Source organism: Stegostoma tigrinum, chromosome 32 (assembly GCF_030684315.1).
Source record: "Stegostoma tigrinum isolate sSteTig4 chromosome 32, sSteTig4.hap1, whole genome shotgun sequence".
NCBI classification, from domain to species: Eukaryota; Metazoa; Chordata; class Chondrichthyes; order Orectolobiformes; family Stegostomatidae; genus Stegostoma; species Stegostoma tigrinum.
The window spans coordinates 10,636,762-10,708,850 of record NC_081385.1 but is presented as its reverse complement, the minus strand read 5'-3'; the positions used below and the strand labels follow the sequence as shown (position 1 = coordinate 10,708,850).

At 41.9% G+C, this 72,089-nt stretch overlaps 2 protein-coding genes across 3 annotated transcripts; both read left to right on the top strand.

Annotated features, from left to right (window-relative positions):
- The first annotated feature begins 13,271 nt into the window (after positions 1 to 13,271).
- LOC125466995 (apolipoprotein A-I-like) lies at positions 13,272 to 26,981 on the top strand. Its single transcript, XM_048562273.2, has 4 exons — positions 13,272 to 13,375; positions 16,185 to 16,247; positions 22,278 to 22,428; positions 23,757 to 26,981. The coding sequence occupies exons 2-4, from the start codon at positions 16,205 to 16,207 to the stop codon at positions 24,334 to 24,336; spliced, it is 774 nt and encodes a 257-aa protein (XP_048418230.1). The 5' UTR covers positions 13,272 to 13,375; positions 16,185 to 16,204; the 3' UTR covers positions 24,337 to 26,981.
- A 9,483-nt stretch (positions 26,982 to 36,464) lies between these two features.
- On the top strand, positions 36,465 to 49,590 carry LOC125466880 (uncharacterized). 2 transcript variants are annotated; one of them, XM_059639089.1, is made up of 5 exons: positions 36,465 to 36,764; positions 40,981 to 41,055; positions 42,406 to 42,567; positions 43,506 to 43,659; positions 47,791 to 49,590. In XM_059639089.1, exons 2-5 carry the CDS (start codon positions 41,013 to 41,015, stop codon positions 48,248 to 48,250), a joined length of 819 nt encoding a protein of 272 aa, XP_059495072.1. In that variant the 5' UTR covers positions 36,465 to 36,764; positions 40,981 to 41,012; the 3' UTR covers positions 48,251 to 49,590. The 2 variants fall into 2 exon arrangements, with proteins under 2 accessions (XP_059495072.1, XP_048417955.1); XM_048561998.2 differs by lacking the exon at positions 42,406 to 42,567 and having other exon boundaries at positions 36,640 to 36,764.
- Positions 49,591 to 72,089: the final 22,499 nt, after the last annotated feature.

Here is a 72,089-nt window from a genome sequence, read left to right as displayed (position 1 = left end):
CCTTAAGTTGATCTGTTGAAATATGCCATTGTGATGACATACATATTTTGTGCCTAAGCGCATTGGTTCAAATCATTAGCGCTGGATGATGACTGACTTTACTGATGCTGTAATGAAAAACTAATACTTCAACTCGGGACAAGTACATTCCTAATTATATTGATCTGTGCTGTGGGTAAAAGTGTTGCAGTGATGGATAGAATCTACCCAGACAGACAAGTATTTGTGAAAATTTAATGGATTTGTTGCTACTGCATTTTATACCCAGGGCCTATTCTAAAATGTTGGACATGAATTTACTCAGCAGCATATATTCCTGAAGTCCCAAAACACACATTTATGCAGTCTCTGATGTGTTCGCCTCCTGTCTTCTTGGATCTGACTTCTTATTGTATTGTGATGTGGAGTTCCAAAATTGTAATCTATCTTGACTCTTAAAAAAACGTGCTATTTTGGTAACAATTCTGCGATTGCAAGTTTAAAGGGATTTAAGGAAGAAGGTAACAATTATTAGAAGCAAATAGGCTCATACAAGGAGGAGTGAGTTTGGAATCCAATGAATACGTTCAGCAAAAGTAGCGATTGAGAATTGGCAAATATCAAAAGTGGGCATACGCTAGTAAATGTAGAAAATTGTGTATGTTTTCAATTAATAACTGTTGAGCCCCATGAAGGATTTTTGTTTGAAAGCATTGTGTTTTTTGAAAAAATATCTAATTATTTGGTACAGCTACTTCTTCAACAAATGGGAGGTTTTTCACAAAATGTCTCTGATGTTCCAAAATGTGAATTTTGTTCAAAACCTATTTTAAATGAAAATAAGCAGTTTGTTACAATGAAGGATATTAGTAGTGGGCCATCAGTGTTTTCTATATTTTAGGCAGCTTAGACTATTCAAACGTAACGTAGACTGTGAATTGAGTAACGTATTTGCAGTACGCTACTCCTGCAATGTGCCTTAAGCACAACCTTTAAACGAATAGACACATTAATTCTTTAACATCTTCCAGTGCAAGTAGTTTGTTTTGCTGATTGTGCAACTTCATTTCAGATGCACCTCCTTTGAAAGCACCTTCCAAACCTGTGTCCTCTGCTATCGAGAAGAATAAGGACGCATGCACATCACCACCTCCAACATGTTGATCCGATTCATATACCTTTCCTGACTTGCAAGTTCCCTCACTGTCACTGGGTTAAAGACTTAGAACATCCTCCTGAACAATGTTGTGAGTGTACTTGCATCACGTGGAGTGCAGCATGTTCAAAAGTGGATCACCATCTTGTCAAGAGCTATCAAAAATGGACAATAAATGTTGGCCCAGCCATTGAAGCTCAGACTCTATGAAAGAACTAAAATGCTAATTGTTACAAGTGGTTGAATCCCTGATACGTCTTCAAATCCTGTCCAGTCCCTCTCAACTGTGAACTGTGCAGAATTTGAATCATAGGTCTGGCAGTTTGGGAACCTTGATCAAATTAAATTGGCTGCGTTTCATCTGATTGAACGTGCATGTTTTAAAAATGTTACACAGACAACTACTACTTATCATTGAGTAACAACCACTGATTGGCTACTTACCAAATAATTCCCTTGAAATCTATAAAATGTTATTACTATGCTTATTTTCCATTACTGAGTTGGCATTCTTCACTAACTCTGTGGAAAAGTGACCTCACTGATTAGCAGTTCCCCTTAATGACGTGAAAGGAGTAATTGCTGAGGTGTGACTTGAATTCACACTGGTATTTCTCACATTAAAGTAAAAAATGCTGTACAGAAGAGTTATTTGTAATCTGTAATTGATTATGCACTTCATGAGCACTTGTTTAAATCATATCTCAGGATCCCTACAGTGTGGAAACAGGCCACTTGGCCCAACAAGTTCACACTGACCCTCTGAAGAACATCCCACCCAGATCCATCCCCCTACCCTTTCTCTGTAACCCTGCATTTCCCATGGTTAATCCACCTAATTTACACATCCCTAGACACTATGGGCAGTTTAGCATGGCCAATACACCTAACCTGCATATCTAAGCTACATGGGAATGTAACCACGGTTTCTGGTTTCAGATAGGCTTAGAATTTTGCACTACTTTACAAATAACAACAGTGTCCTAAGCTATTTTTCCCCTCCCAGATCTTTAGAATGGATGTCAATGAAATGTATACTTGTGGTTTTAATAAGAACTGTCAGAATTCACATGAATCTTCTGTGCAAAGGCATTTTTATAGAAATCCACATTGTACTTATGTACAGGTAGTGAATCATATCATGTTCCCTCCTTTTTTCTAGATAGGCAATGTTCAATGCCTTAAAAAAAGGGCAAATTAGCTATACAGAATGTGTTTTAACTATAAAAATAGTTAAATAGTTCAAAATGATAAAGGATTAGTACTCGTTACCCCTCCCAAGTGTACCAGATTCTGGTGTTAAATCCACCTGCTCCCAGTCTCTTGTTCCTCAGAGTCCTAAGATCTGGGTACATCTGTGCGTTGTTTTTATGTTATTGATTTCTCCAAATGTCAAATTTACAGTAGCTTGGACAATGAGAATATGGAGTCTTTTCAGGCCAATGTCATGGAATAATACATTCCGAAATCAACCTTTGAACAGGTTAATTTAGAATTAGTAACGTGCAATGAGGCAGGATATGTTAAAGGTGCAAAGATAAAGGATTTTCTTGGTAAGGATGAGCACAACATGATAGAAATTCAAATTCAATTTGTGGATGAGAAAGTTGTGTTTCAAACTCCTGTCTTAAATGGCAATATATGTAATTACAAGGGTATGACATGAGAAAGAAAGATGCATGTGAGGCATATACCATCCACAGCTGACTAAGGAAGTTTGGGATAATAGCAAATTGAAAGAAAATGTGTGAGAGATGCTGTAAGGATCAGTGGTTGCCCAGCAGATTAAGAAAGCTGCAAAGGATGACAAATTAAAAGGAGGAGAAATTGGAAGATGAGAGAAAAAACGAGCAATAAATGTAGAAAAGGCTACACTCTGCAAGTGTATAAAAAGAGAATATGTAAAGTAAGTGTTGGCCCTTTCAAGAGTGAGACCAGAGAATGGGAAATGGCAGAGGTTTTGAACAAGTATTTTGTATGTATCTTCACAGAAGAAGACACAAAAGGCATTCTAAGAATTCTAGAATGTCAAAAGGCAAAAATAAGAATGTAAAGCAATCATAATCACTGGAAGAAAAGTACTAGAAAAACAAACGGGCCAAAAATCTGAAATGAGGGCATCAAATGAGGTGACTACAGAAATAGTGGATTCATTGATTCTAATCTTCCAAAATTCCCTTGATTCTGGAAAGGATGCAGTAGATTACAAAATCAGGGTGGCTAATGTGCTATTGTTTAAGAAAGACTGCAAAAAGCCAGGGAACTATAGACTTGTAAGCCTGACATAAGTGGTAGCTAAGTTGTTGGAGGGGATTCTGAGAGATCTACATACATTTGAAAAAGCAAGGATTGGTTAGAGTTGATCAGCTTAGCTTTTTGTGTGGGAAATTGTTTCACAAATTTGGTAGAGTTTTTTGAAGATGTTCCTAAGAAGTTAGGTGAAGACAGAGTGGTAACTGTTGTCTGCATGGGCTTCAACAAGTCCTTTGATGAGGACAAGCATGGTAGACTGGTTAGTAAGGTTAGATCACATGGGATCTGGTGAGAGCTTTCCAATTGTATACAAATTTGGCTTGATGGTAGAAGACAAGAGGGCTGTTAATCAGACTAGAAACCTGTGACCAGTGGTGTGCAACAAGTTTTGGTCTGGATCCATTGTTGTTTGTCATGTATATCAATGATTTGGATAAGAATATAGGAGGTATAGTTAGTAGCTTTGCAGATGACACCAAGATTGGTGATATGGTGGACTGTTAAGAACGTTATCTAAGAGTACAATGAGATCTTGATCAGATGGGCCAATGGGCCAGGAAGTGGCGGATAGAGTTTAATTTAGATAAATGCAGATCATTGCATTTTGGTAAGGCAAGCCAGGACAGGACTTAGACAGTTAAGGGTAAGGCCCTGGGAGCGCTGTTGATCAGAGCGACCTAGGGGCGCAGGTTTGTAATTCCTTGGAAGTGGTGTTGTAGATAGGGTGGTGCAGAAGACATTTTCCTTCTTGCTTTCAATGGTCAAAGCTTTGAGTATAGGAGTTGGAATGGCATGCTGCAGCCATACAAGTCGTTGATGAGGCCACCTTTAGTATGTTGCATTCAGTTTTGGTCACACTGCTATAGCAAGGGTGACGTAAAAATGGAATGGATGCAGAAAAAAAAATATTTACAACGATGTTGCTGGGACTGAAAGGTTGACTTATAAGGAGAAGCTGAATAGGCTGGAACTTTCTTCCCTGGAGTGTCAGAACGCTAAGAGGTAACCTTTAAAGAGGTTTACAAAATCATAAAGGGCACAGATGGGGTCAAAAGCCAAGGCCTTTCTTCAAGGTGAGGTGAGTCCAAAATTAGAGCGCATAAGTTTAAGGGCGAGGATTTCAAAGGAACCTGAGGGGCTACTTCATCACCCAGGTTGGTGTGTGTATGGAATGAGCTGCCAGAAGAAGTGGTAGAGGCGGGTACAATGACAATATTTAAAAGACACTTAGACAGGTACATGATAGTAGAGGGGATTTGGGCCAAACATAGCCAAATGAGACTAATTCAGTCTAGGATTCCTGGATGGCATGGACATGTTAGTCTGAAGGGCCTCTTTCCACTGCTGTATGACTCTCACAAATGTAAAGCTCCCGGTCAAAAAGGAAGAAAATAGAAAATAAGAAATTTATAGACTAGGTAATCTCACATCTGCCATTGGGGAAAATGTTAGAATCTATTATTAAGGTAGTCATAGAGCATTTAAAAATTAAAATAATCGGGCAGAGTCACCATGATTTTGTGAACAAAGTTGTTAACAGTCGTGAAGAAAAAGGAACCAGTGGATGTAATGTCTTTGGATTTTCAAAACACATTTGATAAGGTTCTGCATAAAAGGTTATTATGTTTAAAATGTTGGTGATATGTTAGAATGGGCAGGGAATTGGCTAACTAACAGGGAACAGAGGATAAGGATAAATTGATTTTTTTTCAGGGGGTTGGCAAACTAATGTAATGCCACAGGGAACACTGCAGTGGCATCAGCTATTTAATCTATATTAACAACTGGGATGAAGGGACAGACTGTATTCTATCTAAATTTGGTGAAAGTTCAAGTCATGAAGCTACAAGGAGAAAGCAAAGAGATATAATTGGCAAAGCGAGTGGGCAAAACAAAATGGCAGATGGAGCATAATGTGGGGAAATGTAATGTAAGGTCCACTTCAGCAGAAATAATAGAAAAGGAAAATATTATTTAAATGCATAGAGTGCTGAAAGCTGCAGTACAGAAAATTCTTGATGTTCTTGTAAATGAATCATAGTAGGTTGCGTGCAAATACAGCAAGTAACTAAGTCAAATGGACTATTGGCTTCTTTTACAGGGTGAATAGATAATAAAAGAATGCTATAAACTCTACAAGACATTACTAAACCTGCACCTGGATTATTTTTCTAGTCTTAGTCTCATTGTTTAAGGAGGGATGTCATAGATCGTTGACCCGATAGAGGTCTACAAGATTATGAAGGCCAAGGACGGACTGTACAGTCAGAAGCTTTTTCCCAGGGTGGAAGAGTCCGTTACCAGGGGCCATGGGTTTAAGGTGCGAGGGGCAGGGTTTAAAGGTGATGTACGAGGCAAGGTTTTTTACACAGACGGTGGTAGGTGCCTGGGACCCACTGTTGGGGGAGGTAGTGGAAGCAGATACGATAGTGACTTTTAACGGGCGTCTTGACAAATAAATGAATAAGATGGGAATAGGCGGATATGGTCCCTGGAAGGGTAGGGTGTTTTAGTTGTGATTGGCAGCATGTCGGTGCAAAGTTGAAGGGCCTGATCCTGTACTATAATTTTAACATGGAACAATACAGCGCAGAACGGGCCCTTTGGCCGTCGATGTTGTGCCGGCCTGTGAACTAATCTAAACCCATCCCCCTACACTATCCCATCATCATCCATATGCTTATCCAAGGACTGTTTAAATGCCCCTAATGTGGCTGAGTTAACTACATTGGCAGGCAGGGCGTTCCATGCCCTTACCACTCTCTGAGTAAAGAACCTGCCTCTGACATCTGTCTTAAATCTATCACCCCTCAATTTGTAGCTACGCCCTCTTGTACAAGCTGACATCATCATCCTTGGAAAAAGACTCTCACTGTCCACCCTATTTAATCCTCCGATCATTTTGTATGTCTCTATTAAATCCCTTCTTAGCCTCCTTCTCTCCAATGAGAACAAACCCAAGCCCCTCAGCCTTTCTTCATAAGGCCTTCGCTCCAGACCAGGCAACATCCTGGTAAATCTCCTCTGCACCTTTTCCAATGCTTCCACATCCTTCCTGTAATGGGGCGACCAGAACTGCACGCAATATTCCAAGTGAGGCTGCACTAGCGTTTTGTATAGTTTCAGCATGACATCACGGTTCCGGAACGCAGTCCCTCTACCAATAAAACCTAACACACCGTAAGCCTTTTTAACAGCACTATCAAACTGGGTAGCAACTTTCAGGCATCTATGTACATGGACACCAAGATCCCTCTGCACGTCCACAATACCAAGAATCTTTCCATTGACCCAGTATTCTGCCTTCCTATTATTCCTCCCAAAGTGAATCACCTCACATTTATCGGTATTAAATTCCATTTGCCACCTTTCAGCCCAATTCTGCAGTTTATCCAAGTCTCTCTGCAACCCTGCAACATTCTTCCACACTATCCACCACTCCACTGACTTTAGTGTCATCTGCAAACTTACTAACCCATCCACCTATGCCTGCATCCGAGTCATTTATAAAAATGACAAACAGCAGTGGTCTTTGTTCTTTGTTGTACTTACAGAATCCCTCCAGTGTGAATACAGGCCCTTCAGCCCAGCAAGTCCACACTGGCCCTCAGAGCATCCCACCCAGACCCATTCCCCTATCACCCACCTAATTTACACATCCCTGTCCGCTATGGGAAATTTAGCATAGCCAATCCAACTAGCCTGCACATCTTTGGACTGTGGGCCGAAACCAGAGCATCTGGAGGGAACCCATGCAGATGCAGGAAGAATGTACAAGCTTTACACAGACAGAGGGTGGGATTGAACCCAGGTTCCTGGTGCTACAAGGCAGCAGTGCTAACCACTGAGCCATCGTGCCGCAGATGTGTTTACATTCAAAGCAACTCAGTGAAGGTAACAGCAAATTCTTGGGATGAAGGACTTGGCATTTTAAGAAAACTTAACCAGAATGGGGCCATATGGGTTGGAGTTTGGAAGAATAAGGTGATCGTTTTGTAACATAAGATGCTGATAGGACTGAACAGGTAGATGCTGGGATGATATTTTTGTGGGGGAGGCTAGAACTGATGGCACAGTTAAAGGGTCTCCCATTTAATACAGAGATGAATAAGAAATTCATCTCTCTGAGGTTGTTAGTCTTTGGAATTTCCCCAGGCATCCAGGCCAGGTCATTGAATCTATCCAAAGCTGAGTAACCAGATTTTGATCAAAGGGTGTTGAATGTTATGGGGATATCGGCAGGAAAGACAGCAATTGGATGAACCTTATCAAATGAAGGAGCAACCATGTGAGGCTGAATAGTCTGCCCTGCTCCTATTTCTTATCATCTTAGGTGGGAGCTGGCCTTTTTGGTAATTGCATTTCCCCATCTTTGACCATCCCACACCCAACCTCAACAGCCTCTCAAGGAAACCTTTATCCCTAGATTAAGGCATCTTTCCCTGCACCACCATGTTTGCTAACTATCCCTCACCACTAAAGCCTCTTCTGATTGTCAGGAACATCAGAGTCCCTATTTTTGGTTTTCCTTCCCAGCTGCTGGCTAGGCTGTCCAATTGGCTTGCATCAAGGCAGGGGAAAAATTGGGCAGAAGTATACAATTTGGCTTTATTGTGTTGGGCAGGGCCTGTGCAATCCACATGTTAATGGAATGATTAAAATTACTCGTCTACAATGAATTGATTTTGTTGTTAAAAATATGATAATGTTTGCAACATTGCACTGTGAATCATTTTCAGTCTGCTCTGATAACTCCCCAACTCATCATAAATATCATGGTCAATAGTGTCTGAAGAATGGGCGTAGGATTGTGCAAATTGTATTTGGAATGTATAGATGAGCATTGATTACAGCTCCTTTTAACAATGTATTAATTTATGGTTTTTCAAAGCGGATCATTTTCCCATGCTGTTTGTTTTTTGATGCTACTATTTACATATCGATTTAACGAGAAATCGATCAGGAAAATCAGATTGGTAACTGGTAGGAGCATGTTTCTTGTTTGTAAGTAATGTTATTTTCTTTAAGCTATTTTGTGATGTAGATTCAAATTCATTGAAAGTGAACTGAGGTCATCAAACCCACAAAAGGCTTTTAATGAAAAAGACTTTAACCTCAATTGTCCAGCCAAATCTGAGCTGATGTAATAAAGACATTTTCAATTGTCAGCCTTAAGCAGTTTGTCTGCAGCTATAGGTATTTGAGAACCAAGTTTTTAACAAAGGCATAGCACACATTTATAAATTTAAATACACTGAAATGAAAATACAAAGGTTTCTTTTTAACGCAATGTTATTCCAAATGTCCACAAAGATAAGCGTTTATTTTAGTCAAATTATTTCAATTAATAATTTACAATTATACAATTAACTGAATTATTCATAAAAGCTACATCATACTTTAACTTCTGTGCTTGGTTCTTGCAGTTTTGTTGGCTTGTTTGTTGATGACAGAGTGATGCCCTATTATTTGCCTTGGTGTAACACATGAACCACTAACATGGAGGTCTAGGATAAAACCTCAGTGAATGCAAAGAGCCCTGATCGTATATTTTTTTTCCATTTTTAGACACTGATTTCATTTCTCTCCAAGTTATCTGACAAATAAGATCTCTTGCTTATCAATACAGTATCAGATGCTCATAAAGATAAGTAATGAAACTGCTTTACATTTGGCAGAGATTCATACATTAAGCTCCACTGTCTGAGTTTTGGAATAATTGAAACTGGTAGTTAAATTGCCAAATTCTGTGTTGCTGTCAAAATGAACAGAGATCCACCTTGTGATAACCTGTTTACCTCCCTGTGAATTACAGCTCAGCAAGTTAAAATAAGTGTAACTATCCATAATAACCATCTTCTCCTTTATTTCTGTGCTTGATGGAAATGTTTTCACCCAGATGGATGTGGGTATTTGGAATTCCCTACCGTAGAAGATAGTAGAGGCAGGAGCCATCAAGACATTGAGATGTATTTAGATGAGCACTACAAACACCACAGCATACAAGACGATAAGCCAAGTGCTGGAAGATAGAATTAGAATAGGTAAATACTTGGTGATGGGCTGAAGTGCCCGTTTCCACACTGTAAAACCTCTGATGCTATGATTTTTGTTTACACATATGATTGTCTAAACCTTAACCAGTGGAAATTCTCAACTGAGGTGGCGCTGAATATGAACAATTTTTTGGGTTAGTGTTTTAGCTGTAAGATTCCTCTGCCCTAATTCCAGCAAGACATTACAGCAATCTCTATGATTGGCATTCAGAGTGGGAGTGTGTGACATGAGGAATCCAGCTCTGCAGCATCACAGCCTGGTATTAGTCGCGAACCATTTCAACTCCCCCTCCCATTCGTTAGATGACATGTCCTTCCTCGGCCTCTTGCAGTGCCACAATGATGCTACCCAAAAGGAATTGCAACAGCAACTCATATTCTGTTTGGAAACCCTGCAGCCCAATGGTATCCATGTGGACTTCACCAGCTTCAAAATCTCCCCTCCCCCCACAGCATCCCAAAACCAGCCCAGCTTGTCCCCGCCTCCATAACCTGTTCTTCCTCTCACCTATCCCCTCTTCGCACCTCAAGCGCACCCCCACTTCCTACCTATTAACCTCATCCCGCCCCCTTGACCTGCCCATCCTCCCTGGACTGACCTATCCCCTCCCTACCTCCCCACCTACACTCACATCTACAGGGTCCATCCCCGCCCCTTTAACTTGTCTGTCTATTCTCCACCTATCTTCTCCTCTATCCATCTTCGATCCCCCTCTCTCCCTATTTATTTCAGAACCTTCTCCCCCTCCCCCTTTTCTGATGAAGGGTCTAGGCCCAAAACGTCAGCTTTTGTGCTCCTATTTGGATCCCACCAAGAGGTCTGTAGGTACTGTTCTGAATTATTTCATGAGTAGCTTTCTTGCTTGGGGCTGAGGGGAGACATGACCAACTTCTCACATCATGGTGGGCAAGCAAGAGTTTCTGGTTACATAGGGTAGACTGAAACCAGAGATGATCCTTCCCTCTCAACCACTCTGTAAGTCTTTGTGTTACAGAACATGTGTGCTGCGATGAGAGGCTTGTGGAGCGGTGGACTTCTGGCCTGATTTTAATTCTGTTCTGTTATTGTCAATTTCAGTTTTCCAGATGTCAGTATAGCTTCTGACTCTGAAGACCTGACCCTGAGCAAAACCTTCCTGGTCCCCAGCTGCAGTCTTAAAGGTAGATCCAGGTAGAGTTTCACAGATTTTGATTCCCAGCCAGTGGACCACATTCTGGCTCTCAGTGATCTACCAAATGAATGGATCATCTACTCTGGGGGCTAACTTCCCAGTAACGGCAGGTAGCCAGTCTACGTAACTCATGGCACATGCATGGGCCACTGGGGCACTTTGCCAGGATCCTGTGGGCAGTTAATGGGTTCTTTACTGAGGGTGAAGTCCCCTTAATGAGGGAACCAGCCTGTCATGCCAAATTGTGGATCCTGAGGGTCCCTCTGAATCATAGCTGCCGTGGGTATGTTACCACCTTCTGGGTTTGTCGTTTGGTTCTGTGCGGAATTAGTCTTGACACAAGTTACAGGAGGCCGCCTTGTCAGTGAATTATTGAATCTGATCATCCTGATCTCTGGACAGCACAAGGCTTTACACAAGGCTTCAAAATAGAGCCATCTCTAAATGTTCTGGTAGTCATGTGATCGTTCATTTAGATTGGGTCCTGGAGTGTAACTTTAACAAGGTCAAATAAAACATTTGTATATTTACGTATAGTGGATGGGCTGCTAATTTTGACACCCATCCAACCCTAATAGGAATGCGCTGGGGAGGGCTCTTGTGATACAGTGGTAGTGTCATCACCTCAGGGCTAGGGATGTCTGGGTTGAAGTCCCACCTGCTCCTGAGGTGTGTAATTACATCTCTGATCATGATTATATGTAAATATCTGGACGTAAGCATTGGTATGGGGGAGGGGAATGTGGTTGGCTTGCCATGCGGCCTGCTTCACATACCCCACCAAGCATTGGCCAATTAATGTATTAACATATGTATAGATTAACAGAAATCATTTCTCCTGCATCTTGAAGCTCTGAGTTAGTTTAGGACCTAGTAATGTTCATGAGTCATTATTGTATTAAGAGCAAAACACACTGCCCTGAGTAAGTAAACTGATGTACAGTGTTGCATTGTGCCCACTATGGTGATTGCAATAAGGTCAACCAGCTGGACCTCATAGAATATGGGGCTGTTAATCTGGACCAATCAGAGAGATCTGGCTGACATAAAAGGATGAATGTGGGGATATTCAACCCTGAATGTCTGACGCAGTGAGAGGCATCGCTATTGTCAAGGCTGTGCATTTGTAAATAAAGGGTGATTGAAGATGAGATGCCAACCTCTGAAGAGTTATTTTACCCACCTGGCCAATATCGTTCTAATTTAAACCATCATGTGTGTGATGAGTTAAGTGTGATGAGTTAACAGATTTCAGCTAGGACAGCAAAGAAGACTTTAAAAATATTGCACAAACCCTATTTCTGATTAATATTCACAAACATTAAACACTTTTAGTTAGAGATGCCCAGGTTGTGATAAGTTAAATAACATGGCAAAACTTTTGTTTTGGAGCTTATAGAGAGAAAGTTGCTTGTTAATTATGATATGAGATAAAGAATGATGTGGAACTGGGAACCAGGACAGCTTTGAGATAGTGTGAGGCAGTGCTGATGGGGAGACAGGTTGAGATTGTGCACATGATGGTGCATGGCACTGAGTGTGGATCTCAGGGTGTGGCAGGGGTAGCTGTCCCAGGAGCGTTGTATTTCTCAGAGATACTTGTGATCTTGGATGTGTTCAAAACATGAAGGATGGAACTTTAGTTGGAATCTGTGTGGAGAAAGGCAGGGATGGAGACAGTCACTGAGGAAGAAGATGTGGCTATTGGGAAAAAAATAAGTTTTGGCAAATACTTCGTCAACACTAAGAGGAAAATACAGAGGAATGAAGGCCATCAAGATTAAAACTGTTGGAAAGAAGAGAACAACTCACCAGGTTGGTCATACCTGGAGGAGAAATGGCAGCAAACTAAGCATGCAAATAGAAGCAAATACTGCAGATGTTGGAAATCTGGAACAGGCACAGAGGATACTGCAAGAACTCAGCAGGTCTGGCAATGGAGAGAAAAAACTGTTAATATTTTGAGTTCAAAATGACTTTTCTTTAGTAATAGTTTCTCTCTCCGTCTTGTTTTAAGAAAAAAGAACTTCTGAAGAAGAGTTGTATTGGACTCAAAACATTAACTTTCTTTCTCTCTCCACAGAATGCTGCCAGCGCTGCTGAGTTTCTGCAGCACTTCCTGCTTTTATTTCAGATTTCCATCATCTGCAGTGTTTTGCTTCCATATCATCGGGATAATACACATTCGGGTTTGGTTATGTATCTCCTGGGTACCAGTACATTGCTACTAACTAATCTTATTGTGATTGTGCCCTTAACCTAAGGCGAAGGCTAGAAAGAAAATAATTAGGAAGAGAGAGGGGTGGATAAAACAAATGCAAGGTCTAAACAATTGGTAAGTTTAGCTCAACCTACTTGATATAGTACAATGAATTAGAAATAAAAGCTGAAAATGTTGGAAATACTCCGCCAGGCTGGCAGCATCTGTGGAAAGAGGACTCTTTGATAAAGAAAGAGCTGAAAGAGCGTCTAAAACATTTTAATTGGATGATGAATTTAAAGAAAAATGTTGTAAATGACAAATGTTTCAAGTGAGCCTTTGTGTGATCAGTTGATCTTTGCTCTGTTTGGTGTTGGTTGGAAGTTGGTTATCATTAACAAGTTGAGAACTCTGAATGTTGATATCTATGCTTCCACATAATTAAAACTTACCAAGCACAGTTCATAGTTCTCTTCCTTATCAGATGTGATAGCAGATGACTAATAAATACAAGGTAGTCTTGGGTCAGGCTGCAGAAGAAGAAGAAAGTTCAGAAACGGTGAGAGGCCAACTTTTTAACTTATTTTCAGGTGTCTTTCTGTGTAATGTTTCAGTTGTAAAACGTGTTATTAAGAGGAAAGTGAAATGCTTGAGAATAATCTTACTTGCACTGCAGCAATATATTGCAGGGTACAATTTTTGATTGACTTTATTGATGCATGTGGTTGGATACTGCCAAAAAAACACTCAAAATTAAATTTTGCTGCAAATGTTCATCTCAGAAATTAGCAGCATGAATTGTAAACATTTTGGTTTAAGTAACTAGTCATCATTGTTATACTTTATTTGCAGCATAATTATTTAGAAATCACGGTAGATCATGGTATTTGAGGTCAATCGTTTTTGCTGGTTTACAAAGAGTGCTGGTTTATAAGGTGCCAGTTAAAACAGAGTTAGCTATAATTACTTGTGATAGAATACATTGAGGTATTTTTGCAATGTTTGGATAATGCTTTGTCTAAATAACAAAAGTCGGCTTGGCTTTCTGAATGAATTTTTGTGGAAAACAGGAGCAGATGTAGAACTTTTGTGCCATTTCTGCCATTTAATCTGATCATGGCTGACTGTCCAACTCTGCACCCTGTTCCTGATTTCTCCCCATGCCTTTTGATCCCTTTAGCCCTAAGAACTATGTCTATCTCCTTGAAAATATTGAATGATTTGGCCTGTACCGCTTTCTGAGGCAGAGAATTTCACCCTTTAGCAGAACTGTGACTGCACTCTGGTCACTGGACTCAAAATGTTAATTCTGTTTTCTCTTGATGCTGTCAGACCAACTGAATTTCTCCAGCAATTTCTGTTTTTGTTGGAGAAAAGGTTGTTTCTGCACAATGATGACGTGATGGGGATTTAAAGTCTTCAAACTCTTGTGAGAGCACAGTTCCATCCAGAGGCCACCCCTCATCTCCTGTCTTCAGCAGCACCTCCCAACTCTGACAGTTGCTGCTGATGGTCCAGAGGGAGAAAAAAATGGGGAAAAAAATCCCAGTAATATTTGGGAATGATCATATTGTTCACCCTGGAGCACCATTCTAAGGTATGCAAATTGGATCAGTATGCGTTATTGTCAAGGTTTTCCTACTTTTTCTTTCTTAGTGGTCTAATCTTTGGAGAATGTTTATCCTTCCCAACTGGATGATGACCACATTTTGGCCACTTGATGCCAAAGTGACTCAGGGATAGGACCTGGAAATGCACCTGATTTTTGGGGCCTGACTCCAGAACAAATGTGCAGTCCAACTTTTTAAAAACTCTTTTACAGTTCAACCTGGTCTTGTGATGGCCTACTGATACTTTATAATTCTAATAAGAGCCTACAGCCAAACCAATAAGAGCTCATGCTGTTAGGGACAAGGCACTGGCATGGCTAGTGGATTGGTTGAGTGGCAGAAGGCAGACAGTAGGGATAAAGGGATCTTTTTCAGGATGGAAGCTGGTGACTAGTGGAGTTCCACAGTGTTGGGGCCATAAACATTCACGTTTTAAATTAACGATCCAGATGATGAAACTGAAGGCATTACTGCTAAGCGTACAGATGACACAATGATAAATGGAGGGACAGATAGTGTTCAGGAGACGAGGATGCTGCAGAAAGACAGACAGGTTAGCAGAGTCAACAAGGAAGTGGCAGACAGAAATATAATGCAGGAAAGTGTGAAGTGATGCATTTTGGTAGGGAGAACAGAGGGGTAGACTATTTTATAAATGGGGAAAAGCTTCGGAAGTCTGAGGCACAAAGGGACTTGGCAATCCCAGTTCAGCATTCTCTTAATGTTAACATGCAGGTTCAGTTGGCAGTTAGGAAGGCAAATGCAATGTTAGCTTTCATTGTGATGGGGCTAGAATACAAGAGCAGTGATGTACTACTCAGGCTGTATAGGACTCTCATCAGGCCCCATTTGGAATATTCTGTACAGTTTTGAGCCCGGTATCTAAGAAAGGATGTGTTGGTTTGGAAATGGTCCAGTGGAGGTTTCGAAGAATCATCTCAAGGATGAAGGGCTTGTCATGTGTGGAGTAGTTGAGGACTCTGAGTCTGTGCTTGATGGCATTTAGAAGGATGAGGGGGGATTTTTATTGAAAAATAGAGAATATTGAGAGATCTGGATAGAGTGGACATTGGGAAGATGTTTCAACTGGTAGGAAAGACTAGGAGCTGAGGGTCCATATTCAGATTGAAGGGATGACCCTTTAGAACCAAGATTGTGAGGAATTTCTTCAGCCAGAGGGTGGTGAATCTGTTGAACTCATTGCCACAGTGAGCTGTGAGGGCCAAATCATTAAGCATGTTTAAGACAGAGATAGGTTCTTGATTAGTAAGGGGGTCAAAGGTTACAGGGAGAAGGCTGGAGAATTGGACTAAGAAACATAAGCCATGATCGAATGGTTGAGCATACTTGATGGGCTGAATACCCTCATTCTGCCCCCATATCTTGTGGTTATCTTATGGTTATGGTTGCAGCTCAACTCAACCTGCTCTCGGATGCAAACTGGAACCATTTTAATTAATGTTAAATCAGGAAGTATACGTGCCAATGGGACTTTTGAGGTGCTACAAGATCCTTAGTTCTATTTTTTGCCATTAATAATGGGTCAAAATCCTGAGCCTCTCTTCCCATACAGACTGCAGTGGCTGTGGAAGGCAAGAACAAATACAATGAGCAGTTAGGGATGGACATTAAATACTGGTGCAGCCAGTTAAGCTTATGCTAGAACAAAATGTCAAAAGAATGAATGTAATCATCTGACTGTATAAATGAAATAAATATATTCTTATATGTTCTTAAAATGTATTATTTCATTCACAGTGTTGAAGCTTACAGCCATCATGAAGGTGATCGTCACAACCTTGGCCTTTGTTCTGATCACGGGTACGTGCATCCAACCCTTCGCCCTCAGCAGCCGAAGAAATAACACGCTAACTGCGTACGAACAATGATTTCAATTTGAAGCACTCAGTGTTGCTGAGATTCTTTATTTAGTTTAAAAACAATGTTGTATACTATCTGTTTAACAATGCCCTATTAAATGTAACCATGGCACCATTTCTTCTGACATTCAAGTCCCCACAGCCCGAAGCTGCTGTCTCTTAGAGCGCGATGACAGTAAGTTAAATGTAAGGAGTTACCACATCCTCTCCTACTTTTCTCTTTTGCAGTCCTGCTCTATCAGGATTGGGAAAGGTCCCATGGCACTAGCTGCCCAGTATTTTGCTGCTGCAGAACTCAGCCTTGTGCTTTTGCACTGTGGGCCCATCTGGCATGGATGCCACACACAGCTTGTTTACCCTCAATTGAAGGCAACTGTGTGTATTGTAACTGGAACCCTCAGTTCAGTACATTTCCCCAGGCTCCTTGTCCTTGCAACATGATTCTACATACCTGCCAAGTGATGAAAACCCGTCACGTTGTGCACAGACTTTGTGACTGACTAATCATCAGCAAATGATGAGGAGGTGATAACAAAGTGTGGAGCTGGATGAACACAGCAGGCCAAGCAGCATCTCAGGAGCACAAAAGCTGACGTTTCAGGCCTAGACCCTTCATCAGAGAGGGGGATGGGGAGAGGGGGAGGCGGACCGAAGACGGAGAGAAAAGAAGGTAGGTGGAGAGGAGAGTATAGGTGGGGAGGTAGGGAGGGGATAGGTCAGTCCAAGGAGGACAGACAGGTCAAGGAGGCGGGATGAGGTTAGTAGGTAGGAAATGGAGGGGCAGCTTGATGTGGGAGGAGGTGATAGGTGAGAGGAAGAACAGGTTAGGGAGGCATAGACGAGCTGGGCTGGTTTTGGGATGCAGTGGGGGGATGGGACGAGCTGAGCCCAGCTTGTCCCTACCTATACTCTCCTCTCCACCTATCTTCTTTTCTCTCCATCTTCGGTCCGCCTCCCCCTCTCTCCCTATTTATTCCAGGACCCTCTCCCCATCCCCCTCTCTGATGAAGGGTCTAGGCCCGAAAATAATAAAATGTGAGGCTGGATGAACACAGCAGGCCAAGCAGCATCTCAGGAGCACAAAAGCTGACGTTTCGGGCCTAGACCCTTCATCAGAGAGGGGGATGGGGAGAGGGAACTGGAATAAATAGGGAGAGAGGGGGAGGCGGACCGAAGATGGAGAGTGAAGAAGATAGGTGCAGAGAGTATAGGCGGGGAGGTAGGGAGGGGATAGGTCAGTCCAGGGAAGACGGACAGGTCAAGGAGGTGGGATGAGGTTAGTAGGTAGCTGGGGGTGCGGCTTGGGGTGGGAGGAAGGGATGGGTGAGAGGAAGAACCGGTTAGGGAGGCAGAGACAGGTTGGACTGGTTTTGGGATGCAGTGGGTGGGGGGAAGAGCTGGGCTGGTTGTGTGGTGCAGTGGGGGGAGGGGACGAACTGGGCTGGTTTAGGGATGCAGTAGGGGAAGGGGAGATTTTGAAACTGGTGAAGTCCACATTGATACCATATGGCTGCAGGTTTCCCAAGCGGAATATGAGTTGCTGTTCCTGCAACCTTCGGGTGGCATCATTGTGGCACTGCAGGAGGCCCATGATGGACATGTCATCTAAAGAATGGGAGGCGGAGTGGAAATGGTTTGCGACTAGGAGGTGCAGTAGTTTGTTGCGAACTGAGCGGAGGTGTTCTGCAAAGCGGTCCCCAAGCCTCCGCTTGGTTTCCCCAATGTAGAGGAAGCCACACCGGGTACAGTGGATGCAGTATACCACATTGGCAGATGTGCAGGTGAACCTCTGCTTAATGTGGAATGTCATCTTGGGGCCTGGGATGGGGGTGAGGGAGGAGGTGTGGGGGCAAGTATAGCATTTACTGCGGTTGCAGGGGAAGGTGCCGGGTGTGGTGGGGTTGGAGGGCAGTGTGGAGCGAACAAGGGAGTCACGGAGAGAGTGGTCTCTCCGGAAAGCAGACAGGGGTGGGGATGGAAAAATGTCTTGGGTGGTGGGGTCGGATTGTAAATGGCGGAAGTGTCGGAGGATGATGCGTTGTATCCGGAGGTTGGTGGGGTGCTGTGTGAGAACGAGGGGGATCCTCTTAGGGCGGTTGTGGCGGGGGCGGGGTGTGAGGGATGTGTTGTCGGAAATACGGGAGACGCGGTCAAGGGCGTTCCCGATCACTGTGGGGGGAAAGTTGCGGTCCTTAAAGAACTTGGACATCTGGGATGTGCGGGAGTGGAATGTCTTATCGTGGGAGCAGATGCGGCGGAGGCGGAGGAATTGGGAATAGGGGATGGAATTTTTGCAGGAGGGTGGGTGGGAGGAGGTGTATTCTAGGTAGCTGTGGGAGTCGCTGGGCTTGAAATGGACATCAGTTACAAGCTGGTTGCCTGAGATGGAGACTGAGAGGTCCAGGAAGGTGAGGGATGTGCTGGAGATGGCCCAGGTGTACTGAAGGTTGGGGTGGAAGGTGTTGGTGAAGTGGATAACTGTTCGAGCTCCTCTGGGGAGCAAGAGGCGGCGCCGATACAGTCATCAATGTAGCGGAGGAAGAGGTGGGGTTTGGGGCCTGTGTAGGTGCGGAAGAGGGACTGTTCCACGTAACCTGCAAAGAGGCCGGCATAGCTGGGGTCCATGCGGGTGCCCATGGCCACCCCCTTAGTCTGTAGGAAGTGGGAGGAGTCAAAAGAGAAGTGGTTGAGTTGTTGGTAGTGTTCCAACACCACCTCCTACCGCCCCCTCGATCATGACCCCACACCCGAGCACCAAACCATCATCTCCAACACCATTCATGACCTCATCACCTCAGAGGACCTCCCACCCACAGCCTCCAACCTCATTGTTCCCCAACCCCGCACGGCCCGTTTCTATTTCCTTCCCAAAATCCACAAACCTGACTGCCCTGGTCGACCCATCGTCTCAGCCTGCTCCTGCCCCACCGAACTCATCTCCACCTATCTGGACTCCATTTTCTCCCCTTTGGTCCAGGAACTCCCCACCTACGTCCGTGACACCACCCACGCCCTCCACCTCCTCCAGGACTTCCAATTCCCTGGCCCCCAACACCTCATATTCACCATGGACGTCCAGTCCCTGTACACCTGCATTCCGCATGGAGATGGCCTCAAGGCCCTCCGCTTCTTCCTGTCCCGCAGGCCCGACCAGGCCCCCTCCACCGACACTCTCATCCGCCTAGCGGAACTCGTCCTCACACTCAACAACTTCTCTTTTGACTCCTCCCACTTCCTACAGACTAAGGGGGTGGCCATGGGCACCCGCATGGGCCCCAGCTATGCCTGCCTCTTTGCAGGTTACGTGGAACAGTCCCTCTTCCGCACCTACACAGGCCCCAAACCCCACCTCTTCCTCCGGTACATTGATGACTGTATCGGCACCACCTCTTGCTCCCCAGAGGAGCTCGAACAGTTCATTCACTTCACCAACACCTTCCACCCCAACCTTCAGTTCACCTGGGCCATCTCCAGCACATCCCTCACCTTCCTGGACCTCTCAGTCTCCATCTCAGGCAACCAGCTTGTAACTGATGTCCATTTCAAGCCCACCGACTCCCACAGCTACCTAGAATACACCTCCTCCCACCCACCCTCCTGCAAAAATTCCCTCCCCTATTCCCAATTCCTCCGCCTCCGCCGCATCTGCTCCCACGATAAGACATTCCACTCCCGCACATCCCAGATGTCCAAGTTCTTTAAGGACCGCAACTTTCCCCCCACAGTGATCGAGAACGCCCTTGACCGCGTCTCCCGTATTTCCGGCAACACATCCCTCACACCCCGCCCCCGCCACAACCGCCCTAAGAGGATCCCCCTCGTTCTCACACACCACCCTACCAACCTCCGGATACAACGCATCATCCTCCGACACTTCCGCCATTTACAATCCGACCCCACCACCCAAGATATTTTTCCATCCCCACCCCTGTCTGCTTTCCGGAGAGACCACTCTCTCCGTGACTCCCTTGTTCGCTCCACACTGCCCTCCAACCCCACCACACCCGGCACCTTCCCCTGCAACCGCAGGAAATGCTATACTTGCCCCCACACCTCCTCCCTCACCCCTATCCCAGGCCCTAAGATGACATTCCACATTAAGCAGAGGTTCACCTGCACATCTGCCAATGTGGTATACTGCATCCACTGTACCCGGTGCGGCTTCCTCTACATTGGGGAAACCAAGCGGAGGCTTGGGGACCGCTTTGCAGAACACCTCCGCTCAGTTCGCAACAAACAACTGCACCTCCCAGTCGCAAACCATTTCCACTCCCCCTCCCATTCTCTAGATGACATGTCCATCATGGGCCTCCTGCAGTGCCACAATGATGCCACCTGAAGGTTGCAGGAACAGCAACTCATATTCCGCCTGGGAAACCTGCAGCCATATGGTATCAATGTGGACTTCACCAGTTTCAAAATCTCCCCTTCCCCTACTGCATCCCTAAACCAGCCCAGTTCGTCCCCTCCCCCCACTGCACCACACAACCAGCCCAGCTCTTCACCCCACCCACGCATCCCAAAACCAGTCCAACCTGTCTCTGCCTCCCTAACCGGTTCTTCCTCTGACCCATCCCTTCCTCCCACCCCAAGCTGCACCCCCAGCTACCTACTAACCTCATCCCACCTCCTTGACCTGTCCGTCTTCCCTGGACTGACCTATCCCCTCCCTACCTCCCCACCTATACTCTCTGCACCTATCTTCTTCACTCCCCATCTTCGGTCCGCCTCCCCCTCTCTCCCTATTTATTCCAGTTCCCTCTCCCCATCCCCCTCTCTGATGAAGGGTCTAGGCCCAAAACGTCAGCTTTTGTGCTCCTGAGATGCTGCTTGGCCTGCTGTGTTCATCCAGCTCCACACTTTGTTATCTTGGATTGTCCAGCATCTGCAGTTCCCATTATCAATGATGAGGAGGTGATTGTCTTGTTTTGGGGGGGGGGGTTGCATTTGTTTAATAGAAATCATTTAAAATTTGCACACCAAAGCATGTTGCCATGTTGCCTGTATGAATGCAGACAATGAGAATTGGTCAGGAGCATCACTACCAAACACATCAAGGCCAGCAGATACATGGGAACACCACCATGTCGCTCACCATCCTGACTTAGAAAATTATCGCCACTCCTTCACTGTCAATGGCTTGAATTCTTGGAATTCCCTCCTTAATGGCATTGTGGGTCTGCCTAAACTGCAGCGTTTCAAGAAGGCAACTCACCACCACCTTCTCAAGTGTAACTAACAACAGCCAGCAATGCCCATGTTCTACGAGAGAATGAAAGAACCACATAATGTCCTTTCCAGCCTTCGATTTCTAGGAGTAGGAGAGTCAATGGACAACAAACAGAAACTGTCTGATTTTCTTAACCTGCTTGGAGGTGCAGATGTTAAATGTGGCACAGTAACAGCAACCCACTAGTGGGCTCAGTGACCTAATGAAGGACAAAGAATCAAACCCCATACATCTCGAGCTCTCGCTACATCGAATGAATTAACCTGTAAAATGCTGCATTGTTTACTTGTGCCTAGACTCCACTACATTCTCAAATTTGCTGATGATCTTCGGTAGAGAAGCTATTTATTACACAGTAACTTTAGAAAACTTGTAACAATTAGTACCAAAGAAGCTGCATATTTTCTATGTCAGACAAAAATGTCAGTTTCAGAGATAGTAGGAACTGCAAATGCTGGAGAATCTGAGATAACAAGGGTTAGATTTGGATGAACACAGCAGGCCAAGCACCATCAGAGGAGCAGGAAAGCTGACGTTACCAGAAGGGTCAAGGCTCGAAATGTCAGTCTTCCTGCTTCTCTGCTGCTTGGCCTGCTGTATTTATCCAGCTCTACACCTTGCTATCTCAAAAATGTCAGTTTGTGGCTTTTGATGCAAGACATTGTGAAGTAGCTATGTAAAATCAAAATGTGACCAACCGTTCCAATTTAGGTCTATTTTCTCCTATTCATTTTTTTGTAGGAACTCAAGGTGCAGTCCTGTGGCGAAATGAGCCCCAAAAACGTCTAGATAACCTGAAAAATAGTCTTCAGAACTACTTCAGTCAAGTTAGTGACAAAGCTCGAGACACTATTGAGCACATTGATAACTCTGAGTTTGGCAAGCAGCTAAAGTAAGTAAATAATCATAGCTGGTGTTCTATCAAATATTTGGCTATTCGTACAATGTAATGATAATAGTCATTTCCAGTAAGAGAAATTATGTCTAGTTTTGATGAGCAATGTTCAAAAAAGTCCTGAAGACAAATTGTTTTTGAGTAATTTACAATCCAATAGTTTTATTGGGTGGATTTCAACCAAAAGTAAGGTTGAGTTTTAGTTCCAAGGAAGAGAGTATTGTTGGTGGTGGAAGTCTGAAATCAGCTTCAAAAACAAACATGTTTCCAATCCCTCAATTCCCATGTTTAATTGATGCTGGATATTAGCCAAGGGGTGAACTCAATCCGTTGTAACTTGAATTAAGATGTTGAAGCATCATGAGCATACAGCTTTTGAGTTTTCACTGAGCAGCAGCGGCTCGTTGTGAGAACTTAGTGGCTTCAGAAGGCAACTACCTTCACACCCACCACCTGGATCCAGGGGCTTACCTGGTGAAGCCTCCAGAATCAAGCACATTCTTGAATGGCCCAACCCTCCGAACTCACCTCCAAGTATCTCCTTCCTCCCCATCAATGTGCCCACCACCAGCCTTGTTACCTCCTTATTCTGCCCATCTACCATTCCTATATATCCCCTAGGTGCCATATTCAAACTCCCATTACCACTGGTCCTGATGTTCTCCCAGCCCCAACTCTCACCAACTTACCTGAGGCTTCAATCCATCTCCAGCCTGAAATGCTCCATCGTGGTTCCACAGAGAGGCCCCAAACTCCCAATATGGGATCAGGAGGCGCTTGATCAATTCCCACCCCAACCTTTGTCACTGAAAGATCCTCTGTTACTGCCCTGTTCCATCCTGCCCACTGTGGTCACAGCCTCCACTGTCTGGGTCCCTGCCTCTCTGGAGACTTAGTCCAACACTGCGGCCAAGGAGTGAAAACATAGCAGGGGCTGTGGGGCTGAACAGTGACTTCACTGGTGCACTGTGAGTTCTGAATTGTGGGCATGACATTTTGACCTAAGCACTTTCAACTCAGTTAAGTAGAAACTTCCCATAGAGTTTGCCTAAAATTATAAATTTTGCTTCAGTGATTCATGACATCAAAATGTTGACTAAGACTCACTTGGTAGCTAAGGCGAAGCCATCAGTTTCCCTGTCGAAATGCAACACATTGGCCCAAAAATTGTCTATCTGAATCTTGGATGGCTATCAACAGTTGTGATATTTACTTTCCAACACTACTAAGCTTAAATTTCAAAATGTATTTGTGTGGACAGGTGCAAAGTGGCTCAGTTTTTTAAATAACATAACCTTCATTGTTACTTTTTGTTTTGTTTATAGTCTAACAATTTCAGAGAGCTTGGAGAAACTCAACGGATATGTTACAGAACTGCAAAGGATTGTGTCTCCCCTGTCAGATGAAATTCGTGAGAGATTACAGAAAGACAGATTGCAGCTGGAGGAGAAGATTCAGATGGACTTGAAGGAGTTTAAAGTTAAAATCCTTCAGTACACCAGTGACCTCCGCAATAAGGTCAATCTTAGTGTTGAGACATCCCAGTTTATGCTGGAACCCCTGGCCAACAGCATTCAGGAGCAGGTTATTCAGAATGCTAAAATCCTCCATCAAAGCCTGACCCCTTTAGCTGAGGAAATCAAGGCAAAAATTCAGTCCAATATGAAGGACTTTAAAATGAATATTGCACCATTTACTGAAACCGTTCGCAAGAGATTAGATGCTCATCCTTTAACCAGCAAACTCAGTGAAAAATTCGATCAAAAGCTGGAAGAGATGAGACAGACTTTCACTCCTGTGGTCGAGAACTTCCAAAAGTATCTCACTCCATATACTAAAGACCTTAAAAACAAGTTGACCTCTCTGTGGGACAGACTCTACCAAAATATTAATGAAGGGTACTAAGAGAAACCAAATGACCCATTTTGAACTGAGTACTGACTGGTCCTTTATTTCAGTATTAGCTCCTCGAAGTTCCAATGTTTACTTTAATGTACATGGGTTTTATTTATTTTGTAGCCAGGATACAGCCAAAGTGCTGCGTTAATATACACACAACACTGCCTTTACGAGAAGAATTGTTCCCATATTTGGGGAAGTTTGTTATCACAAATCTTGTTGTCACAAATTATGTTTCCATCAGGCGAGCTGACATTAAGGGTATCCTTTCTAAATGCACACAATAGCTTCATGAAGAATGTCAGCATCAGTGGGTTGCCAGGCTATGTTGCTATCTGTGATCATTACAAATTAATCTCTGGCTACATTAATCTGATTTACTGCTGGTAATAAAATTGAGGGAATGTTTTAATAATAGCTTTGAAGGGTGTATTGTCTTGATTTAATGATGTTCTCACGTGCATTGCAGAGTAATTGAACTAGTTCTGAAATGGCAGTGTTTTCTCCGCTTGTGCGGATAATTAAACCGGATAGAAATCTGTTGAAGGAGTTGGATAAAACCATAAGAATTAGAATCAGGTATAAGCAATTCATCTCCTTCGAAACTGCTCCACGAATAAATATGATCATGGTTGATCTCATCTTGTCCTCAACTCCACTTGCCTGCTCCATACCTATAACACTTTAGCCCGTTACTAATTAAAAATCTATTTGTTCCTTAAATTTATAAAGTGTTGCAACAACATGACTCTCTGGGTAGTGAATTCCACAGCTTCATGACCCAATGAGACGTAATTTCTCCGTTTCTCTATTTTAAATATTTCACCCCCTTAGCCTCAAATTATGATCTCTCGTTCTAGATTGCCCTGCAAGGGGGAGCATCCTTTTCCATATACATGGACATTCCCCTTTAACATCTTGAACACCTTAATTAGATCTCCGCTCATTCTCCTAAACTCGAGTGAGGCGTTGGCCTAAACTAATCAATCTCTCTTCATAAGACAAGACTTTCACCCCTGGAATTAATCTTGTGAACCTTCTCCGAACTGCCTGTAATGAAAAAACATCCTTCCTCAGATAAGGGATCCAGAACTGTACAATGCTCGAGATGCAGTCTCACCAATGTATCTCGGTTCTTTTTCATTTTATTAACATCCCTTTTCGAGATTTTTCAAAATTTCATCAAGAATGAGAGTAATAAGGAAAAGGGGAATATGCATTACCCAAGTGACAGCATCAAATACCCCTGGATTGGTTTCGCATTGTTTGGTACAAAATAAAATTCCTATTGTGCCGTAGCAATGCTTTGACCATCTCCAACAGCAAAGCCTAACCAACTTCCTTTGAGGTTCAAAGGCATAACTTTTGTCAGTGCCCAGGGACTGACAGAAAACTAACCAGCCCAGCCATTTCAATACCTTCATTTTAAAAAAGCAGACTGGAAGTTGGGTATTCTTTCTGAAACATCTTAAGAATTTGATTCCATAGCAAAACCCTGGTTAAAAGGGCACATTGATCAATGATATATTTTTCTAACCCAGAGACTATTAATCATTCTTTTTCACTCTTAATTTTTCTTTCTGCTTTTAATTACAAATTTAATTTCAAATGCTATCATTTTTGCATTTGTTTGCATTATAAAATTGCTGTCTTTAGAAGGTCTTGCGCAATGTGGAGACTTTAATTCCTCGGGATAGTCATAATCAATAAGTCTGGAGTGAAACTGTTATTCCTAAACTCCACAATCCTAGACCCAGTCACCCCCACTTCTCATGGCTAATCCACCTAACCCACACATCCGTGGGCAGTTTAGCACGGTCAATTCACCTAAGCTGCACATCTTTGAACTGTGGGAGGAGACTCACACAGACAAGGCGAAAAGGTACAAACTCCACACAGACACTCACCCAAGGCTGGAGTCCCTGCCGCTTATGAGGTAGCATTACTAACCACTGAGCCAACCTGCTGCCCTAAGAGTGCAAACCAGGACAGAAAGCTATATTACACTGTTGTTGACCATAGTGATTCTCAATTCAGTTGCTGGTCGATTGGATTTGGGACTTGATTGAATTCTCAGTTTTTCTGCAGAGCCTTTGAGTGTTATTTCTTTTCAACACACATGGGAGAAAGAAGATCTGTCTTACTTAAAGCTTTTAGATGTAGGAGTCCCAATGCTCGTTTCTATCAGTTCTGTGATAAATCTGCAACTTACAACAAACACATAAGTAACAGCCGCCCAAACTTTTCTTAACTCATAGGCAACTGGTGCCAGCAAAATTATAAATTCCAACTTCTCACAAAAGGTGCCTGCTCCTGTGGATGCTGTGAGTAACTTAATTCCACTTTTGCTTCAAGTTATTAAAAATAATGATTAATCCCCCATTTCCCGATTCAAACATAACATATTTAGTCAACAAATGCTGGAGATCACAGCGAGTCAGGCAGCATCTACAGAGAGAGCGCAAGCTAACGTTTCGAGTCTAAATGACTCTTCATCAGAGCCTTTGCCTTGGAGACGTGAAAGACCATTTTTAAATGTATTTCATCACAAGGTCAACAAGATATATAGATGGACTCGTAGAACAACAGGGAACAGCATCAGTGCACTGTGCCAAATGAAGTTGTGACAGAGTCTACAGCTACATTGTCTTTTGCAGCATTATGAACAATTCTTAGCAAGTTGAATCAACAAGCTCCATTGAAATAATCTTGCATTTCAAATTTTGATTTTTCTCAATAAAAGCTAAGGGATAATGGTCAGTGTGTGTCTGCGTCCCTTTGTGATTATAAGTGATATTGAAACACTGAAGTGATTTTATCTCTACCACTTTAGCTGTAACTGTCCTCAATGAAATGCCTTCTTGAAATTATGTTAACTATGAGGATGTACTGATGTGTGACTTTTCTTGTGGTTATGGTGAACACCACACAGTTCCTCGTGTGATTCAAGTTATAAAACTTATAGTCCAAACCTCTGTTTTCAAATTTGTATTAAAAAATCCCATGGCACTTTTCAAAGAAGATTCAGAGGCTTCCACACATTTTTGGATCTAGTGTTTATCCCTCAGTCGTCCTTACATGATCCAGTCCTTACATCATTACAGTTTTTAGGACCTAGATGCGTACAAACTAACTTATATTGTAACAGTGGCTACAGTCCCAGAAGTGTCCAAGTGAGGCGAGCACAGTGATGGGGATACAGAGATAATCTACTGTGATTTGGACAAGTTCAAGAAGTGGGAAAATGCATGATACATGCTGTACAATGTGGATAAATATGAGGTTACCTACATTGATAGCAAAAAGAGGAAGGTAGACTATTATCTGAATGGCGATATATTGAAAGGGGGAGGTACACTGAGCCTGGGTGTCCTCCATACACCAGACACTGTAATTCAGCAGCAGGCAGTGAAATAGATAAATAGTGTGTTGGCCTTCATGGCAAGACAATTCAAATACAGGAGCAGGGATGCCTTGCTGTAATTGTACAGAGCCTTGGTTAGACCATTCCTGGAGTGTTGAGTACAGTACTGGCCTGCTTATCCAAAAAGGTTATTCTGGCTATGGAGGGAGTGCAACTAATACTCACCAGACTGATTCCTGGGCACACAGGACTGATGTGTGAAGAGATACCGGATTGGTTAGGACTATTTTGATTGGAGTTTAGAAGAGTAAAGGGTATCTCATAGAAACCGAAAACATTCTAACAGGTTGAGGCAGGGTAAATGCAGGAAGGATATTTTTCACCCAGATACTGGTTTGTCTACAGAATTCTCTGCCCTGGAAAGTGGTTGAGGCCAAAACATTGAATATTTTCAAAATGTTAGTTATAATTCCTCACGCTAAAGTGATCAAAGGTGTGGAGAGAAAATGGAAAACCGAGTTGGTTGATCAGCCACAATCATATTGAATGATGGAGCAGAAGTGAAGGAGAACTGAACGGTCTACACCTACCCCTATTTTGTTCGTAAAAAGCACTTTGTTAACATTCTGTTGATATCTCAAGGTTGTGAAAGGCAATAGTTTTTCATCACACCGTACTGTGTTAAAATCAGTGTTCATCAGGTTGACTACCAGTCTAACTCATTGCTCCTTAGATGTCAAAATTGTGGAATACCTTGGGCTGAATTTCCCCATATTTTGGCAATTGTCAATTTCAGGGAGTTTCATGAAGGGTTTTCCTCCCCCAGTCCTGGCAACATTTTTCTTCCAATTCTCCACTGCTCACCTGATTAATGTATCTTCTCTCTATGGTAAAGCTCCTGTGTAATCTTGAAGTCAGCAAAGGCAGAAGTGTTTCAGCAGTGCCAAAACCTACCACAGGCAGTATATTTAAACCACAGCTGCACCACTTCAAACAGTGCTAGCCAGGGACCGCTGTTAGTGAGCTGCTGTGCCATTGCAGATGACACGGCTGAGGGAGCCAGTTGGGACCCGGCCATCCAAGTGGATGGGGTGTGGGAGAGGAGAGTTCGTCTCTTTCCCCAAGACTGCCAGAGGAAACCATGGCCCCAGTCATACCAACCTGATCTGAAGCGGCCACTTGGGTCCAGAGGAAAGCGAAGCAGTGCCACGGGACAGTTGATGACTTTCGGCGCTCTGCAAGGGTGATCATCACTGTCTGCTCTCTGCTACCTCACACCCACTTTAATTATATCACTTCATCGACTTTTCACTGAGGTTCCTGGTCTACCAAACTCAGCACGTCTGGCTGCGTCTGTGGAGGGAGAAACAGAAGTTACCGTTTCCAAGGAAGGGTCACTGGACCTGAAGCATTAACTCTGTTTTCTCCTTCACAGATGTTGCCAGACCTGCTGAGTTTTTCCAGCAACTTTGTTTTTGTTCCTGTTTTTGAGTGTGGCTTGATTTCTTTCTGCAGCACACTCTGTTTGTTTCAGATTTTCAGCACCTGCAGTACTTTGCTTTTACTTGTGGCCTTACCATGCTCACATGCAGAGTCTCCATTCAGTGATTCTCACTGACCCCACCTTGGGCCAGGCCTTCCTGCCGTCAGTGTTTTCTACTCACTCACACTCTGGCTACCTCCCCTGCACCTGCAGCATCACTAGCAGATCTTCCCGATACTTTCATCTAACTCAATCCCTCCTTTTTTAATCAATTTTTTTTATCAGGAGATAACAGCCCATGGTAGCAATGTAAGGGTCATGCTGCTGGCATTCATCTCTGTGAGAGGATTGCGATTGCTCATGTGAGAATGCTGAGGCCTCCACTTCCTGGCAACGATATCAGCTTCAATGTGATGCACTGCTCTCCCACTGTAATCACCATGAACATGTTCTTAAGATGCTCAAACAGCTGCTCTCACCTTAATGCCCATTGGAACATAATGTGCTGTCATTCTTGCAAGTGAAAGCATTGGATATTGTGAAGCCTTCAAATGGCTAATGTCCACGTTTCCTGTTGTTTAAAAAAAATTAAGAAAGAACAAACAAAAAAATCTGTACTTGCTTTTCTGATGAAACAGTGGCTCTTTCCTTTGGAGCAAGAATGGCTTACAGTCGGTGGATGATACCTCCATCTAGTTCAGATCTATTGGAAACCAGCTGTCAGTGAAGCCCTGTCTCACTTGTTATGCCCACCCCGCATTTGTCTATCATGGTGAAGAGAATGTTCCACTTGCTCAATGTCTTCATTCTTCTCCTCGGAAGATTGCTGCTGCCTCTCCTGGCTCTTCAGTATCTACCCTCTTCACCAGCTCCAGTTGTGCAGAGCATAGAACGTTAAGACTGGAAGCACATTCTGTCTAGACTACTGGGTATCCCTCCCTCCACACTGGGTTTCTTCAAGCATTGGAACCTCATCTTGAAGATGCCTATTGTCTGCTCCAAGGTGGCCTTAATACAAGAATGAGCTATATTGTATTTTCTCTTGACATCAGCCAGGGATTTGAATAAAATATTTGGAGACGGTAGCCATTGTCTCCCAATAGTCACCCATGAAAATTATCTGGCCCTTGGAAAGAAGCAGGAGCCTGAGAATTATCAACAATGTAGGCATCATTGCACAGAATTCTGGGATGTGGTACCAATGATCACAGATGACTAAGACCTTGACTGTTAATGAACACGGCTGCATTATGACATGGCCTTCTCAACACTGAGTAAAGACTATTGTATCCTGCACCTGGGAGGGGTTGGCTATGTCGAAAAAGGCCACTGGCCAGGCTGCAGCATTGACCTCATCATGGGGAAATGAGATAAAGCGATGTGATGTGTCATAAAGTTCATCGGTATCGTCCTTGAAACATTTTGGGTTAAGGATTGGGAGGTACCATACAGATCCCTAGTGCATCCTTGGTGGAATTGGCACCATCTAGACTCCCTCTGATACCTGGAAGAATAGGAACCTGCATGTAAATAAGGCACAATTAAGCAAAATGAGATGCTGATATAAGCAAATAGGGTGAAGTTCTCTTTTTATCAATGAAAACATAAAGGCAAAATCAGACTTTAATTTTTTCTCAATGTTGAGAATCTCTTTTTTTTCCATTGTTGTTGCATTCTCCCAATTTTCTCATCATTGTCCATGTTGTTCAGAAATTGGGAAAATTCCACCCCTTCCCTCACTCGTTGCCCTCTGTTGCAGTTCTGTTTGGTGACAGCTAACCACTATGTCTTGTTATTTACAACTGTAGTTATACTGCACTCTATCCCTACATCCGCTGCCCCCGGGTTTCTCAATAATAAATAGAAATTTACAGTACATATCCCTTTACATTCTCAAATTCCTCAAAGTTCGTACACTTCGCATTTAAAATCAGCTCAATCCACTGGTAATAACTTAATTTGTACTTTACAAAGACATTCCAACAACACCAAGAGTTGAATAAATGATCTACAGGGTGTATGTTCAGTACCCTCTTTATATAGTTATTCATCAACTTTACTTATAGATGCTGGTAGTGAAATGTTTTTCTCTGCAAAGTCCTCTTTACCTTCTTGTATAGTCCAAGGACAGTGTGTCGAAGGCAGAAGTCAATATCCATTTTAGGCTGAGCTACATTTTTTATACAATTTGCAAGTATTTGGAGTTGACATAATCTTTGTATTTTCTATTTTGCTGTTATTTGTGCCATGGCGAGGTTAGTAAGGTTAGAAAGAAATAATCTGCATTAATATTTCCACTTTTCATGACCTTGTGACATCTCAAAGGAAGCATTTGTTTTGAAGTATAATCAGTGCCGTAATGCAAAGAAACATTGTGGTCTATTTGTGAACACGAAATTCTCAAAATAGCAATGTAATAAGTGATAGATTATCTATTTTTCCTGATGTTGGTTCAGGGGCAAAGTTCAGTAAATTAATGAGGTTTAAAACTTTTCACAATGATTCTCAGCATCAGTCAAAATCATTCCTTTCTTTATCTTGTTGTTTAATTCATTCACAGGATGTAGGCATCATTGGCTAGGGCAGCATTTATTGCCCATCCCTAATTGCTCAGAGGTCAGTTAAGTGTCAACCACACTACTGTGGTTCTGGAGTCACGTCAGGTAAGGATCGTAGTTTCCTTCCCGAAAGGACATTAGTGAACCAGATGGGTTTTCCCCCAACAATCGACAATGCATTCACGGTCAATTTTAGATTCCTAATTCCAGATATGAATTTAATTCAAACTCCACCATCTGCCAGTGGCAGCATTTGAACCCCAAAACATTGCCTGGGTCTTTGGATTAATATTCTTGTAATAGTACCACTAGACCATCATCTCCACTGAATCCCTGTAAGATTCAGGGATAATCTTCCAGCACCTCTTTGTAATGAAGGACAAGGTACAAAAACAGAATTTATCAACTTGTCTGGCTCCTACATCCAACTTACCTGTCAAAACTTTTGTTCTGCTCTGTCTTACCAATGCCATTTCAATGAGTGTTGCTCCCTTGTTCTTGCTAAGCATCAGTAATATCGAATACATAATCTTCATCCTGAATTGACACTAATGAAGTAATAACTTGCATCTACTATAAATATTTCAATACATTTTGCCTCTTCTCTCTTCCCAAGAATCATTAAGCTTACAAAAATGAAGCATAATCAAATCAATGCTGTACCTCTTGTATCTCTTTGTTCACTTTGCAATATTTTGGTTTTCTCAGTGACGGACCGTATCATTTTTGACAAGAGCCTCCTTTAGAAAAATGTTTGAACACATCTGGATGCAAATCAAACCCTTTATATCTGTATCAGATAAACATCTGTTTTTTTCACCAATTTCACTTTTCTCACATCTCAAACTTATGAACCAGTTCTGCGAGAATTCCTGTAAGAAATATTGGATCATCTAAGCTCATGGTTCATTGTAGAAGAAGAGGAAGATGAAGTGGCTTCATCTCTGGATGTTCACATACTCTCCATCTCAATCCCTCAAAAAAATTGATGGAGTGATGAAGTAAAGAGGGAATGCAATTATTAATAGCTATTGGACTGTCAGATGGGACTGTAAGCTTCCAGGATAATGATCTCTCTCACTCAAAGATCATGGAAACATTATCAAAAAATATTTAAGCATTCATTGAGTGAAACTTTCTTGTTGGGTTTTCCATTAGAATTAACATTTTAAAAAATATTTGTACACAGAACATTGCTGTGGAGCAGAAGTCAGCCAGTGAGCACATTGAATCTGCTCTGCCATTCGATGAGATCATGGCTGATCTACTAATACTCAACTCCACTTTCTTGCTCTTTCCCCCTCACTGCTGATTTTTTTATTGATTAAGAAAGACTCTGCTGTTGCCATCGCTAGCTAGACCTGCACTTAGTGCCTCCTAGATGCTCGGTCTTGAGTTTCTAGACCTAGTCAAAGCCCATTTAGCATTCTGAGATGCCATTAAATTTGTAATCTTACTCTTGTTGAATTTCTTGATTCATACAACATTGGAGATTCCTGACATCTAAATTTTGTTGTTCCCATAATTGTCTAGCTTGCATGAAATTCATAACTAGGAATTAAAGAGCAGGCCAAAAGCCAGAAATGCAAACAAAAGAATCATGCAAGTTGTTTACTGCAATAGATAAATAAATGAATGCTGCTGCCAAAATAAATACAGCTCACTAACTCAAACATTAGCAATCTCACAACAGATTGGGCAAAGTAGACAAGGTCCATTGTACTGTGAGCTCATTAACAGGGCTAGAACATGGCCTAGAAACAGCCTCCATTGTCAATTCCATCTTCAAGTTTTGGCAATTGCAAACTTTGGTACACTGGGAATTTGGCATGATTATAACTTATAAAGTTTCTGCCATAGGCTGTTATTTTTGTCTTTTAATATCTTCTTACCTGTGACAGAAAGAATTTCAACTTCTGTATCAAACTGAAGTAAATGGTTGAAAAGAAATTGTTCTGACATTACTGTCTTTTGGCTGATTCTATCTGGCATTATACACAGCAGATGTCACTGAAGCTCTATTTTAAGATGTAGCATTACGACGCAGACAAATTTTCAAACTGAGTCATTTGGCTACTACCTGCCAACTGTTTTGAATCAGTGATTTTAAAGTAGAAATTCTCGGGAAATTCTCAGTCAGACCCGGGCATGTGAAAGATGTAGTCTCAGAGGCTTCCTCTTGAGCGACTTTCTCCTTCTCTCTATAGTTCACTTGAAAGAGCCAAGCAGTGAAAAAGTCCCCCAGATTTGTTAACTCTTTGCTGGAGAAAAAGCTTAACAAAACAAAAATTGAGGGTATTCCTTACGGGATGGGAAATTCCATTTCTTTAAAGAACAATCATCAAAATTGCTGTTCCTTTTAATATATGGCCCACACAGATCCCAAACAGCTTTATTGTTGTCTACTTGAGGTATGGTTGTACCGATTATAACCAGGAAGTCCCTTTTCCAGGGCTCAGCATGGATGTTTACAGTGTGACTTGAAACACTTATTCCAGAATAAACAATAGATATAAAACTGATATGAAGCCAGTTGGTCCATGACATATTGGACCAGGTTATCAGTAGCAAAACAGAAAATAAAACACTACCCATAGTGTTGGTAATGTTGGCACACTCCTCTTGAAGATGGCAAACAGCACCAGAGTGAGGCACAAACCAATTGTTGTTGCAACGAAGCAAGCCAGAGTTGTACTCCAGTCTCCACTTACTGCTGCTGATGTTTTTCCGACACGAACACTGTGGAATATGAAGTTACCTAAACAAGGTCTCGCACGCTTTTCCTCAGGATTTTCAGTTACTACTGAGGACCCAACAAAGCCTGCACTGCTGCCTTGATTCTCCTGGATCAATTTCATAGGATGCAACCTGGCATTCCTGCTGTTTGTTCATTCCTGAGTGAAGCCCCCATCGCCTGAATGGGCAGGGCCATTGTCAGCCCTGGTCTCACCATTGTCTACACGAGTCTCATTAGCGGTAAGGTCGGGTGGTAGCAAACCAGAATCTTTCAGAGCGCCTGGCCTGGCTTCTGGGTCAGTGTCTGCCATGTTAATCATTGTTGAAGAATAGATCAGAGCTGGAAATATCAGTTCATTTCTCTCCTGGGCAGTCTTGGCTTAAACGCACAATTTAGTTTTTAAATTTCTGTTGCATCCTTCACAATGAGTGCTCATTTAGTGAAACTGCTAAAACAGACATTGGCGGTCACATTTAGATTTTCCATGCTCTGTACAGCACCCTGCCCATTCTATTTCCTTCTGATACACCCTTGTGGAGGACAGAGACAATTACATGAAAATGTTTGGGACACACTAGTTAGCTGATGACATGGTGAGGTTTTAAAATGACTGTATTCCACATGTAGGCTATGTAGGAATTGGAAGAGAAGCTTGGGGGAGACCTGAATTCAGAGCTAGGGTCAGGGAAGTTTTAAGAAATACGGTATTAGCAGAGGAAACTAAACAGATGGCATCAATCCTGATAGAAAAATAGTCTATTTTTGGGATATAATGGAAGGGCAGGGAGCATAAAGGACTGAAGTGGGAGAGGAGCCAAGAAACCAGGGTATAGTTTTGCTTCCCAGAATGATCCTGGAGTAGTGGGCAGTATTGGCAGAGGAGGGTGAGATAACTCATGCTGATAAGCCAGCTGTGAATTAGATGCATTCTGCCCTGTTCCCTGAAACTTGATGAGGTGGAGACGGAGGCTGCAGCAGGGAAGAGAGATGCTGTAGTGAAATGTTCGCTGGAGAACAAAATGCACAAGAGGTGGAAGTGAAGGAGTGGCTAGCTCCACACACATTGCAGATGGAACCTGAAGCCATTCTGTGAGATGTACAACCTACTAAACCATTCAACCTGTTATTCATCTTACTGTCTTAGACATGTGTGCATTATCGATTTTGCTCCTTGACATCAGAAATAATTATAACTAATGTTTTTATTCGTATCTGTCAGTCATTCATGGCACACAGCCCATTGCTACTAATGAAATGCTAACTAAGTACAATTATGATTTAAGTATAATGTCACACTTTTCACTAATCTATTAGACAGAAGTGTAAATCCTACTAAGTGTGCTCTAAAATCAACCTGATGATGAATTAACTGTTTTGAAAGGTCTGGTTTTGCCCGTATTTTCTGAGAATAAAGTAAGTAGGTGGTAAAACCAGGATCCAAACTGAAAGTCAATATCCTGACTGGCAGAATAAATTAAAATGTCCCTGTATTGTTCATTTTATCTGGTTCAACAAAAAGGCATTTCAAAGGAAAAACAATCATTAATGTTATTGAGAAAATAACTGGAGCCTGGGACAAACTGCATCTCTTTCGGAAAGAGATTGCAGAGCATCAATGGGCTGAATGGCTTCCTTTTGTGCTTTACTATTCCATCTTTTTCAGATGTGGCAGATGTGTTGAGGTGATATAATGTGACTTCAATCCATTCCACTTGCCCAGCTTAAAGTGCCATTCTACCCTTCTATTGCAATCAGAAGCGTTCGTTCCAACTATGGACAAATGTGCCTCTCTCTTTCTCACAATGTGCAATTACTGTTATTTGAGTTCATGAACTGTATTTATTTTGGCAGTAAGCATTCAGTCAGAGGTGTTTATTTTATTTATTGCATTACTCATCTTGCATGGTATTTTTCCTTGTGTGCTACTAACTTTTGGCCCAGTCCTTCGTTGTGCTAAACAATTCGTAGGCAACTGTGGCAGTTGTTTGCAGCAACTTTAGTCAGATGCAGATTTAATTGTCCACATTGGCTATGAGTTTACTGATCAATTAGTTTAGACAGATGTCGACTTCGAACCATGTTCTGTTAATATTTGCAAGATGCAAATGCTGAGTGGTCAGAATTTTTGGTCCTTGATCCTCCATTTCCACATGAAAGAAAATGTAATTCAAATTAACTAATAGTTCCTTTCCTTATTGGCTGGAAGAGATAACATGAAGTTAATAAATCTCAGAAATCTGAGGACAATAAAGCAGATGCACAGTGTGCAAGCAAGAAGCCTAATTTGACCAGGTAAGAAATGCTTCTCATTTTTCCTGAGCTCTAAACAGTAGTATATGGAAACTGGTAAAATTACAAGAAAATGTATTTCAGTTCAATCTAGTTCAAATAATTAGTTTTTTTTTGTCCAGTTTTGTTCAGATTGTCAAATGGCTCTTTGGCTAAGTTCCCAAATATTGTGTGGAATAATGTCATTGAATTGGTTAGTCCAAGCCAGTAGCACTGTATTGGTGTTGTGTGCCTTCCTGTACGAGTGAGAGTAGAAACTGTCCAGATTTCGCACTCTCGTGTGCAATCTTTTAGAAAAACCGATTGCGAAGCTGAGGCCAGTCTGTGCTGAGGGACCCTTTCTGAAGCCTGAGAGAGAATTTTGGCCCAAAATGTCAACTTTCCTCCTCCTCAGGTGCTGTCTGGCCTGCTGTGCTTTCCCACTTTCACATCTATTGACTCTAGCTTCCAGCATCTGCAGTCCTAATTGTCTCCAAAAGAATTAGATTTTCTTTTATACACCATTAGATAAAATAAATGTGACAAAGAAATTGCCATCCCTGACCCTAAACCCCTGACACACGATGATGCCTGATGTCCACATTGTTACAGATGTATGGATAGAAACAACATTTTGGAAGGATACTTTGAGTAGAATGGCAATTATTTTAGTCAGTTAATTCCTTGTAGGTAGCTATCGGATTAATTTGTGATAATTGACCACATACTCCATCTTGATTCATTGTATCACACATTTGACCATCTTCAAAAAGTCTGTATTTCATACAGTGCAAACAAGCTATTTTTATACGTAAAATGTGTTCAATCTTACGGGTAAATTTCCACTATTTCCTCCAAATCAGCTCTTGTTTCACAGCAATAATGACATTGTAGCATAATTGTGAAGTCAAATTTGTTTCAAGTCCAGGGGGAGTTGACGTGAGAGTCCCTAGAGGAGGGACTCATGATGCCAGATGGATTTTGTGTCTTCTTGGGCATTAATTCTGTCATGATGTCAACTTTGATGTTAAACATCTCCAGGGAGCTATCTGGGTGACTCTGAGCACTTTAGGTATTGACTCACAACTTATACTGTGAGTAATTCTGAATGGCTGGGATTCTGCCTCTAAACGTCCTCGCTATCTGAGAAAGATTAACATGAGAGATGGACACGCTATTTAGAAAGTATGAAGTCCCAAACTGCTACCAGCAGCATAAATTCACCTTTATACTTGCTAAAGATGGACTTACGAAAAGGAACACAAGTTATGTGTTGTTTGAATAATTGGAACACAAAATTATTTCTCCCAAGATTGTAAATTATTGTAAGACTTGGAGAAATAACCCTGTCCTACTTTATTGCTAACATATCAATTTTCTGCAGGTTTAACAAGTTAATGCCAGCTAGTTCTATGTTGCAGACAGCTGTGTGCCCACCAGTACTGGTTTTCACATAAGATTTGACACATCATTTTCTGTTGAATTTAAACCTGAAAGTGAATGGTTACAGGGCTAATCCTCAAAATGAAATGCTGAGTGCTTCTTAAGCAGAATCTGGAGGCAATATGTGTCTGTTTCTATGTCTCATGATGTTTGGAATTACTAACATTCAACATGAATGAATTTGTTGGTGTCAGACTTGAATGTCAGTTAAAAGTTAAATATTTAAATATTTAATATTGGTAATTTATAAAAAATGCACGTTTATTGGAGTGTGTGTTATATGTATTTTAAAAACTATGTGTTCTTTTTACAATAATTCTTGTGTTTTCTCTATGACTTGTACAATAGAAGGGTCATTTAATTAAATGTACCTGTTGTTCAGGGTGTTCTCATGTACAGTGGCTGCTGACCAGCTAATTGATCAGAAAGTCTAGCTACCTGCAATTTGAGGTTTGACCTGGTCAAACTGAAACTATATTCCTGAACTGGGAGAAGAGTGGAAGTTACAGGAGATGCAAGGAATTTCGGAACAAGTCGAGCAAGATTTTAAAACTAACCAGTGTAATTCCCTCAATGGGTGATGATGAACCATTCCAATTAACCAATCTTTTTTTCCAAAATCTTTTTTTGTTTAGTGTCTAGTGTCAACATCAAGCAACTAGGTCAGTATCATCATCTGAAGTAAATATCATTTTATCTGTGCCAATTATAAGCATTCAGTTCAAAACTCTCTCCGCTGCATCAATGAGAATATTTCCACTCCTAACATGTGCCTCAATAAATTACAGCAACATACGATATTGACAGATTTCCAGTTTGTAGATTCTATTGTCTATGCAGCACAGGGAGATTGTGCCAATTGCGGTATATAGAATGGAATATATCACAATACCCATGCTGTATATCAGTGAATGACAGAAGGCAAGCTTAATTCTTCTCGTGTGAGGGGATCAAACATTTCTTACTGTACAGCAGCATTCAGCAAATCCAGCTCAGCACACAATGCCCCAGACAAAAAGTAAAATTCTCCCAATCTACTCCTATGAAGGTGAATAATGTTAGAATCAGACAATGAAGCACCTTTTCATTTTGCAACATAATTTGGCTCATTTTGTTTGACTTTTTAGATCTTCTAAAATTGTAGCAAGAAGACTTCAATTCTTATAGTTTACATCCATAACAATCAGCCATCAACTAGTAAAGACTTGCTGATTTGTAACTGACCAGAACTAATGAATGATTTGGTTAATAAGTTCAATCAACGATAGGACTCAAGACAATTTGAAACTAAAAGGGTAAGTGTGTAGAAATTGTGCAGACAGGGCCCAAATGCAACACTGAATAAGTTACCAGGAAAGGACTTTGAAAATAGGCAGTATTCTTGATATAATAAATAGCTGTCAGACCAAGTTACTTAAACTTGTTTGACATAGAAACCTTACAACCAGCAGAGACTGAGAAAGACTTAGTTATTAGTCCAGGGTAGATTTGAACTCAACTTTTACAGCAGTCAGTCACTTTTATTCAGACTCAAATGAAAGAAATATGCAATAGGACTGATTCCAAAAAGATATCAGAAGCTTCAACAATGGCTAATGTAGAATATGCTTTTACTATACGTCTGCATCTTTTAAAATCAAAAGTCCAAGGGTCAATGATGGACGCGACGGTAAGGTTTTAAGATCAGGTAGAGGCATTGTGGATTAGGGCAAGATCATTCTTGAGCTCCTAAATCTGATTGTAGAAAGAAGTGAAGCTTTAGGGAAAGAGAAATTTCCACAGTTTTGATGTGCTGGGCTTGAAAAATGAATAGGCTGAGCAGAGAATGGAATGGTAAAAGTCAATTATAAGAAACAGGCATAGGCCATTCAGCTCCTGCTCAACCATTCCATTAGATCATGATGAAATGAGATCTTCTACCTTATCACTATTTTCCTGTGCTATCCCAGTATCCCTGATGTTGTTTATATGTAGGGGGTCATCAAACTCTGTCTTGAAGGTACTGGATGGCTAAGCTTCCACAGCTGTCTGGGGAAGAGAATTTCAATGATTCACTATGTAGCGAGCGAAGAAATTGCCCTTCGCTTTAGTCCAACGTAAGAACTTAAGAACACAATAGGAGCAAGAGTAGGCCATTTAACTCTTCAAGCCTGCCTCAACATTCAACAATATTATAGATCATCTGCTTTAGATCATCTCATTGGCTTGTTACTTATTCTGAGACTGGGAAAACCCAATGAACAGCAATCCCCCTTTCTCCACCTGCTCCCCCTTCCCGCAGCCAGGGGTAGCATCCCCTCTGTACCTACCCTGTCAATTACTGTAAGAATTTATATGCTTCTATGAGGTCACCCTTCGTTTTTCAAACTCCAGAGAATATAGAAACAGCCTATTTAACCCTTCCCATTTAATCCTTCCTTTACTCCTGCTAAAGCATGTAAAGTTTTCCAATGTTTAGGAGATCGAAGCTGCATAGAATACTCAGAATGTGTTTTCACCAAAGCTTTATATAATTCTAGTAAGACATCTTTAATCCCTTATTCAAAGCCTTTGTAAGACTAAAGTGGCAGGGAAAATTACAAGATGATCTGTGAAATAGCCAAAAGTTTTGGTATCTTACATGCCAACTGGCTCCAAAGGTCGCTTCAGTGTCTCATAGAGACCTAGCAATAACTGTCATTAATAATTTAATTTTATGTTTCCTTTGTGCAGGTGGTAAAGAATTGCACTGTTGATACTGAATCTTCTAATCAGTAAATCATACCAAATATAATGATTATGCCCTTCAATCCTCCAGCTACTACAGAGATTTGAGGACTTGACACAGCCATGAAGACGCTCATGGTTATTTTGATGCTTCTTGTGGTCAAAGGTACATTAAAAATATCTTCAAATTAAAACAAAATGATGATGTAGAAAACTGAAAATCACAGCAATAGATTATGTTTGCAGGTTTCCAGTTTGTAGATTTCTTTGTCTGTGCAGTACAGAGAGCTTGTGGCTCTCTAATTTACAAATATACAATGGAATATATCACAACACACATGTCCTACATTACCGAAAGCAGAAGGGAAACTCAGTTCTTCTACTCTGAGAGTTTGCTTGTTAGGATGAAACATCTCTCCACAGTCTTTTTTACTCTGGTCATCAATCAGCAAATCCAGTTGAGCATGGAATGTCTCAGAATCAAAGTGTAGCTCCCTCCAATCTATGTTAGCAAAGTGAAGAGCTTTAGTACAAATGAATGGAGCACATTTCTTATCAGTTATCCATTCAGTTTATGATTCAGCTACATTGCTAAATGGGGTATGTTCAATGAAAGATCTCTTTGCAGGAGGAACAGGAGTTGAACAAAGTATTCCCTCAGCACCTCTGATACAGCTGAATTAAAATGGCCATGGTAGGATCATGGAAGCCAAGATCACCCTACAAGTGACCCAGTTAGACTGGAAGCAATTGACCAGTTTATCCACTGTCAGGCTACAGGCCATTGTCATAGCTCATGAGAACAAATGAATGATTTGTTGTCACACGTAACTTACAGTGAAATACAATAAAATACAGTGAAAAGCTTTTATTTGTTGCCATAATTCAGCACCATATTTTAAGTGTTTAAGAACATAGCTTAAGAACAAGAGAAAATATAGTGACGTTTGATTAACTTTTCTAAACATAAATAACCCTAATAGAGAAGGATTTATAGTACATCACAGATTTTTTTTCCAAATTAAGTTTATTTTTGTGAAGTTGTCCAGAGCTAAAGAAAAATTTCCGTTCTGTTTTATTTAAGGCTATCTTCAAAACAAATTGTCATGAGATTAATTTTGACGCTGATGGATGGAGGGAATGCTGACTTAAGATTTAGATGAGACTTGACACTGGCTATTCTGATAATGTGAGATACCCCAGGTATTATCTGTCAAAAGACTGCAAATTTTTCCCGTGCCCTGACCATTAGTCCTTCCTCAACCCCCATCATCTGAGCCATACTGATTTCTCTGTTCAATCTGCTCATTTTTGGGATCATGCTGTGCATAAGAATAAAAGTAATTAGTTGCTTGTGTAAAGCATTTTGACATATCTTGGTAAGGTGGGCACTCCTGTTCATTACACTTAGTGTTAAAAATGTTTGAATAGCCATTTTGATCACAAGACTCAGTTTAAGAAACTGAGGCATTAGAAAAGACATTAAATGAAATAATTCTTTTTCTGTGCTGATTAGACATCCCAAAGAGCTTTACATCAATTGAAGCATTTCTTCTGAAATGTGGTCAATATGTGAGAAATATGTCAACCAATTTACACTTGACAAAGTCCAATAAACAACCAACGTGGCCACAGTTCCAGAGGATGATAGGGCTACTCTCTCATCGAGAGACAACTGGTGAGTTTAACCTGAGGGTCACCACACTTCAAGCAAGACGCAAGATTGAGAGGGTGGGACCTTCATGGTAACCTCAATGACCAGATGATCTATTTATGCAATGTGGGATAAATATTTACCAGGATTCCTGGAAAGATTGCCCTTACTGCCATTCAAAATGCTGCCTTGGGATCTGCATGGAATTGCAGATAGGATTTTGATTTAACACCTTATCTAAAAGGCAGCACTCCTTCAGTTCAGCACTGAAGGTTCAGCTTTGATTTCATACTCAGGGTTCGAAGATATGATGTTGGCACTCAGAGCTTCAGCAGCTATACACTGCTGTAGGCATCTGTAGGCACTCATCAACCTGGACTACAACAAAAAAGGTCTTTGGTAAAGAAAGCTGAATGCATAATTTAGCTTTTTTTATTCATTCATGGGATGAGGGCAGCATTTATTGCCCATCCCTAATTGCCCAGAGGTCAGTTAAGAGTCAACCACATTGCTGTGGGTCTGGAGTCACATGAAGGCCAGACCAGTGTCCTTCCCAGAAAGACATCAGTGAATCTTCCTGATAGTGAATTGATCATTATTAGACTTTTAATTCCAAAGTGTCTTTTTTTAAACTGAATTCAAATTCCAACATCAGCCACAGCAGAGATTTGAACCTGGGTCCCTGGAACATTACCTGGGTCTCCGGATTAAGAGTCCAGCGTAATACCAGTAGTTCCTCACCTCCCTAGCTTTAGAGAGGTAGCTATTCACATGATCTTTAGGCATGAACATCATGAATAAGAAGAACTCTCTTTCCTGGATAACAAAGTGTAGAGCTGGATGAACACAGCAGGCCAAGCAACATCTTAGGAGCACTAAAGCTGACGTTTTGGGCCTAGACCCTTCATCAGAAAATCTCTGATTATCTCTGATACAACTTTTTTTCTGATATTCTTTCTTAGGAGTCCTGGGTAATGTTATCCCCCAGAATGGATCTGAATCCAGTAAACCCATATCCTGGCAACAACCTTATTGGGATTTATTGGGTATCGGGAGTGAAATATATGCTGTAGCTGTTGAAGGCTTCTCACAGTCTGAGATAGGCAAGGCAATTCAGTAAGTAATTTGCGAGCATTTATTGAAATGCCGGAGGATGTATTTTCAGTTAGCCACTCTCCTTCCCTCTACCTTGAAGATACTCCTTAAAACCTACCACTTTGGCCAAGCATGTGGTTGCAAGTCACAATATGGTTTGACGTTAGGTATTATTTGGCCACATACCTTGTGATTTTTTTACTTAATTGACACAAATTACCCTTACATATTTTGAAACAATTTGTTCAGATGTGTCAGACAACACCTCTGAAGGACATGGGGCTCAAACTAAGGCCTTTTGGCTCAGAGGCAGGGTCACTAACACTGTTCAAGAAGAGTCCTTACGAGTTACCCTTAAATAGTTTCCTAATCAACAAGCTCAGAGATGTAATTACACAGTTCCAGGCTCAGAAATAGGGGCATTACCACTGTCCCCCCAAAACCCTACCAGTAACCCTTATTTTTTCTTTTTCTTGTTTTATATCCAGATGCCCTGTCAGATATAACTTTCTCACCACTAAATCACTGTGACATTTTTTAATGCTACTAACCACGACCACATACAGTATCAGTATACAGTTAATTAAAAATCTACAAGCAAAGCCCATTATAGGCAATGGAAGCCACCCAAGTGAAAGCATGGGGGAGGTCGGAACAGCAGGAATGGGCTAAATCAAGATGGCGTTGGAGGGGAGATAAAGCACCATATCTCTCAAAGTGCCTGCCTCCCTAAACGCATCAAACCAGTTACCCTTAAAATTTTTTTTATTAACCACTTCAGCAACATCATTACATACTTCTGGAGCAGGTGGGACTTGAACCCCAGTCTCTTAGTCCAGGGGTAGGGACGCTACCACTGCACCACAGGAGCAGTTACCTGTATTATTTATTGTACAGCAACGAATGTCAACTGAAAGTTTACAAAAAAACAGCTGATTACTCAATCCTGAGTGGTGCTAGGAGGCAGACCATGTCTAGGTTCTCCATCTCTTTTTAAAAGAATGTGAATGCAATGCTTCTGGAACAGGTTCCCTGAGATTGCTAGGAAATTTGTTTAGGTGATCAGTGTGTTTTACAGCAAAACTACTATTTATTTATTTAGAATATTTAGCAACAGGAAATCTGCTTTGATGCCAATATATCTGTCCCTGACCCTGTTCTTTCCCTCAGGCTCCTGTCTCTCTTAGATACAAAACTGCTTCACATTTCAATACACTTCGCTAATCATTTCCAAATGGACAGGCTCTACTTGGGTTCCCTCTCTGCTAGTTTTAAAATTTTATTCCCATTGTTTAATTCCTTCACCATAATAAACTAATTTGCCTGGTGCAAATTTGCCATTTCTTATTCTTGTCATGTAAACTCTGATTGCGTCGCCCCAAACCAAGGTTAGACGCTTAGCTAATTTTGCACATAGCAGCCTTCTAACAATCAGAATTTCTTTTTTCCTCACTCTGCCAACCTCTCAAAACAATAAAATCCCCATCAGTCTCTCCTTATGAATTTTCTAAAACCTTAATCTCAGTGGATTATTATTCTGCATGGTCTTGTTCACATCTATGGCTAAGAAATTCCACATCATGGTTTTGGTATGTTACCAATGGGTCAGATTAGAATTAGAGTTAGGTCCAATGTTATGGGTGCTAAAGTACAAAAGTACAGGAGTACAGTGAAAAGTGTACAATGTTGTCACACACAGCACCATCTTAGGCACAAAGTAGCTAGTTACAAATCTTGGTTATTAAAATAGATTAGGTACAAAAATAGAGAAATAAAGGAAAATACTGAAAGTTCTACATGACAGTTCTTCATTGTGTAAATTGGGGGAATAAAGAAATAAAGTTAAACAATAAACACTAGTCTTTCTATAGCCTGCAGTCACTCCATGTTGGGGGATTTCCTCATGTAGTCTCATTCTCCCCTGTGCTGGGCTGACCATGACCAGACTCGCAAGCTGCTGACTACCATCTGCACCAAGTTGACTCCTCTGGGTCACTAGTCCAGCAACTGCCAGCTGCCCTGCTCCAGGCCCACTGGCCACTGGCCACGTGGCCACCCACCCTGCTCCTGGTGAATGAGTGTGTGAATTCCCATTTTGGACCATTCAGGTCCACAGAAATGTGTTCTTGGGTCACTCAGCAATGAAGATATATGCCACTGTAAGAGGGAATTCTCATCACTGGTGTCATTAAGGGGCCAATTGTCCAACATGCAAGTAAACTGATTTTGACCAAGCTAGGCATTTGCAGAGTTTGTTGGTAATACTGTGGAGTGTTTCAGAAAGTTGTAGTCATTTTATGGTTATAATAGAGTCCTGCATCTCCACTGGGGGTTCGGGGGGATTGTATGTGTGGGGGCTCAGGTAATTGGTGACATGGCCACACAAAGGCTTCAATGTTTGTGGGCACGTGCAGGGCTGATGCAGAGCCTGCAGAAAGGTGGAGCTCAATGTGATATCCTCTGTCAATTTTGAGCTGGTATCCTCCAACCCCTTTGACAGTAACATGAAACTGTCTGCTGTACCTACCAATGTACCCAGATCCTACGTCTGCATCCTCATCAGCATGCCCAAGTCATCATCTTAGCTCTCTGGAGGGGAGGTCATGTTTCATCTCATTCTCTGGTTGGACTGCACCTGAACTATCAGTTCCCTCTGGTATAGTTGCAGCCAGCTAGAGCCCATTACCTCACTGCAGATCCTAACACTATATTAGCCTTGAGGATTCAATGCCCAAGCTGTTGGTTATCATTGTTTGATGGGGTTTGACTCCATTTCTCCAGGGCTTTCTGTGGCTGGGTAGGTGGTTATTCTTGGGTGGCTAGAAGGAGTAACAGATCAGAGGTTGGTTGTGGGAAGGGGCTCAGATAGAAAGCAAAATGATTGATGGTTACACCATCTCGAACTTTCACATCATACCAGGGAGTAGGTTAAGAGTGAGATGTGCGTTGAGAAGGGGCAGAAAGGAGGAATACACCATTGTCCTCAATGTTCCTAGTGACTCTGACCGGGCTCAGGAGGTGCAGGTATCTTTATCTTCCATTGGTTTCCTCTGCTCCCAGTGGCCATGAGGAACCTCATTTTGCAACAGCGAATAGATGTTAGTGATTGTATCTCATGTTATTTGGGTTATGTGCCTGCCACAGCTCAGTAGGTGGAGGCATGTTCAAACAGTGAGACTGGCATCATTGGGATGGGTGTGAGGATAAGTTGGAATATTTGGGCTGAGACCAAAACCCTCAGTGTTAGGGGACGCTAATAGGTCCATTTTGGGCTGTGACACATTGGACAATAAAAGAGGTTGGCGATGTGATGGATAGGAGATGTTATCTGAAGGTGTAAGTTACTCATATTAACCACCCATGTGAGATGAAGGAACTTGGTGTGGCACCGTGGACAAGTCCTCAGGGCTAGACTCTGGGCATTGATCTCCATGGCCACCTGCTGCCTTAAGGTTTTTCTTGAAACCACCAGTCCCCTCACAGAAACATCAGTGTTCCTCTCATTGACATCTACCAGTAAGGCCTTCAGCATCATATTATGATCCTAGGGCCCCTCTCGTTTTGCAGGTGTTCTATTTCTACAGCTCCTATTTGCAGCCAGTGCCAGTTCAGTCAGCTAGCAGTAATTGGCAGCTCCCCGTTCAAGGAGACAGAGTGCATTTATGAGGGGCAGATTGGATGCACCACCTTGCATCAGTGCACATTGCTCAACTATCTGCTGAATGTTCAGCTGCACAGGCTCAGGTCAATGAAGGTGCAGCAATGTTGCCTGCTGAACTTTGAATAGGTGAGATTGGTTGGGGGGTTGGGGGTGGTGTTCAATGGAGTGTGGATTGGGTCAGGAGAGAGTTGCAGGTCTGGCTTTGCTACCCCCTACCCCCCAAAAAAAGAGCCTCCAACAATTTTTTAGCTTTGTGCATCCTCGTGTGTGTTGCACTAAGAAATAAATGAGGAAGTAGATGGTGGATCTGGAGGGCTTGCTACATATTTGACACAGAATGGAAAGTGGGGATAAGGGGACAGGGTGGGAGGAACTTTGAATAGGGTATAAATACCAGCAGAGAAAAATTAGTCTCATTGATATGCTCCTGTGTTGTAGATTTTATATGTAAATTGTGAAAACTTTGCTATATCATTTTTCCCCCTACAAAGGGCAGATAGCGATGGATTTCTTGGAGACTGGGTTGTTAGTTCAATGAAGGAGCTATACACATTGACAAAAGAGCTCACATGGAAAGGGGAGCCTCTCATTGATCAGATTTTGAACCAGACCTCTTTGCTTCAGGAGAAACTGGAGTCTGCTGGTGAACAGCTGCATGGAGTAATTGGTGAGGAAAGATATGCCACCATTCATGAGAAATTGCAGGAGCTTCGTGGAGCCCTCCGTCATTCCAGTATGAACCAGAATCCCATAGCTGATAGTCTGGATCAGGTCCACCTGAGTGCTGTCCGTCAAGTGGAGAAAAGCTCCAACATAATTACTCCTTACATTGAAAACATAAGTCAACAGCTACAAGACCTGAGGCAGTATCTTACATCTGTAGTTCATAACGCAACAGAAGAATTCAAAATCCTGGTAAAAGCAAATGCAGGAGCAACAGCTGCAACTTAAATATACATGTAATGGCTTCTGAAACCAAAGAGGTGAATTAGGGGCAGGGAATATAACTTAAACTTCAAATCAACCATTACATAACCAGCCTCCATTTGATGTTATTAGTTATCATTAATATAAACAAACGTATTCTAGTGGCTGTACAAGTTGGCATGAACCAAGCAGTTTTTTATTAAACTGACAACTTACTTTTGTTAATGAGTGGCTCAATCGATCAACATTTCCTGGAAACCCTAGGATGTGCACAATGCCTGTGCAATCTCAGCAAAGACCCATTTCGTCAGGCAACATGATGATGCTGGGAGATTTACCCAATCAAATTAATTCACAAAAAATGTGAACCTGGAACAAAATAAACAAGTTCTTGTGAATTAATTATTTTAAAGCAGGATTTTGCCTGTCCCTGAATCTAGTCTGTAATTGGAAAATCAATTGCAAATATGTTAGCAGGGTTGGAGAATGAGATGGGATAGTAATCCAGGGGTCTTATGTACTGCTCCGAGAATATGGATCAAAGTCCCACTGTTAATGTTTGTTTCTTGATTGACAAGGAAGGAAAAAGGTGTCAAGGTAGGCAGGAAAATAGAGTTGTGGCCACTATCAGATCAGCCATGAATTCAAATGGGCAGAGAGTCTCAGTAGGCTGAATGTCCTACACCTTCTGGTTCTCACGTTAGCCCTATCCTGAGATTTTGAGTTTTGGTGTTATTCACATTCCATAAACTAATTGGCTCATGGGAGGATTGTGGAACTAGATTAAGAGCGAAATTACTATGTTCAGAAAATGATATCCAATTTGGGAGTCACTAGAGATATTTTCAGGCCTGTTAAAGTCTGAACATATTTGGCAAAAAGAAGGATGTGGTAGGAGGGTTTGCTGGAAAGGGGAGGAGAAACATCATGTTTCATCAAATCTTTCCTATAGGATTCAGAAAATACAGGATACGGAGCTGCAAAGAAACAGAAGGGAGAGTAATTGAAATGTTACAGTACTTATTATCTATCTTTACAGACAATGTAAAGTAGTCAGGCAGCTTTCTGTTCGTTGAGTGCTCACAAGTCTGATGGATAATAATTCACTGATTAGAAATGTTTGTCTATCTAATCAGAGGAGAGAAAACTTCCAATAGCCAACTAGAATGGATGCATGAGATATTATATTTATAATTCTCTCTGTCAAGATTTGAAAAACACTTTAAAAATACTGAAGCCACAGAAATATGTAAAACTAGTTCAATTAACACCTTGTATCAGTGATAATGGGGACTGCAGATGCTGGAGAATCCAAGATAACAAAATGTGAGGCTGGATGAACACAGCAGGTCAAGCAGCATCTCAGGAGCACAAAAGCTGACGTTTCGGGCCTAGACCCTTCATCAGCAAGATAACCTCTCTGATGAAGGGTCTAGGCCCGAAACGTCAATTTTTGTGCTCCTGAGATGCTGCTGGGCCTGCTGTGTTCATCCAGCCTCACATTTTATTATCCTCAATTAACACCTTGCTCTTTCTGAATGATGTAACCATTTAAAATGTTTCTACTTTGTGCGCTGCATTGTTCTCAACATTCTCAATGGCTTATGTACTCTATTTAATGATGTACAAAGAATAATAAAAGTTGGAAAAAAGTGAGACATCGCAAAGCTCTTTACTGCCAATAAAGTACTTTGTTGAAGTAAGATCACTGTTGTAACTCATGCAAAGCAAACTCCCACAAGTAGCAACAAGATCATCAGTTTTTGTGATGCTGATTGAGGGATAAATATTGACCAAGACACCAGGAATAACTCCCCTCCTTTTCCCTGAAATCATGCCTTGGGATTATGATCATCTACAGGTGGATGACAAAGCCTTTGTTTAATGACTGACCTAACAGACAGCAGCTCAGAGAGTGTGGCATTCCCCCAGTTCTGATCTGGATTGTCAACTTCAATCACAAAACTTGAACCATCTAACTTGAAGGCTAATCCTCCTGTTTTCAGCTGTGATTAATTTTGCAATCTCACATCTCCTCAGTGCTATTAATTTCCACGATTAAGAGAGAAAACCATTTGTGTTTTATATCACAAGAGTAATTGTGAAAGCTACTTGTGTAATTGCCTACCTGTCAGGTATGCAGGGAACAACATGTGTGGCATCCACTTTATATCTTGTGCATTTAAACGCATTTACACTGTTCTGGTCAATAGTATAGATAGGAAGTATCCTGGCAGAAACTGTTAAGACACTCTGAAGGAAATAATGGGTGTCAAACATAACTCAATGTATTGGTTGCACAAGGCACTGTAGCACTGAACCACTATTTGAATATTTATCTGACAGCAGGGTTCGAATTGGCAAAAGGCCTCTGGGCTAGGGAGGAGTGAGGGTGTAAGTGAATGAAGGACAGTGAGAGTGACATCCCTACCCTGTTCTGCCATCTCAACTACTGTCATCCTTAATTGGGTATGTGTAGGAGGGTGAGAGCATGGCCAAAAGCAGACCACTTCACTCAGATTGCACTTTGCCTATTGAGACAAATGGTCCCACAGACTCAGGCCCTGGCTCCAGGACAATCAGAACTTGAACCTGAGAGAGAGAGAGAGAGAGAGAGAGAGAGAGAGAGAGAGACAGAAATAGCCATGCAGCTGTGCGTGAGCCAGACACACATATTCACACACAGAAGTTGCTTAGAGTGGGAAAACACACACCTTTCTCCCCTTTCTCCCCCCACTGCAACAACCTACCCACAAAGTGGGCCAGGAGAGGGGTTAACCTCAGGGTGAACCACTTCCATATAATTTCCACTGAGGGCAGCTCAGAATGTGCTGCCAAAAGGCAACGTAGGGTTAGTTAACTCTGACTCCTTGTCTCAGCCCTGGTCCCAGTCCCCTTCCCCGTGATGATCAGGATGTCGGGCCTAGCCTGTTCGTCCACCTCTCGCTCTAGCTTTGTTTCTTAAGCAAAAGGGCAAAAACAAAATTATGTATTAGCTCTGCTGCTTGGCACTTTTTAATGGTTCTTTTTGACATTTGTTAGCTTATAAAAATAAATTTTGCTTTGACTTTGATGCTTTTTCCTGGCAGCGTGTTGGGTAGAGCGTGAGGTAAGGGGTCGAAAAACAGCATGATTGCCAGAACCTACTACTTCTCTCCCTGCCCTGTCCTCACTTAGCAAGTTGGGATCTGGAGAATTAATTGCTGCTATGGATTTAATTCATGATTCCAGGGAAGATCTATTTACAACAAACTTATAGCAAGATAACAATTAACTAACTGGTAACTAGATTTTCCACTTAATTTGATTGCAGTTAGTCTGAAACACTAGAACATAAGTTAATAGCATTCTTTCAACATTCAATGTTTGCTACACATAAACAGCAAAAGGTCAAAATTCTTTCCTCTGCATGTTAAACAAAAATCTCAAATCTGTAGTTTACTGCTGTTTGCCTTATCAGTTGCATTAGATAACAGCAGGTTCATAAGACACAGAGACAGAAGGTTGGGAAATCAGTCACAATTCAAATCGGGAAGATTAAACTCAGCCAGTTATAAGACATTTCAGAGTTAATCAATCAGAAATTTCTGAAGAAGGGTCTAGGCCCGAAACATCAGCCTTCCTGCTTCTCTGATGCTGCTTGACCTGCTGTGTTCATCCAGCTCTATACCTCATTATTTCAGATTCTCCAGCATCTGCAGTTCCTACTATCTCTGAAATGTTTTCTTTGATATCCCGTGCTAAGTAATTTTCCTACAATCAATAGACTTTCAAAGGTAAAGATTATAATGGCCTTCAACTGCACCTTCCAAACTTGTGACCCTTACTATCTAGATAATGAAATAGGTGCATTCATTGACTCATAGAATGCCTACAGTGTGAAAGCTGGCCATTTGGCCTATTGATTCCACATCAACCCTCTGAACAGCATCTCACCCCCCTACCCTATCCTTGTAATCCTGCATTTCCCATGGCTAATCCACTTAGCCAGCACATCCCTGGACACTATGAGCAATTTTGCATGGCAATCCACCTAACTGCACATCTTTGGTCATTAGGCAATACCACTTGTGAGCTCCCTTCTGAGCCACTTACCAATCCAACTCGGAGCTGAATTATTGTTCCGTCAATAACTTTAGGTCAAAAACTTGCAACTCCCTCCCTTCAATCACTGTGTCCCATCTTTGCAACATGGACTGCAACAGTTCTAGAAGATGGCTTCCCATCACCTTCTCGAGGGCAATTATTGATGAGTTGGCCTTGTCAGCAAAGCTCTTTAGCATAAAGGAAATGATAATGGCTGTCTTGGGAAACATGATGCCAGTCTTTTGCTTTGTGAATTGCATGGCTTATTTACCTGAATCTCCAAGGTCACAGAGAAGGGATATGGCACATCCCTTTAAGGCCACTATATCCATTGGCTTTATGGGAAGAAGCATTTCTGTCTATAAAAATATCAACAAGTTAGCCCACAACTGATGATAAAGGTCAGTATCTGTCCTTGTCTATTCCATCAAGTGAGCTAAAGCAGAGAAGTTTCCTCTGATGTACTCAAGGATGAGAACATATTGCGTCACTGCAGCACCTGAGGTGTCATTGAGTACAAATGTTCCCACTAAATTACTGAACTTATCAAATTCATCCTGTGCAAAAGCAAAGAAACAAGAGATGTTCAATTGTAAAACAGAACAATTGCCAAAGGGGCATTAATTGAAGCAACTGACCCTGCCTAGTAAACTGAAGACTAAACAAAAATCAGGAAAACAAAACATACTAGATGTGAACATGTAATATCATAGAAAAGGGTAAATGTTCACAGTTGTAAGAAATACAGTTTAATAATTCAAACAACAGTGACATCACTTTATAGGTTAGGCAAAAAGAGAATAGGTCTGCTGAGCTGTCATTAGCTCATGTATAACTGGGCTTTGTCCATATTGTAGATAGCCAAACGGTTACAAAATCCAGTATGAATCTCATCGAATAACTGCTGTAGGTACGTTAAAGGATCTGCTACTTTTGGTTCCGAGCAATTACAGTTTCCTGCATGCCATGAATTTAGCATGAGATTTTCTCCTGTGGGGAAACTGGTCAATTTGAAGTGTTTTTCATTCATCCACAGGATGTAGGTACCATTGGCTAGGCCAGGATTTAATACCTATCCCTAGTTGGCCATAGGACAGTTAAGAGTCATTTCTGTAGGTCTGGAGTCATATGTAGTTCAGGCTGGGTAAGGATAGCAGCTTCCTTCCTTAAAGGATATTAGGCAATCAGATGGATCTTTCCCAAACAATCGATAACATTTCATCGTCATCATTCGACTCTTGATTCCAGACTTTTGGTGAATTCAAATTCCACCATCTACAATGACAGGACATAAACCTGGTCCCCAGAGTGTTACCCAGGTTTCTGGATTAATGGTCTAACAATAATACTACCTGGCTATTGCCTTCCCATGCCTTTGTAGATTTTCAATTTATAAAATTTCTGCGATAAACTGTTATTAGAATGTTTTCACCTGGGATATTTAGAACAGCAATTGCCCTTTATGTCTAAATAATAGTCTGAAAAGCCATTTGCTTTTTTGCTCCTTACATCTGTTACATTAGGAGCAATGCCAGTGTTACTGTATTGAGAGATGAAGAAGTATGCTGCACACAGACTTGCAAACTGAGCCTCGAGAATACTACTTGCAGTTTGTGTTGAATTTGTGATTTTAAAATAAACAATCTACCTTGGGAGGTTCTCAGTCAGCAACAGGGAAAGTTGAGGATGGAGCTTTTATGATTTCCTCTATGGTTGCCCCCTGTCTTTTTTCACTGTGGAGCTCCGTGAGAGGCGCCATCACAGAATACACACTCTGTCGGGGGAGTAAAGCCATTATTAAAACTGATGATGATGTTTACTGGATAAGGAATTTGCAACAACAAGATAATTTCCCAATTAGTTCATCCCAATTGCTGTTGTGTCCCTCAAGGTGATCGCTGATTTTGACGCTCTGCTGAGTCCTCTCCACAATCCATTATGAGAAGGAACTCCATCCCCTTCAATTCAGTTTCTTCCCTTTGAAATGCCTGAAATTGAGCTGTGTTCCTATTAGGAACATCACAGCTCTCTGCTGAGTGAAATGTGTTCATTCAGAAATAGAACAATGACAGTTATTTTGAACAACCCATTCAGAGATGTTATCACACACCTCTGGAGTAGGTGAGGCCTGAACCCAGACTTCCTAGCTCAGAGGTACTGACACTACCACTGTACCACAAGAGCCCCTGAGCCCATGAGACACAATCTGAAGGAAGTCATAGCAGTTCATTCAATCAATAAATGTGTTAGCAGCTGCTGCAGAGTATTTATCTGAACTTTTTTTTGGCTTCCTGATTTTTTTAGACATTATTATCTTTAATTGTCGGTGCTGTTTTGATTCGCCTTTTCAATTTTTTCTTAGTTTCTCATATTTTAGTTGTTTATAAAACTTACTCTAATTTGATCTCTGGCTGTGATGTAGACAGAATTTGAATAGGTTTTTTTTGATACTCAGCTCCTGAACTTGATAAAACTATTGTAATGGATTGTGAAAATGATGGAAAAAGTCTCGACTTCCATGCTCTGTACTCTACCCTGACCATTCTATTTCCTTCAGATACACCCATATAGAGGAAGAAGACACAAACACTAGAAAACTTTGTGCTACACCTGTTAGTTGATATCAAGCAGTGGTTTTAAATGTCTGTATACTGTTAAAGTGATGTAGGACATGGAGAAGCTGGTAGAAGACGTGGATTTAAGATATGCTTTAGTAAGCAAAGCGAGTGTATCAGAGGAGCTGTACTAATAATATCAATTGTTGGGATGTGACAGGAGGGCAGAGATTGTAAGGAGTGAAGTGAGACAGGATCCAAGAAACCAGGGATTATTTTTGCTCCCCTGAACAATCCTGGTGTGGTAGGCAGTATTGGCAGAGGAGGGTGAGATAATTTGTGCTTGTCTGATTAGGGAGAACTAAACCACTTGTGAACTGAATTCACCTGGCCCTGTCTTCACTTAAACTTGATGAAGTGGAAATGGAGGCGAGAACAGGGGAACATGGAGGCGAGAGCAGAGGAACAAGGAGGCTGCTTTGAAGGGGTTACTGGGAGACAAAAAGCATCAGATGTCTAAGTGAAGGAATGACTGAGCTCCACACAGACTGCAGATGGAAACTGAAGCTATTCACTAAGATGTATTACCTACTGAACCATTTGGAGTATTATAAAGGGCATTACAAAATGATGAGTCACTTTGGCCTGTTATGTTCATGCCGGTCTTCAAGCACCCATTTACACCATTTCCCAGCACTTGACACATAACCACGTACACGGTGGCAATTCAAATATTCATCTAAATACTTCTTAAACATTGTGATGGTGCCCTTCTCTACTGTCTTTTTAGGCAACGAGTTCCTGATGCGCACCATCCCCTGGGTGAAAAAAAATTCCTTCAATCCCGGCTAAATCTCCTGGTCTCTACTTTAAAACTTTGACCCTTGGTAATTGACCCCTCTGCTATGGAGAAAGGTTTATTCCCATTGACCCCATCGAGGCCCCTCATAGTCTTGTGTACCTCAATAAGCCTATCAGCCTTCTCAGCTCCAAGCTATGTGATTTCTCTACATAGCCGAAATGATCAAGGCCAGGCAACATCGGCATGAACTTCCTTTGCACTCTCTCTGGTGCAACGACACCTTCGTATTATGTAATGATCAGACCTGAACAAAATACTCCACCAGTGGCATTACTAACATCCCAAACAGCTCCATCAAGTGCTGTTCTAGCTTACAGCAGTAAATGCGATGAATGACATAAAATGTGTTCCTAAATATCAGAAATAATTTAAATGAATGTTTCATTTGCATCTGTTAGAGAAATTTATGACACACAGTGTGTTGTTACTAATGAATGTGATAATGATCATAAGGAAAGTCTCTGCAAATTGAAGTTTACTTGAGTGTTTGCACTTGCAGCAATTCAAAAAGCGAGAATTGTAATTCTTCCTGTACATGGCTCAGCATCCACAACATGATCAACTATTATTACCGACAAATTATCATGAATTAGCTGTTTAGGTGCTCCTTAAGCAGACTGAACTGCATTTGGAGACAAGATAACAAAGTGTGGGGCTGGATGAACACAGCAGGCCAAGCAGCATCTCAGGAGCACAAAAGCTGATGTTTCGGGCCTAGACCCTTCATCAGAAAAGGGGGATGGGGAGAAGGTTCTGAAATAAATAGGGAGAGAGGGGGAGGTGGACTGAAGATGGATAGAGGAGAAGATAGGTGGAGAGGAGAACATGGGTGGGGAGGGGATAGATCAGTCCGGGGAGGATGGGCAGGCCAAGGGGGCGGGATGAGGTTAGTCGGTGGGAAATGGAGGCGCGGCTTGAGGTGGGAGGAGGGGATAGGTGAGAAGAAGAACAGGTTAGGCAGGTGGGGACGAGCTGGGTTGGTTTTGGGATGCAGTGGGGGGGAGGGGAGATTTTGAAGCTTGTGAAATCCACATTGATACCATTGGGCTGCAGGGTTCCCAAGTGGAATATGAGTTGCTGTTCCTGCAACCTTCGGGTGGCATCATTAGGGCACTGCAGGAGGCCCAGGATGGACATGTCATGTAAGGAATGGGAGGGGGGCTTAAAATGGTTCGCGACTGGGAGGTGCAGTTGTTTTTTGCGAGCCAAGCGGAGGTGTTCTGCAAAGCGGTCCCCAAGCCTCCACTTGGTTTCCCCAATGTAGAGGTAGCCACACGGGTACAGTGGATGCAGTATACCACATTGGCAGATGTGCAGGTGAACCTCTGCTTAATGTGGAATGTCATCTTGGGGCCTGGGATGGGGGTGAGGGAGGAGGTGTGGGGGCAAGTGTAGCACTTCCTGCAGTTGCAGGGGAAGGTGCCGGGTGTGGTGGGGTTGGAGGGGAATGTGGAGTGGACAAGGCAGTCCTGGAGAGAGTGGTCTCTCCGGAGGGCAGGCAATGATGGGGATGGAAAAATGTCTTTGGTGGTGGGGTCAGATTGTAGATGGCGGAAGTGTTGGAGGATGATGTGTTGTATCCGGAGGTTGGAGGGGTGGTATGTGAGAACGAGGGGGTTCTCTTTTGGCGGTTATTGCGAGGGCCACCTGGACCATTTCCAACACATCCCTCACCTTCCTGGACCTTTCTGTCTCCATCTCAGGCAACCACCTACAAACCCACATCCATCTCAAGTCCACTGACGCCCACAGCTACCTAGAATACACCTCCTCCCACCCACCTTCCTGCAAAAATTCCATTCACTATTCCCAATTCCTTCGCCTCCAATGCATCTGCTCCCAGGATGAGGCATTCCACTCCTGCACATCCCAGATGTCCTCGTTCTTCAAGGGCCACAACTCACCCCCCCGCTCCCGCAGTGGTCAAGAACGCCCTCGACCGTGTCTCCCGCATTTCCTGCATCTCATCCCTCACACCCCGCCCTCGCAATAGCCACCAAAAGAGAATCCCCCTAGTCCTCACATACCACACCACCAACCTCCGGATACAACACATCATCCTCTGACACTTCCGCCATCTACAATCCGACCCCACCACCAAAGACATTTTTCCATCCCCACCCTTGTCTGCCTTCTGGAGAGATCACTCTCTCCGTGACTCGCTTGTCCGCTCCACACTCCCCTCCAACCCCACCACACACGGCACCTTCCCCTGCAACTGCAGGAAGTGTGACACCTGCCCCCACACCTCCTCCCTCACCCCCATCCCAGGCCCCAAGATGACTTTCCACATCAAGCAGATGTTCACCTGCACATCCGCCAATGTGGTATACTGTGTCCACTGCACCCGGTGTGACTTCCTCTACACTGGGGAAACCAAGCAGAGGCTTGGGGACCGCTTTGTAGAACACCTATGCTCGGTTTGCAGTAAACAACTGCACCTCCCAGTCACGTACCATTTCAGCCCCCCCCGCCCATTCCTTACAGAACATGTCCGTCCTGGGCCTCCTGCAGTGCCACAATGATGCCACCCAAAGGGTGCAGGAACAGCAACTCATATTCTGCTTGGGAACCCTGCAGCCCAATGGTATCAATGTGGATTTCACAAGCTTCAAAATCTCCCCTCCCCCCCACTGCATCCCAAAACCAACCCAGCTCATCCCCACCTGCCTAACCTGTTCTTCCTCTCACCTATCCCTTCCTCCCACCTCAAGCCGCACCTCTATTTCCTACCTACTAACCTCATCCCACCTCCTTGACCTGTCCGTCCTCCCCAGACTGACCTATCCCCTCCCTATCTTCCCACTCATACTCTGCTCTCCAGCTATCTTCTCCTCTATCCATCTTCAGTCCGCCTCCCCCTCTCTCCCTATTTATTTCAGAACCGTCTCCCCATCCCCCTTTTCTGATGAAGGGTCTAGGCCCAAAACGTCAGCTTTTGTGCTCCTGAGATGTTGCTTGGCCTGCTGTATTCCTCCAGCCTCACATTTTGTTATCTTGGATTCTCCAGCACCTGCAGTTCCCATTATCTCTGAATTTGCAGATAATTTTAATCTAAACTCTTACCAGAATTTGATGGGATCACATGGCATTGCTTTTACAAACTGCTCAATTTTTATCTCCACAAAATTCAGTGAAAAGTTAAACTGAGTGAGGAGTAGCACCAGTAGATTCTTACCAGGCAGAATAAATTAAAATGATCCCACCACATTAATTTTATTGGTACCAAATATTTGACTGGGACAGATATTTCAGGGATATGGGCAAAGAACAGAAGCTTGGGATTCACTGTTTTCAGGATGTTATGGATATTAGCAGGAGAAATATTGAAAGACAAAACACAATAGGGGGTACAATTCTTGTGGTGGTGCAGGAGCAGAAGGACATGTACATAGCTCATTGAAGGTAGCAGTGCAGGTAGAGAGAGCACTTAATAAAGCATACAGTATCTTTGGCTTAATTGCTAAGGTATAGGGTACAACAGCAAGAAGTGATGTTGAACTTGTACCAGACACTTGTTAGGCTTCAGTTAGAGTGTTGTATACATTTCTGGGTGCCGCATTATAGCAAGGAGTTTAACACATTGGAAACAGCACAGAAGTGATTACAAGAAAGGTTCCACAGTTGAGAAACTGCAGTTATGAGGATAGATTGAAGAAGTTGGGATTGTTCTCCCTGGAGAGAAGAAGACAGACAGGAGATCTGAGAGAGGTTTACAAAATCATGTGCAGGCTGGATAGAGTAGGTAAGGGGAAACTGTTCCTGTTTGTAAAAGGAGCAAACATGAGACAGCATTGATTTTAAGTGATAGGAGAAAATAATTTCTCACCCACTGAGTATTAGGGGTTGGAATGCACAGCCTGGAAATATAGCAGAGGCAGGTTCAATTGAAGCATGCAAGAGGGGCATTGAATGGATATTTGGCTAAGAATAACATGCAAAGGTATTGGGTAAAAGTAGAGAGTCTTCAATGGGTAGTGATGCTCATTTGAAGAGCTGGTTCAGGAATGATGGGCTGAACAGCCTCTTTGTACACAGTAAGACATTTGTGATTCTCTGTGACTAGTCTTGTTACAGACAGTGCTGTTTTACCTTTATTGAGAAGTTTTGCAAATCATTCACTCCAGCTATGGATTTAATTCTCTATTTAAGAATAGGCCTCTTTATAGAGTTAAAGAGACATAGAGATGTAAAGCACAGAAACAGACCCTTAGGTCTGACTAGGCCATACTGACCAGATATCTTAAATTTAGTCTTGTTTGCCAGCATTTGGCCCATATCCCACTAAACCCCTCCTCCTGAAATGTCAGATTCCCATCCTGATGCCTCCACCACGTCCTCTGGCAGTCTATTCCATTCATGCACGACCCTCTGCATGAAAAAGTTGCACCTCAGGTCACTTTAAAATCTTTCGCCTCTCACCTTAAACCTATGCCCTTTAGTTTTAGACTCCCCTACCCTGGGGAAAAGACCTTAGCTATTCACCCTATCCATGGTCCTCATGATTTTATAAACTTCTATAATGTCACCCTCCAGCCTCGAACACTTCAGGGAAAATAGCCCAGCTTATTCAGCCTCTTCTTGCAGCTTAAACTCTCCAACCCTGGCAACATCCTTGTAAATCTTTTCTGAACTCTTTCAAGTTCCACAACATCTTTCCTAAAGCAGGGAGAATTGAATGCAGTATTCCAAAATTAGCTGAACCAATGTCATGTACTGCCACAATATGATCTCCCAACTCTTATACTCAATACACTTCTTCACCACCATGTTTACCTGTGACTCCAATTTCAGGGAACTATTCATTTGTACTCTGAAGTCTCTTTGTTCAGCAACACTCCTTACCATTAAGTGTATAAGTCCTGTGCTGATTCACCTTATCAAAATACAGCACTTCATGTTTATCTAAATTAAACTTCATTGCTAGGTCCATTTGCCCATCTGATCAAGATCCCGCAGCACTATGAAATACCTTTCTTCGCTGTCCAATATACCGCCAATTTCAGTGTCATCTGCAAATTTACTAACTGCACCTCCTATTGTCAAGACACAGTGGTAACTAATTTACAGATTAGGTTAGGCAGACATTGATAGGCAACTTTATTCTGTTAATATTTGCTCACCATGTAAACATACCGAGGTCAAAAATCTTGCTCCTTGATCCTATGATGACATCATGTTAATAAATCTTAAAATTTGTGGATTATAAAGCAGGCATAATACAGTGAGCAGGACAACTGACTTGAGTCAGGTAAGAATTTGTTTCTTTATTTTAAGAGCTTTAAAATGTAGTGCATGAAAACAAGCAAAATTATAAGAATCTGTTCCTCATTGACAAATTCAGTGGAAAGCTCTATTTCTTTCATATCTAATTTTGTCCACCTTTCCAAATGACTCTGTGGTTAAGTTTCCAATGTGATAGTGAGCAACAAAAACTGGAAAAATGTCTCTTAATATCTGGTTTGAGTTGACGTGAATTTAAGCTGAAAGGTAAAAAGACAAGGTGCTACTCCACTAGATCACATTGATCCAAAGCTGAATGCTTTCTTGGACAGGTATTGCACCAACATTTAAATCTGCTTGTATCTAATTAAATTATTGTCACAAGCACATGTTAAATCTTTTGATGTTAAGCTTGAAAAGAAGCAAACTTTAAACATTAATTGTATTTCTCTGTATATAGAATTAGTAACTTGCAGAGAACCAAATTAAGACTTGCAGTCCAATTAACATTTTTATTGCAATGGTACATTTGGTGGAACTTGCTTAAGGGGACAAATAAGACATTAATACAATCAAACCTTCAAATCTGGAGAAACTGCCAGTAAAAGCTGACCCAGGAATACAGACAAAGTTCGGACCCTGGGACTGTTTTTTTAAAATCATTCATGGGATAAGATGTCACTGGCTAGGCCAACATTTATTACCTATTCCTAATTGCCCAGAGGGCAGTTAGGAGTCAACCACATTGATGTTGGCCTGGAGTGACATGTAGGCTAGACCAGGAAAACAGTTTCAATCTCAAAAGGATCAATGAATCAGATGGATTTTTCTAACATCAACAATGGATTCATGGTCATCATTAGGCTCCTAATTCCAGATTTTTATTGGATTCAATTCCATCATCTGCTGTAGTGAAATTTCAACCCAGGTGCCCCCCAACATTACATGGGTCTCTGGATTAGCAGTCCAATGATAATAATACTAGGTTATCATCTCCCCCTTGTTGTAGAATATGAAAATGTAATTCAGAAATGTTCTCTCAAAGAGTTGAAAAGGCAGCTTTTCTTTTGTCGAGGGGAGAAATATTATTTGAAGATTGGGGGAATAAATACTATATTACTGTGAAACCAGTCTGTTGGAATTTCATTGGATCTGTCATCAAGGAAATAGCATTATAGCTATCTTGTTCCAAGTATTTTTAGGACTCAAATTATGGCTTGTTCCTTGAGTCTATGTTTGTGCAGTATCACATCCATGAGTGTTATACTGTGCAAAAACCCTAGAGGATACAGACTGTTATCATCTTCATCTAGAAAATCATTGACATATTAATTCAATTCACTCAACAGCTTTTCAAGAATCTTTTTCACTCAAATCCAGTGAATCTTTAATTTTAGCACTGATAATAATTCGAATAACTTTTATCATACATTAATGTTCATGGGACAAAGGAAACGGAGGGAGAAGTGTAAATGGTTAAGATTATTTGATATAATGACAAGGACAAGAGGCGCAGCATCTGCAAATTTCCTTCTAAGTCAGATACCATCCTGACTTGGAACGAGATTACCCTTCCCTTATATAACACCTGAGGAAGAGTCACTGGACCCGAAATGTTAGCTCTGATTTTCTTCTTCACAGATGCTACTAAATCTGCTGAGCTCTTCCAACAACTTGGTTTTTGTTCCTGATTTACAACATATGTAGTTCTTTTGGTTTTTAACTATTCCATTACAGTTGCTGGGACAAATTCCCGGAAATCCTTCCCTCACAGTACAGTGGGTATGCCTATTCATCTAAGGACTGCCGCTGATTGAGAAGTCAGCTCACTGCCACCATTTCAAGGACAATTAGAGAAGAATAACAAATGCTGGGCCCAGCCAGTGGCACCCATATCCTGTGAATGAATTTTCAAAAATCTGAGTATTCCACTTGCTTCTCACAGACGCCAACAGCTAACAGAGAGAAGGACTTCCATTTTATCAGTCTGAGTTTGATTCAGACTCAGGTCCCCACTGTCTGGAAGTCAGTTACATTTACTCAATTTCAACTGAAGGTAATAGACAATATGGGTAAAAACAAACTTCAAAAAAGGTTGAAAGTGCTCTGAAAGACGACTGTGTTTTACCAGTAAGTAGGTTCATCTGAACATGATATTTTGTAGCAGAATGAACAGCACAGACCTTGTGGTCTTACTGTCCTTGAGGGTAAAGCATCTACCATTTCGAGCAAGTCTGGTCCATACATGACTCCACGCTCAAAGCAATGTACATGGCTATTAATTTCCCTAAAATAACGACAGATGTTGGAACCAGGGCATTAAGCGTGGATCCAAGAACTTTAACAACAGAGCTACTGTCTTGGATTACAGTGTGTATCCAAACAGTTCTTTTCAGGTTCAGGCATGATGGCTCAGTGTTTAGCACTGCTGCCTCATAGCGCCAGGGACCTGAGTTTGATTCCAGCCTCGGGCGGCTGTCTGTGTGGAGTTTGCACATTCTCCCTGTATCTGTGTGGGTTTCCTCCAGGTGTTCTCGTTTCCTCCCACAGTCCAAAGATGCACAGGCTAGGTGGATTGGCCATGCTAAATTGCCCATAGTATTCAGGGATGTTTAGGTTAGGTGGGTTAGACATGGGGAATGGGTCTGGGTGGGATGCTCCTCTTTGGAGAGGCAGTGTGTGTTTGTTGGGCCGAATGGCCTGTTTCCACACTATGGGGATTCTATCATAATTAAGAGAAGGCTTGATCACTACAATTTGCTGAAATATATATGTTTATTAAGTATGAAAAATGATTATAGTCGCAATATTAAAAGGGGAAGAAAAAGGCAACAAGTCTCACACCTTTTTAGAAAGAGCAAAAAGTCTCATTTTCTTGTGCCAGTTGGGGACCCCTCAATTGATGCTGAATTGGAGACTTAGGTTCATCCCTGAAACGGTTCATGTTTCCGAGCCAAGGTGAAGTCCCACAGCAGCAACCTGGAATGAAACTCTCCCACTCTTATACAGCGTGACAAACAGCCTGCACAAACAAAGCAGATATAGAAAGACAAAACTGCTGGCTGGTACAGAAAACACAGGATGGGAAAACAAGAGACAGTAGGAACTGAGATGCTGGAGAACCTGAGATAACAAGGTGTAGAGCTGGATGAACACAGCAGGCCAAGCAGTGTCAGAGGAGCAGGAAAGTTGACGTTTTGGGCCTAGACCCTTGTTCTGAAGAAGGGTATAGACCCTTCATCCAGCTCTACACCTTGTTATCTCATGGGAAAACAAATGCAGGTGTCATCTTTGGCCCATAATGGAATGTTCCTGGGACTCATTTAAAGTCATGCAGCTTGTCCAGTATCATTCTAAACATTCCCAGCCTATCTAACCATCCTGTAGAATCTATTTTCTCATGTAGCTGTCAAATATCATTGTTAACTTTTAGCCCTTTGGCCCATCCTATATAGTTACAGTCAGTCAGGGGATGTAGACAAGCAGCAGTATAACTAGATAGGCAACCGAAACATTCAACATGCCACACGATAAACACACAATTTAATCACATCACTGTCACTGGATGAGTAATCAATCCTCCACACTGCCCACCTAATTATGTGTAGCTTCAGATTAGCTGCCAACATCCCTCTCCATGTGGATATCTACAGGGCCAACTGGTCCACTGTGATAGAGGACTAACAATTCAGTGGTCTAATAAGTAGTGCCTCTTCTCTCAAACAAGATGTAATTTATTGCATGATAGCAACTAGCTACAAATTATATTAATATGACAGGGGTTATTCTAGACTGTGATAGAGATTGTCTCTTGTGATGAAGTGGTAGTGCCCCTACTTCTGAACGAGGAGACCCATGCTCAAGTTCCAACTGCTCCAGAGCTGCGTGGAAACATCTTGGAACAATTTGATTAAAAAATGTTATAAACAATGAAACAGGTTATTATAAACTATGAGAGGGTCTTTTGCAGATATTTAGGCGTCGCCATAAACCAAGATCGGTAGTCATTGAAAAGAAAGAGGATACAGTGTAAACTATTTAAGACAAAGATGAGGAGAAATTACTTCATCTAGAGGGTTGTAAGCCTGTACAATTTGCTACCAAAGAAAGCAACTGAACCCAAAACACTGACCTGAAAGGTGAATGACCTACTCCGGCTCCTATTTTCTACATCTCTGTAATTCTATGACTTTCTTTGTAATTTTTTAAAACTACGACTTTGATGGACGGTGACAGTATGGTTCAAACGAGTAAATTCAGAGAGTATGTTTGAAGGAAACTGAATGTGAGAGCAAGTGTGTGAGAGAGAGGGGGAAGGTGTGTGCAATTGAAGGAAGGGGAAATATATTGTACTTGTGAAGAGAGAGAATTTGTGAGGGTGAGAGAATTTGAGCGAGAGAGCACATGTGAAATAGAAATTGTGATGGAGCAAGGCAGAATGTGAGAGAGTACAAGAGGAAAATGTCAGAGAAGGTGTGTGTGTGTGTGTGTGTGTGAGACAGAGAAGGTGAAAAAGGTTGTGCTTGTAAAGAGAGAGAATTTGTGAGGGTTAGAGGGTGTGTGAGGGAGTGAGAGAGAACCTTAACATGACAGAGGGTATGTGTGTGAGGAAAGAAGGGGAAGATTGTGCTTGTGAGGGAAAGTGGGAAAGAGAGAGTATATGTGACAGAAGGAGTTTGTCTGAAGGACAGAGAGACAGAGGGAATGCATGTGGGAGGTCAGGGAAGAGAGAAGTGTGAGAGAGTGTGTAAGGAAAAGAAAGGGAAAATAATTATGTGTGAGGGATGAAGAAAAATGCATGTGAAGGTGGAAAAGTGATCATGAAGGAATATATGGGAGGAAAGTTTTGGAAGGGAAAGAGATTTCTGTGAGGAAGAGTGTGGCAGGAAGGTAGTGATTGTTGGCGAGTGGAAGGAAGGAAATATGAGCATTGGTGGGTGACACAGGCAGATGATGTACACAGAAAAGGGATACACAAAAATCTATCCATAAAACAGATTGGAAGAACAGGAAATCACTGGCTGAAGGACAAATTGTTTCTGATCCCCACTTTCATGTTAGTTCTGCTGAGGCCAATGCAAATTCTGTCCTACAAGTGAAAGCAAGGGTATTGTTCATTAAATACCTTTCCTTAGCTCAGCCCCAGTCCAACCCACTCTCCTGTTGTCGATAATTGGTTTGTTTTTCCACTTCTGCGCTACTCTTTAGAAAAAAGACAAGAAATGGTTTTATTGGTAAGCTCTGTTGCTTGGCACTTTATGATTGTTTTTGTTAATTACTCATTTAAATCATTAATCAATTGCCTTTTATTTTCTTTCTTATATTCCCACTTACTGTTGTACCGTACCTTATCCTTATGGAATTTACTCACTGGCCATACATCCTTCTCCCACAGTGTGCAAAGATTGGACAACCCTGGATTAGAAGAATGAAGTAGCAGGGAATGTAAAGATGGACTGTTAACTATCCAGAATTTAGGAACACCTTACCATCTATCAACATCCAATGGTTGCTGTAGTCACTTAACAGACCTAACGATAGAGTTCATTGGTAATTTAAAACCATGTTATTTTGTATGGTTTGTAATGATTCCTCTCTTACTAAAATGATATATATGATTACATTCATTCATTCAACTCTCAAGCCATTACAGAATTTTGAGGACTTGACATCACCATGAAGATACTTGCTTTGGTGCCCCTTATCATCAAAGGTTAGTCCTCAACTAACAGTGAAAAAACTATAATGTAGAGTAATATATTATATTGATGAGTTTTCAGTTTGTAGATACCATTGTCTGTGTAGCACAGGGAGCTTCTGGTTCTGTAAGTTACAAAGTATGCAATAGAGTGAGGAGTTTTATTGCTGGGATCATACATATCTAGAGTAGAATTATAGAGTCATACATGGAAACAGATCCTTCGGTCCAACCCGTCTATATCGAACATAGTCCCAAGCTAAGTAAACCCATCTGCCTGCGTTTGGCTCATTTCCCTCCAAACATTTCTTATTCATATACTTATCTAAATGTCTGTTAAATGTTGTAATTGTACCCTATATCCACCACTTCTTCTGGTAGTTCATTTCACACATGAATCAATCTTTGTAAAAATAAATTGCCCCCATGTCTTTTTTAAACCTTTGTCCTGTTTTCTTAAAACATATATCTCCTAGTCTTGAAATCCATCACCCTAAGGGAAAGACACTTACCATTAACCCTATCCATGCCCTCATGATTTTATAATCCTCGATAAGTCACCCTTCAGCCTCCTACCCTCTGGTGAAAAAGTCCTAACCTATCTAGCCTCTCCTCATGCTCAAACCCTCCGTTCCTGGCAACATCCTGGTAAAAGTCTTCTGAACTCTCTCCAGCTTAATAACATCCTTCTGATAACAGGGCGACCAGAATTGGACACAGAGTTCGAGAAGAGGCCTGACCAATGTCTTGTATAACCTCAGCATAATTCCCCAACTCCTATACTCAAAGGTCTGAGCAACGAGGACAAATGTGCTAAATGCATTCTTAACCATCCTGTTTGTATCTACTTCTCCACATTTTCAATCTGGGCCATTGTTTAGTAAACCCAGCTCAGCATGGAATGTCCCAGATATAAAATGTTGCTTCCTCTAATCCACACCCATGGGGTTCACCAAAGTGAGCAACATTAGTACGAGTGAATGGAACACATTTCCTAACAGTTATCCTTTGAGGTTATGACTTCAGCTGCAATGATAAAAGGGATGAGTTCAATGGTTGATCTTTCTGTAGTAGGAACTGAAGTTGAACACAGTTTGGTCCCTGCACCACACCACTCTGGCACCACTGGCTGAATCAGCTTGAAATAGTCACATTAGGATCACAAGCATCAAGGCCACCGAGCATGGGGCTCAGTTAGACTGGAAGTAGATTGCCCAGGCTAATTGTTGCCAGCGTGCAGGCCAGGGGTCCAGCTAATGCAATGAAACTGCTTGACGTTTTTAAATATAAGGGATCACAACACAGTGATAACTACAATACAGTATAGTTTTTTAAAAATAATATGGTTAATTTGTGCCTAGAATCAAAGCAAAATGTCCTTTAATATGAGTCTTCAGTTCTCCGTTGTTTAAGGCTATCTTCAGAATAAGTTGCCATTAGATTAATATTGGCAGTGAGGTGTGGGAGGAATTACTTGTGTTTTAGATAAGACTTGAAACTGATACTCTCGCTGTTCTGATGATGTTAAGATCCCAACTTTCAGGGAAAAAACAGCTCCAAGCTTTCCCTGGCCAACATTTCTTCTTCAACAATGATCATCTCTCTTCATTCATTCTGCTCACCTTTTGGGATCTTGCTGTGTGCTGCTTCGAAGTTATAGGTTGTGCATGGAGCATTTAGAGATGTGGACATGCTCATTTTTTTACATTAGTTTTAGAAATGTTTCAATAACAGTTTGGGACTTAACACTTGGTCTCAGCAATCTGTTTAAACTATATTTAACTATAATTCTACATTTTTCTTTTTTAGAACATACAGCACAGAACTGTACAGCACAGGAATGGGCGCTTTGGCCTATGATGTTGTGTTGAACATGATGCCAAACTAATCCCTTTTTCCTGCCCTTGTCCATATTCCTTCTTTCCTTGCATATTCGTGCGCTTATCTAAAAATCCCTTAAACACACCTATCGTATCTGCCTCCACCACTACTCTTGGCAGTGCATTCCAGACTCCTATCACTCTCTTTCCCCCTCAGCTTAAATGCATATCCCCTAGTATTAGACACTTAAACTTTGGGAAAAAGGTTCTGACCGTTAACCCTATCTATACATCTCATAATTTTATAAACTTTTACCAAGTCTCCCCTCAGCCTCCGTCACTCCAGAGAAAACAACCCAAATTTTTCTAGCGTGTCCTTATAGCTCAAACCTTCTAATCCAGGCAGCATCCTGGTAAACCTCTTCTGCACCCTCACCGCATCCTTCATGTAATGTGGCGAACAGAATTGAAAGCAATACTCTAAGTGTGGCCTAACCAAAGTCTTATAAATCTGCAACATGATATATTGTCTCTTATACTCAGTTCCTGACCATTAAAGGCAAGCATGCCATATGCCTTCTTCATCACCCTATCCACTAGAGTGGCCACTTTGAGAGAGCTATGGACTTGAACTGCAGGATCCCTCTGTACATCAATACTATTCAGTGTCCTGCTGTTAACTATACACTTTTCCCAAACTGCAGCACCTCACACTTACCTGGATTAAACTCATCTAGCATTTCTCCACCCATAACTGCAACTGATCCTATCTTTGTATTGTCTGCATATTTACTAACCCACCCATCTATATTTTCATCCAAGTTATTTATACATATCACAAAAAGTAGAGGTCCCAGTATGGACACCACTAGCCAAGTACCTCTAGTCAAAGCAAAACTTCCTTTCACTACTACCCTCTGAAATCTATAAGCAAGCCCATTCTGAATCCAAGCAGCCAAGTCACTTGCACCTTAAGATCCCATGCATCTTAAGCTTCTGGATGAGCCTACCACAACGGACCTTGTCGAAAACCTTACAAATATCTATATAAACAGCCTCCACTGCTCTACCCTCATATATCACCTTCATCATCTCCTCAAAAAATTCAGTCAAATTAAATGTGACATGCCCCACACAAAGCCATGCTGATTGTCACTAATTAGGACATGCCTTTCCAAATGTGCATAAATCCTATCCCTAAGAATTCTCTTCAGTAGCTTCCCAAACACCAGTGTGAATCTCATCAGTCTATAGTTTCCTGAATTATTCCTGTATTCCTTCTTGAACAAAGAAACAACATTAGCTACTCACTCGTCCTCCGGGACCTCTCAGTGGCTAGCAAGGATACAAAAATCTTGGTCAAGGACCCAACAGTCTCCTCTCTTGTCTCTCTCAACAATTTGGGGTAGATACCATCCACCTTAATACTCTTAAAGAGATTCAACATTACTTCTTTCTTGATCTCAAAATGCCTTTAACATATCAGCATTTTGTACACAAGATTTTGTACCTAGGTACCTTCATACCTGAGATGGTGCCAGGAATGGTGGCATTGTACATTTCTCACTGTCCTTCTGTATTCCTGTACTTGAGTAGACATGACAATAAAACATAATTCTAAGGCTAATTCAATTGCCAGACGGAGCAAGGGCCTTGTGTTGGACTGTTTGCCTGGACATTGTCTTTGTGGACATGATGCAAGAGCATTTTCCAAGTTGTACGTACCCATCAACCTATGCTACATTGAGGACTATCCCATCTGAAGATCCCACTGAGGAGAAATGCACAAACTGGTAATGGCATTACAGTGGTAGCTCCTGAAGTAATCTTTACAATATTAACTGTAGTAAGTAATTTTTTTCTTTCCTATGTTCTTGCCTAAGAAATCAACATTGTGTTATCCCATAGGATGAATCCAATTCAGACTGATCTGTACACATGCAACAATCTTGTAGGCATTTATTAAATCAAGGGATTGACATAACCACAGCTGCTTCTAACATTGTGTTACAGTCTGTGATGGGCAGATTAGCAAAGTTAGTATTTAGCTACTAGCAATTATAATTATCAAAAGCCTTCTTCAGCTGATGATTCTATTTCTTTCTTAAGAAGTTAAGCTACTTCTTTGGGCACGATTTTAATCACAAGTCCCAATATCTTCTAATGTGATTCAGTATCAAATGTTGTTGAACGTACTGCTGTGAACCAGCTTGTGATGTTTCACCAATTTAAAGGTAGTGTATCAATGCAAATTACCCTATTGTTGTAACAGTAATGTAAGACAAGAGTGTACACAAGAACGCTGATGATTCAATCATGAGGGTTGCATGGCAGGCATTATAAGTTGCACTATAGCAACTCATCAAGACTTCTTTCAAACTTGCAACCTCTACCATCCGGAAGGTCAAAGCCAACAAATACATGGGAACACCACCACATGCAAGTTCCCTCCAAGTCACACAGCAATGTGGCTTTGAAATATGTCACCATTCCTTACTGTCACTGGGTCAAAATCCTGAACATCCTACATCCCAAAGACAGCAACAGTTCAAGAAGGCTACCATCTGCTCAAGGTCATATTAGAATGGGTAATTATTGTGCTCTGATACTCACCAAAGTGTTAGTTGAAGAAGGAACCCTTCCCACTCCACCATTTACCTAATTAAGAAAGGTCAATCTTCCAACCTGCAAATAAACAGATTCAGCTATATTCTGCATTTGTAAAATTTGTAGAACTATTATGAAGCCCTTTTTAAGGGAGGGAGGGTCCAAAGACAAAAACTGTTGGAAAGAAAGCAAAGCTAATGCTTTGAGTCCAGTGATGCTCTTTGAAAATGATTGAAGCCAGGTAAAGGTTGGTATATATGCTGAAGATGGGATGGGGGAGGGGGAAGGGAGTAAATAATAGGTGGAGTTGCAGCTCAGAGAGAGAAATGGTTAGATAGACAAAGGAATGGATAAAGCTCAGCCTAGGAGAATTAATAGCCTGTTAATGGGGACCATTAATAGCTGACAATGGGTTGGCTATGGTAGCCCTCCATGTGACAACGAGACCTTGTGTGTGGGGTTGGGGTATGTACTTTGGAGAAGTTTCTCAGGCACTAAAATGATTGAACTCGATATTGAGTCCTGAAGGCTGCAGGGTCTCCACGGGGAAAATGAGATGCTGTTCTTCCAACTTGTACTAAGCTTTGCTGGAGTACTGCAGCAAGCCTGAGACAGAGATGTTGGCCAAGGAACATGGTGGTGTTTTGAAGTCACAGACAGCAGGAAATTCAGGGACATTTTTGTGGACAGAGCAGAGGTGTTCCAGAACTGGTCGCTCAACTTGCCAACCCAGTGTAGATAAAACCACATTGTTAGCAGTAAGTAGAGCAGACTAGATTGAGTGAAGTGCAGGTAAAGCTCTGCTTCACCTGGAAGGTGTGTCTCATGTCTTAGATGTTGAGGAGGGAGGAAGTAAACGGGCAGGTGTTACACTTTCTGAGATTGTAAGGGAAGATGATGTGGAATGTGGGGAGATGTTGGGAGTGAAGAGGGATGGACCAGGGTGTCCTAGAGGGATTGGTCCCTGCAGAAGGCTGACAAGGGAGGGGAGTGGAATGTGTTTCTGGTCTCG

Excerpts from the sequence above, each read along its gene's own strand:
- LOC125466880 (XM_059639089.1), top strand. The coding sequence starts at position 41,013 with ATGAAGACGCTCATGGTTATTTTGATGCTTCTTGTGGTCAAAG. Across the intron at positions 41,056-42,405 it reads GATGCTTCTTGTGGTCAAAG|ACATCCCAAAGAGCTTTACA; the intron begins GTACATTAAAAA and ends TGTGCTGATTAG. Across the intron at positions 42,568-43,505 it reads CTCTCATCGAGAGACAACTG|GAGTCCTGGGTAATGTTATC; the intron begins GTGAGTTTAACC and ends ATTCTTTCTTAG.
- LOC125466995 (XM_048562273.2), top strand. The coding sequence starts at position 16,205 with ATGAAGGTGATCGTCACAACCTTGGCCTTTGTTCTGATCACGG. Across the intron at positions 16,248-22,277 it reads GGCCTTTGTTCTGATCACGG|GAACTCAAGGTGCAGTCCTG; the intron begins GTACGTGCATCC and ends ATTTTTTTGTAG. Across the intron at positions 22,429-23,756 it reads GAGTTTGGCAAGCAGCTAAA|TCTAACAATTTCAGAGAGCT; the intron begins GTAAGTAAATAA and ends TTTTGTTTATAG.